Here is a 69886-nt window from a genome sequence, read left to right as displayed (position 1 = left end):
GCCGTGCAACGTTTAGGCTTTGGTGATTCTGGACGGTCTCAAAGGTCCAGAACTGTCCCGGGGAAAGCCGTCCCTGTTTCTCTTTCTCCAGCTGGAAGTAAACATCTGGGAACCGACTGCCGTACGCAGACGTCCTGGGGGAGCCCCCTGGTTTCATTTGTGACCCACGTTGGTGCTTCACAGAGGAGCCCAAATTCCTCCTTGGGGGCACAGCAGCACGGAATGTAAGGCTGTTTACAACTGCGTACCCTGAGGCCGTTGGAAAGCCGCACAAACGAGAGCTTTCAAGGGAACAGGGCAGCGCTGCGCCATCATCGTTGCACGTTCATGGAGCTTACTCAAACGAATGCATTTCCTTCCTGTGGCTCAAACACAACAGAGGAGTTGGAAGGCATACAGTGCCCTTTGACAGTTGTTACCACGAACGCGAGTGCACAGTGTCTCGTGAAATAAATCCCTTACAGTGTTGAAGCATTCCCTTAAGGCATGCTTCTTCGCTCCTATGGCACTCAGAGGTGTTACTAACGGGGGAAATCTGGACTTTCCCTTGAGGCCGTGGGGGGGCTCACGATTCTTTTGTCGGCGAGCTGCAGAGTGCTCTTGCTGAAGCTCCCAGCAAGGAACTCAGAGCAGCAGGCCTCACACGAGGGCACTCAGACTGCTTCCGTCACGAGTAAACTCAGACTTCTTATGTGAGGCCTTCAGGCAGCAAAGAGAAGGTGGGCGCGAGGAGTGTGCTTCAGGCAGCTTAGGACCCGCAACTGTCCCGTCTACCACGGAGGGGAATAAGGTTTGCCCAGGGTCGCCCAGTTTCAACCCTGAGCTCGCGGAGTTACCTTCAGTGGTTCCTGATTGCCTCAAGGAAACACACGGGAGGAACGGGGCCCTTCCGTGGAGGCACTTTGGGGCACAGGGACCTCTGCATGGGACCTACTGGGTAAGTAGGCCAGTACCTTAGGTAGGCCTCAGTGACCAAGGCTCTCTGGCTCATGCCTAGCTGTGTACAGTGTGCAAAGCGCACTGTTCCTCAGGCTGGGCCCACAGCCTATCTTTGGCTTCTGTGAGAGTGCTGTCCCGAATCTCCTCTTGGAGCCAGTCGTCAGCACGGTGTCTCTTGGCACTGCGGTTCTCTTTCAGTCGAGGGGGCCGTTCGACTGCCAAAGAGAGTCTGCGCAGCGCTTCTTTCGCGAGGCTCTTGGACGACTGGGGCCCTCCACCTAGTCAACCCAGAGAGCAGTACGTTGCCCCGGCAGCGAATGTGAAAGGTATTGCCAGCACAGTTTTCGCTTTGCAGAACACGCAGCCTTGGCCCACAACGACGATCTTGCCGTGAAGAGACGTAGGCCCGCTAGTGCCGTTCAGGCAGCTTGGAAGCCAAGCGCAAGGCGCCTCCAAACCGGGAGAAAGCGTACCCTCCCATCCGCGTCCCACTTTCCAGCTGAATGACGCAGCAGGTTTCTCTGAAGCTTCTCCCGAGCTATCTAGCACAAGTGAGAGAGTGCCTGCCTCTGCTGAGACAGGTTTTGACGCGGGGATGGCTGGACATGCGGAAGAGCGTTCCCCAGGCCGTGCAACGTTTAGGCTTTGGTGATTCTGGACGGTCTCAAAGGTCCAGAACTGTCCCGGGGAAAGCCGTCCCTGTTTCTCTTTCTCCAGCTGGAAGTAAACATCTGGGAACCGACTGCCGTACGCAGACGTCCTGGGGGAGCCCCCTGGTTTCATTTGTGACCCACGTTGGTGCTTCACAGAGGAGCCCAAATTCCTCCTTGGGGGCACAGCAGCACGGAATGTAAGGCTGTTTACAACTGCGTACCCTGAGGCCGTTGGAAAGCCGCACAAACGAGAGCTTTCAAGGGAACAGGGCAGCGCTGCGCCATCATCGTTGCACGTTCATGGAGCTTACTCAAACGAATGCATTTCCTTCCTGTGGCTCAAACACAACAGAGGAGTTGGAAGGCATACAGTGCCCTTTGACAGTTGTTACCACGAACGCGAGTGCACAGTGTCTCGTGAAATAAATCCCTTACAGTGTTGAAGCATTCCCTTAAGGCATGCTTCTTCGCTCCTATGGCACTCCGAGGTGTTACTAACGGGGGAAATCTGGACTTTCCCTTGAGGCCGTGGGGGGGCTCACGATTCTTTTGTCGGCGAGCTGCAGAGTGCTCTTGCTGAAGCTCCCAGCAAGGAACTCAGAGCAGCAGGCCTCACACGAGGGCACTCAGACTGCTTCCGTCACGAGTAAACTCAGACTTCTTATGTGAGGCCTTCAGGCAGCAAAGAGAAGGTGGGCGCGAGGAGTGTGCTTCAGGCAGCTTAGGACCCGCAACTGTCCCGTCTACCACGGAGGGGAATAAGGTTTGCCCAGGGTCGCCCAGTTTCAACCCTGAGCTCGCGGAGTTACCTTCAGTGGTTCCTGATTGCCTCAAGGAAACACACGGGAGGAACGGGGCCCTTCCGTGGAGGCACTTTGGGGCACAGGGACCTCTGCATGGGACCTACTGGGTAAGTAGGCCAGTACCTTAGGTAGGCCTCAGTGACCAAGGCTCTCTGGCTCATGCCTAGCTGTGTACAGTGTGCAAAGCGCACTGTTCCTCAGGCTGGGCCCACAGCCTATCTTTGGCTTCTGTGAGAGTGCTGTCCCGAATCTCCTCTTGGAGCCAGTCGTCAGCACGGTGTCTCTTGGCACTGCGGTTCTCTTTCAGTCGAGGGGGCCGTTCGACTGCCAAAGAGAGTCTGCGCAGCGCTTCTTTCGCGAGGCTCTTGGACGACTGGGGCCCTCCACCTAGTCAACCCAGAGAGCAGTACGTTGCCCCGGCAGCGAATGTGAAAGGTATTGCCAGCACAGTTTTCGCTTTGCAGAACACGCAGCCTTGGCCCACAACGACGATCTTGCCGTGAAGAGACGTAGGCCCGCTAGTGCCGTTCAGGCAGCTTGGAAGCCAAGCGCAAGGCGCCTCCAAACCGGGAGAAAGCGTACCCTCCCATCCGCGTCCCACTTTCCAGCTGAATGACGCAGCAGGTTTCTCTGAAGCTTCTCCCGAGCTATCTAGCACAAGTGAGAGAGTGCCTGCCTCTGCTGAGACAGGTTTTGACGCGGGGATGGCTGGACATGCGGAAGAGCGTTCCCCAGGCCGTGCAACGTTTAGGCTTTGGTGATTCTGGACGGTCTCAAAGGTCCAGAACTGTCCCGGGGAAAGCCGTCCCTGTTTCTCTTTCTCCAGCTGGAAGTAAACATCTGGGAACCGACTGCCGTACGCAGACGTCCTGGGGGAGCCCCCTGGTTTCATTTGTGACCCACGTTGGTGCTTCACAGAGGAGCCCAAATTCCTCCTTGGGGGCACAGCAGCACGGAATGTAAGGCTGTTTACAACTGCGTACCCTGAGGCCGTTGGAAAGCCGCACAAACGAGAGCTTTCAAGGGAACAGGGCAGCGCTGCGCCATCATCGTTGCACGTTCATGGAGCTTACTCAAACGAATGCATTTCCTTCCTGTGGCTCAAACACAACAGAGGAGTTGGAAGGCATACAGTGCCCTTTGACAGTTGTTACCACGAACGCGAGTGCACAGTGTCTCGTGAAATAAATCCCTTACAGTGTTGAAGCATTCCCTTAAGGCATGCTTCTTCGCTCCTATGGCACTCCGAGGTGTTACTAACGGGGGAAATCTGGACTTTCCCTTGAGGCCGTGGGGGGGCTCACGATTCTTTTGTCGGCGAGCTGCAGAGTGCTCTTGCTGAAGCTCCCAGCAAGGAACTCAGAGCAGCAGGCCTCACACGAGGGCACTCAGACTGCTTCCGTCACGAGTAAACTCAGACTTCTTATGTGAGGCCTTCAGGCAGCAAAGAGAAGGTGGGCGCGAGGAGTGTGCTTCAGGCAGCTTAGGACCCGCAACTGTCCCGTCTACCACGGAGGGGAATAAGGTTTGCCCAGGGTCGCCCAGTTTCAACCCTGAGCTCGCGGAGTTACCTTCAGTGGTTCCTGATTGCCTCAAGGAAACACACGGGAGGAACGGGGCCCTTCCGTGGAGGCACTTTGGGGCACAGGGACCTCTGCATGGGACCTACTGGGTAAGTAGGCCAGTACCTTAGGTAGGCCTCAGTGACCAAGGCTCTCTGGCTCATGCCTAGCTGTGTACAGTGTGCAAAGCGCACTGTTCCTCAGGCTGGGCCCACAGCCTATCTTTGGCTTCTGTGAGAGTGCTGTCCCGAATCTCCTCTTGGAGCCAGTCGTCAGCACGGTGTCTCTTGGCACTGCGGTTCTCTTTCAGTCGAGGGGGCCGTTCGACTGCCAAAGAGAGTCTGCGCAGCGCTTCTTTCGCGAGGCTCTTGGACGACTGGGGCCCTCCACCTAGTCAACCCAGAGAGCAGTACGTTGCCCCGGCAGCGAATGTGAAAGGTATTGCCAGCACAGTTTTCGCTTTGCAGAACACGCAGCCTTGGCCCACAACGACGATCTTGCCGTGAAGAGACGTAGGCCCGCTAGTGCCGTTCAGGCAGCTTGGAAGCCAAGCGCAAGGCGCCTCCAAACCGGGAGAAAGCGTACCCTCCCATCCGCGTCCCACTTTCCAGCTGAATGACGCAGCAGGTTTCTCTGAAGCTTCTGCCGAGCTATCTAGCACAAGTGAGAGAGTGCCTGCCTCTGCTGAGACAGGTTTTGACGCGGGGATGGCTGGACATGCGGAAGAGCGTTCCCCAGGCCGTGCAACGTTTAGGCTTTGGTGATTCTGGACGGTCTCAAAGGTCCAGAACTGTCCCGGGGAAAGCCGTCCCTGTTTCTCTTTCTCCAGCTGGAAGTAAACATCTGGGAACCGACTGCCGTACGCAGACGTCCTGGGGGAGCCCCCTGGTTTCATTTGTGACCCACGTTGGTGCTTCACAGAGGAGCCCAAATTCCTCCTTGGGGGCACAGCAGCACGGAATGTAAGGCTGTTTACAACTGCGTACCCTGAGGCCGTTGGAAAGCCGCACAAACGAGAGCTTTCAAGGGAACAGGGCAGCGCTGCGCCATCATCGTTGCACGTTCATGGAGCTTACTCAAACGAATGCATTTCCTTCCTGTGGCTCAAACACAACAGAGGAGTTGGAAGGCATACAGTGCCCTTTGACAGTTGTTACCACGAACGTGAGTGCACAGTGTCTCGTGAAATAAATCCCTTACAGTGTTGAAGCATTCCCTTAAGGCATGCTTCTTCGCTCCTATGGCACTCCGAGGTGTTACTAACGGGGGAAATCTGGACTTTTCCTTGAGGCCGTGGGGGGGCTCACGATTCTTTTGTCGGCGAGCTGCAGAGTGCTCTTGCTGAAGCTCCCAGCAAGGAACTCAGAGCAGCAGGCCTCACACGAGGGCACTCAGACTGCTTCCGTCACGAGTAAACTCAGACTTCTTATGTGAGGCCTTCAGGCAGCAAAGAGAAGGTGGGCGCGAGGAGTGTGCTTCAGGCAGCTTAGGACCCGCAACTGTCCCGTCTACCACGGAGGGGAATAAGGTTTGCCCAGGGTCGCCCAGTTTCAACCCTGAGCTCGCGGAGTTACCTTCAGTGGTTCCTGATTGCCTCAAGGAAACACACGGGAGGAACGGGGCCCTTCCGTGGAGGCACTTTGGGGCACAGGGACCTCTGCATGGGACCTACTGGGTAAGTAGGCCAGTACCTTAGGTAGGCCTCAGTGACCAAGGCTCTCTGGCTCATGCCTAGCTGTGTACAGTGTGCAAAGCGCACTGTTCCTCAGGCTGGGCCCACAGCCTATCTTTGGCTTCTGTGAGAGTGCTGTCCCGAATCTCCTCTTGGAGCCAGTCGTCAGCACGGTGTCTCTTGGCACTGCGGTTCTCTTTCAGTCGAGGGGGCCGTTCGACTGCCAAAGAGAGTCTGCGCAGCGCTTCTTTCGCGAGGCTCTTGGACGACTGGGGCCCTCCACCTAGTCAACCCAGAGAGCAGTACGTTGCCCCGGCAGCGAATGTGAAAGGTATTGCCAGCACAGTTTTCGCTTTGCAGAACACGCAGCCTTGGCCCACAACGACGATCTTGCCGTGAAGAGACGTAGGCCCGCTAGTGCCGTTCAGGCAGCTTGGAAGCCAAGCGCAAGGCGCCTCCAAACCGGGAGAAAGCGTACCCTCCCATCCGCGTCCCACTTTCCAGCTGAATGACGCAGCAGGTTTCTCTGAAGCTTCTGCCGAGCTATCTAGCACAAGTGAGAGAGTGCCTGCCTCTGCTGAGACAGGTTTTGACGCGGGGATGGCTGGACATGCGGAAGAGCGTTCCCCAGGCCGTGCAACGTTTAGGCTTTGGTGATTCTGGACGGTCTCAAAGGTCCAGAACTGTCCCGGGGAAAGCCGTCCCTGTTTCTCTTTCTCCAGCTGGAAGTAAACATCTGGGAACCGACTGCCGTACGCAGACGTCCTGGGGGAGCCCCCTGGTTTCATTTGTGACCCACGTTGGTGCTTCACAGAGGAGCCCAAATTCCTCCTTGGGGGCACAGCAGCACGGAATGTAAGGCTGTTTACAACTGCGTACCCTGAGGCCGTTGGAAAGCCGCACAAACGAGAGCTTTCAAGGGAACAGGGCAGCGCTGCGCCATCATCGTTGCACGTTCATGGAGCTTACTCAAACGAATGCATTTCCTTCCTGTGGCTCAAACACAACAGAGGAGTTGGAAGGCATACAGTGCCCTTTGACAGTTGTTACCACGAACGCGAGTGCACAGTGTCTCGTGAAATAAATCCCTTACAGTGTTGAAGCATTCCCTTAAGGCATGCTTCTTCGCTCCTATGGCACTCCGAGGTGTTACTAACGGGGGAAATCTGGACTTTCCCTTGAGGCCGTGGGGGGGCTCACGATTCTTTTGTCGGCGAGCTGCAGAGTGCTCTTGCTGAAGCTCCCAGCAAGGAACTCAGAGCAGCAGGCCTCACACGAGGGCACTCAGACTGCTTCCGTCACGAGTAAACTCAGACTTCTTATGTGAGGCCTTCAGGCAGCAAAGAGAAGGTGGGCGCGAGGAGTGTGCTTCAGGCAGCTTAGGACCCGCAACTGTCCCGTCTACCACGGAGGGGAATAAGGTTTGCCCAGGGTCGCCCAGTTTCAACCCTGAGCTCGCGGAGTTACCTTCAGTGGTTCCTGATTGCCTCAAGGAAACACACGGGAGGAACGGGGCCCTTCCGTGGAGGCACTTTGGGGCACAGGGACCTCTGCATGGGACCTACTGGGTAAGTAGGCCAGTACCTTAGGTAGGCCTCAGTGACCAAGGCTCTCTGGCTCATGCCTAGCTGTGTACAGTGTGCAAAGCGCACTGTTCCTCAGGCTGGGCCCACAGCCTATCTTTGGCTTCTGTGAGAGTGCTGTCCCGAATCTCCTCTTGGAGCCAGTCGTCAGCACGGTGTCTCTTGGCACTGCGGTTCTCTTTCAGTCGAGGGGGCCGTTCGACTGCCAAAGAGAGTCTGCGCAGCGCTTCTTTCGCGAGGCTCTTGGACGACTGGGGCCCTCCACCTAGTCAACCCAGAGAGCAGTACGTTGCCCCGGCAGCGAATGTGAAAGGTATTGCCAGCACAGTTTTCGCTTTGCAGAACACGCAGCCTTGGCCCACAACGACAATCTTGCCGTGAAGAGACGTAGGCCCGCTAGTGCCGTTCAGGCAGCTTGGAAGCCAAGCGCAAGGCGCCTCCAAACCGGGAGAAAGCGTACCCTCCCATCCGCGTCCCACTTTCCAGCTGAATGACGCAGCAGGTTTCTCTGAAGCTTCTGCCGAGCTATCTAGCACAAGTGAGAGAGTGCCTGCCTCTGCTGAGACAGGTTTTGACGCGGGGATGGCTGGACATGCGGAAGAGCGTTCCCCAGGCCGTGCAACGTTTAGGCTTTGGTGATTCTGGACGGTCTCAAAGGTCCAGAACTGTCCCGGGGAAAGCCGTCCCTGTTTCTCTTTCTCCAGCTGGAAGTAAACATCTGGGAACCGACTGCCGTACGCAGACGTCCTGGGGGAGCCCCCTGGTTTCATTTGTGACCCACGTTGGTGCTTCACAGAGGAGCCCAAATTCCTCCTTGGGGGCACAGCAGCACGGAATGTAAGGCTGTTTACAACTGCGTACCCTGAGGCCGTTGGAAAGCCGCACAAACGAGAGCTTTCAAGGGAACAGGGCAGCGCTGCGCCATCATCGTTGCACGTTCATGGAGCTTACTCAAACGAATGCATTTCCTTCCTGTGGCTCAAACACAACAGAGGAGTTGGAAGGCATACAGTGCCCTTTGACAGTTGTTACCACGAACGCGAGTGCACAGTGTCTCGTGAAATAAATCCCTTACAGTGTTGAAGCATTCCCTTAAGGCATGCTTCTTCGCTCCTATGGCACTCCGAGGTGTTACTAACGGGGGAAATCTGGACTTTCCCTTGAGGCCGTGGGGGGGCTCACGATTCTTTTGTCGGCGAGCTGCAGAGTGCTCTTGCTGAAGCTCCCAGCAAGGAACTCAGAGCAGCAGGCCTCACACGAGGGCACTCAGACTGCTTCCGTCACGAGTAAACTCAGACTTCTTATGTGAGGCCTTCAGGCAGCAAAGAGAAGGTGGGCGCGAGGAGTGTGCTTCAGGCAGCTTAGGACCCGCAACTGTCCCGTCTACCACGGAGGGGAATAAGGTTTGCCCAGGGTCGCCCAGTTTCAACCCTGAGCTCGCGGAGTTACCTTCAGTGGTTCCTGATTGCCTCAAGGAAACACACGGGAGGAACGGGGCCCTTCCGTGGAGGCACTTTGGGGTACAGGGACCTCTGCATGGGACCTACTGGGTAAGTAGGCCAGTACCTTAGGTAGGCCTCAGTGACCAAGGCTCTCTGGCTCATGCCTAGCTGTGTACAGTGTGCAAAGCGCACTGTTCCTCAGGCTGGGCCCACAGCCTATCTTTGGCTTCTGTGAGAGTGCTGTCCCGAATCTCCTCTTGGAGCCAGTCGTCAGCACGGTGTCTCTTGGCACTGCGGTTCTCTTTCAGTCGAGGGGGCCGTTCGACTGCCAAAGAGAGTCTGCGCAGCGCTTCTTTCGCGAGGCTCTTGGACGACTGGGGCCCTCCACCTAGTCAACCCAGAGAGCAGTACGTTGCCCCGGCAGCGAATGTGAAAGGTATTGCCAGCACAGTTTTCGCTTTGCAGAACACGCAGCCTTGGCCCACAACGACAATCTTGCCGTGAAGAGACGTAGGCCCGCTAGTGCCGTTCAGGCAGCTTGGAAGCCAAGCGCAAGGCGCCTCCAAACCGGGAGAAAGCGTACCCTCCCATCCGCGTCCCACTTTCCAGCTGAATGACGCAGCAGGTTTCTCTGAAGCTTCTGCCGAGCTATCTAGCACAAGTGAGAGAGTGCCTGCCTCTGCTGAGACAGGTTTTGACGCGGGGATGGCTGGACATGCGGAAGAGCGTTCCCCAGGCCGTGCAACGTTTAGGCTTTGGTGATTCTGGACGGTCTCAAAGGTCCAGAACTGTCCCGGGGAAAGCCGTCCCTGTTTCTCTTTCTCCAGCTGGAAGTAAACATCTGGGAACCGACTGCCGTACGCAGACGTCCTGGGGGAGCCCCCTGGTTTCATTTGTGACCCACGTTGGTGCTTCACAGAGGAGCCCAAATTCCTCCTTGGGGGCACAGCAGCACGGAATGTAAGGCTGTTTACAACTGCGTACCCTGAGGCCGTTGGAAAGCCGCACAAACGAGAGCTTTCAAGGGAACAGGGCAGCGCTGCGCCATCATCGTTGCACGTTCATGGAGCTTACTCAAACGAATGCATTTCCTTCCTGTGGCTCAAACACAACAGAGGAGTTGGAAGGCATACAGTGCCCTTTGACAGTTGTTACCACGAACGCGAGTGCACAGTGTCTCGTGAAATAAATCCCTTACAGTGTTGAAGCATTCCCTTAAGGCATGCTTCTTCGCTCCTATGGCACTCCGAGGTGTTACTAACGGGGGAAATCTGGACTTTTCCTTGAGGCCGTGGGGGGGCTCACGATTCTTTTGTCGGCGAGCTGCAGAGTGCTCTTGCTGAAGCTCCCAGCAAGGAACTCAGAGCAGCAGGCCTCACACGAGGGCACTCAGACTGCTTCCGTCACGAGTAAACTCAGACTTCTTATGTGAGGCCTTCAGGCAGCAAAGAGAAGGTGGGCGCGAGGAGTGTGCTTCAGGCAGCTTAGGACCCGCAACTGTCCCGTCTACCACGGAGGGGAATAAGGTTTGCCCAGGGTCGCCCAGTTTCAACCCTGAGCTCGCGGAGTTACCTTCAGTGGTTCCTGATTGCCTCAAGGAAACACACGGGAGGAACGGGGCCCTTCCGTGGAGGCACTTTGGGGCACAGGGACCTCTGCATGGGACCTACTGGGTAAGTAGGCCAGTACCTTAGGTAGGCCTCAGTGACCAAGGCTCTCTGGCTCATGCCTAGCTGTGTACAGTGTGCAAAGCGCACTGTTCCTCAGGCTGGGCCCACAGCCTATCTTTGGCTTCTGTGAGAGTGCTGTCCCGAATCTCCTCTTGGAGCCAGTCGTCAGCACGGTGTCTCTTGGCACTGCGGTTCTCTTTCAGTCGAGGGGGCCGTTCGACTGCCAAAGAGAGTCTGCGCAGCGCTTCTTTCGCGAGGCTCTTGGACGACTGGGGCCCTCCACCTAGTCAACCCAGAGAGCAGTACGTTGCCCCGGCAGCGAATGTGAAAGGTATTGCCAGCACAGTTTTCGCTTTGCAGAACACGCAGCCTTGGCCCACAACGACGATCTTGCCGTGAAGAGACGTAGGCCCGCTAGTGCCGTTCAGGCAGCTTGGAAGCCAAGCGCAAGGCGCCTCCAAACCGGGAGAAAGCGTACCCTCCCATCCGCGTCCCACTTTCCAGCTGAATGACGCAGCAGGTTTCTCTGAAGCTTCTGCCGAGCTATCTAGCACAAGTGAGAGAGTGCCTGCCTCTGCTGAGACAGGTTTTGACGCGGGGATGGCTGGACATGCGGAAGAGCGTTCCCCAGGCCGTGCAACGTTTAGGCTTTGGTGATTCTGGACGGTCTCAAAGGTCCAGAACTGTCCCGGGGAAAGCCGTCCCTGTTTCTCTTTCTCCAGCTGGAAGTAAACATCTGGGAACCGACTGCCGTACGCAGACGTCCTGGGGGAGCCCCCTGGTTTCATTTGTGACCCACGTTGGTGCTTCACAGAGGAGCCCAAATTCCTCCTTGGGGGCACAGCAGCACGGAATGTAAGGCTGTTTACAACTGCGTACCCTGAGGCCGTTGGAAAGCCGCACAAACGAGAGCTTTCAAGGGAACAGGGCAGCGCTGCGCCATCATCGTTGCACGTTCATGGAGCTTACTCAAACGAATGCATTTCCTTCCTGTGGCTCAAACACAACAGAGGAGTTGGAAGGCATACAGTGCCCTTTGACAGTTGTTACCACGAACGCGAGTGCACAGTGTCTCGTGAAATAAATCCCTTACAGTGTTGAAGCATTCCCTTAAGGCATGCTTCTTCGCTCCTATGGCACTCCGAGGTGTTACTAACGGGGGAAATCTGGACTTTCCCTTGAGGCCGTGGGGGGGCTCACGATTCTTTTGTCGGCGAGCTGCAGAGTGCTCTTGCTGAAGCTCCCAGCAAGGAACTCAGAGCAGCAGGCCTCACACGAGGGCACTCAGACTGCTTCCGTCACGAGTAAACTCAGACTTCTTATGTGAGGCCTTCAGGCAGCAAAGAGAAGGTGGGCGCGAGGAGTGTGCTTCAGGCAGCTTAGGACCCGCAACTGTCCCGTCTACCACGGAGGGGAATAAGGTTTGCCCAGGGTCGCCCAGTTTCAACCCTGAGCTCGCGGAGTTACCTTCAGTGGTTCCTGATTGCCTCAAGGAAACACACGGGAGGAACGGGGCCCTTCCGTGGAGGCACTTTGGGGCACAGGGACCTCTGCATGGGACCTACTGGGTAAGTAGGCCAGTACCTTAGGTAGGCCTCAGTGACCAAGGCTCTCTGGCTCATGCCTAGCTGTGTACAGTGTGCAAAGCGCACTGTTCCTCAGGCTGGGCCCACAGCCTATCTTTGGCTTCTGTGAGAGTGCTGTCCCGAATCTCCTCTTGGAGCCAGTCGTCAGCACGGTGTCTCTTGGCACTGCGGTTCTCTTTCAGTCGAGGGGGCCGTTCGACTGCCAAAGAGAGTCTGCGCAGCGCTTCTTTCGCGAGGCTCTTGGACGACTGGGGCCCTCCACCTAGTCAACCCAGAGAGCAGTACGTTGCCCCGGCAGCGAATGTGAAAGGTATTGCCAGCACAGTTTTCGCTTTGCAGAACACGCAGCCTTGGCCCACAACGACGATCTTGCCGTGAAGAGACGTAGGCCCGCTAGTGCCGTTCAGGCAGCTTGGAAGCCAAGCGCAAGGCGCCTCCAAACCGGGAGAAAGCGTACCCTCCCATCCGCGTCCCACTTTCCAGCTGAATGACGCAGCAGGTTTCTCTGAAGCTTCTGCCGAGCTATCTAGCACAAGTGAGAGAGTGCCTGCCTCTGCTGAGACAGGTTTTGACGCGGGGATGGCTGGACATGCGGAAGAGCGTTCCCCAGGCCGTGCAACGTTTAGGCTTTGGTGATTCTGGACGGTCTCAAAGGTCCAGAACTGTCCCGGGGAAAGCCGTCCCTGTTTCTCTTTCTCCAGCTGGAAGTAAACATCTGGGAACCGACTGCCGTACGCAGACGTCCTGGGGGAGCCCCCTGGTTTCATTTGTGACCCACGTTGGTGCTTCACAGAGGAGCCCAAATTCCTCCTTGGGGGCACAGCAGCACGGAATGTAAGGCTGTTTACAACTGCGTACCCTGAGGCCGTTGGAAAGCCGCACAAACGAGAGCTTTCAAGGGAACAGGGCAGCGCTGCGCCATCATCGTTGCACGTTCATGGAGCTTACTCAAACGAATGCATTTCCTTCCTGTGGCTCAAACACAACAGAGGAGTTGGAAGGCATACAGTGCCCTTTGACAGTTGTTACCACGAACGCGAGTGCACAGTGTCTCGTGAAATAAATCCCTTACAGTGTTGAAGCATTCCCTTAAGGCATGCTTCTTCGCTCCTATGGCACTCCGAGGTGTTACTAACGGGGGAAATCTGGACTTTCCCTTGAGGCCGTGGGGGGGCTCACGATTCTTTTGTCGGCGAGCTGCAGAGTGCTCTTGCTGAAGCTCCCAGCAAGGAACTCAGAGCAGCAGGCCTCACACGAGGGCACTCAGACTGCTTCCGTCACGAGTAAACTCAGACTTCTTATGTGAGGCCTTCAGGCAGCAAAGAGAAGGTGGGCGCGAGGAGTGTGCTTCAGGCAGCTTAGGACCCGCAACTGTCCCGTCTACCACGGAGGGGAATAAGGTTTGCCCAGGGTCGCCCAGTTTCAACCCTGAGCTCGCGGAGTTACCTTCAGTGGTTCCTGATTGCCTCAAGGAAACACACGGGAGGAACGGGGCCCTTCCGTGGAGGCACTTTGGGGTACAGGGACCTCTGCATGGGACCTACTGGGTAAGTAGGCCAGTACCTTAGGTAGGCCTCAGTGACCAAGGCTCTCTGGCTCATGCCTAGCTGTGTACAGTGTGCAAAGCGCACTGTTCCTCAGGCTGGGCCCACAGCCTATCTTTGGCTTCTGTGAGAGTGCTGTCCCGAATCTCCTCTTGGAGCCAGTCGTCAGCACGGTGTCTCTTGGCACTGCGGTTCTCTTTCAGTCGAGGGGGCCGTTCGACTGCCAAAGAGAGTCTGCGCAGCGCTTCTTTCGCGAGGCTCTTGGACGACTGGGGCCCTCCACCTAGTCAACCCAGAGAGCAGTACGTTGCCCCGGCAGCGAATGTGAAAGGTATTGCCAGCACAGTTTTCGCTTTGCAGAACACGCAGCCTTGGCCCACAACGACAATCTTGCCGTGAAGAGACGTAGGCCCGCTAGTGCCGTTCAGGCAGCTTGGAAGCCAAGCGCAAGGCGCCTCCAAACCGGGAGAAAGCGTACCCTCCCATCCGCGTCCCACTTTCCAGCTGAATGACGCAGCAGGTTTCTCTGAAGCTTCTGCCGAGCTATCTAGCACAAGTGAGAGAGTGCCTGCCTCTGCTGAGACAGGTTTTGACGCGGGGATGGCTGGACATGCGGAAGAGCGTTCCCCAGGCCGTGCAACGTTTAGGCTTTGGTGATTCTGGACGGTCTCAAAGGTCCAGAACTGTCCCGGGGAAAGCCGTCCCTGTTTCTCTTTCTCCAGCTGGAAGTAAACATCTGGGAACCGACTGCCGTACGCAGACGTCCTGGGGGAGCCCCCTGGTTTCATTTGTGACCCACGTTGGTGCTTCACAGAGGAGCCCAAATTCCTCCTTGGGGGCACAGCAGCACGGAATGTAAGGCTGTTTACAACTGCGTACCCTGAGGCCGTTGGAAAGCCGCACAAACGAGAGCTTTCAAGGGAACAGGGCAGCGCTGCGCCATCATCGTTGCACGTTCATGGAGCTTACTCAAACGAATGCATTTCCTTCCTGTGGCTCAAACACAACAGAGGAGTTGGAAGGCATACAGTGCCCTTTGACAGTTGTTACCACGAACGTGAGTGCACAGTGTCTCGTGAAATAAATCCCTTACAGTGTTGAAGCATTCCCTTAAGGCATGCTTCTTCGCTCCTATGGCACTCCGAGGTGTTACTAACGGGGGAAATCTGGACTTTTCCTTGAGGCCGTGGGGGGGCTCACGATTCTTTTGTCGGCGAGCTGCAGAGTGCTCTTGCTGAAGCTCCCAGCAAGGAACTCAGAGCAGCAGGCCTCACACGAGGGCACTCAGACTGCTTCCGTCACGAGTAAACTCAGACTTCTTATGTGAGGCCTTCAGGCAGCAAAGAGAAGGTGGGCGCGAGGAGTGTGCTTCAGGCAGCTTAGGACCCGCAACTGTCCCGTCTACCACGGAGGGGAATAAGGTTTGCCCAGGGTCGCCCAGTTTCAACCCTGAGCTCGCGGAGTTACCTTCAGTGGTTCCTGATTGCCTCAAGGAAACACACGGGAGGAACGGGGCCCTTCCGTGGAGGCAATTTGGGGCACAGGGACCTCTGCATGGGACCTACTGGGTAAGTAGGCCAGTACCTTAGGTAGGCCTCAGTGACCAAGGCTCTCTGGCTCATGCCTAGCTGTGTACAGTGTGCAAAGCGCACTGTTCCTCAGGCTGGGCCCACAGCCTATCTTTGGCTTCTGTGAGAGTGCTGTCCCGAATCTCCTCTTGGAGCCAGTCGTCAGCACGGTGTCTCTTGGCACTGCGGTTCTCTTTCAGTCGAGGGGGCCGTTCGACTGCCAAAGAGAGTCTGCGCAGCGCTTCTTTCGCGAGGCTCTTGGACGACTGGGGCCCTCCACCTAGTCAACCCAGAGAGCAGTACGTTGCCCCGGCAGCGAATGTGAAAGGTATTGCCAGCACAGTTTTCGCTTTGCAGAACACGCAGCCTTGGCCCACAACGACGATCTTGCCGTGAAGAGACGTAGGCCCGCTAGTGCCGTTCAGGCAGCTTGGAAGCCAAGCGCAAGGCGCCTCCAAACCGGGAGAAAGCGTACCCTCCCATCCGCGTCCCACTTTCCAGCTGAATGACGCAGCAGGTTTCTCTGAAGCTTCTGCCGAGCTATCTAGCACAAGTGAGAGAGTGCCTGCCTCTGCTGAGACAGGTTTTGACGCGGGGATGGCTGGACATGCGGAAGAGCGTTCCCCAGGCCGTGCAACGTTTAGGCTTTGGTGATTCTGGACGGTCTCAAAGGTCCAGAACTGTCCCGGGGAAAGCCGTCCCTGTTTCTCTTTCTCCAGCTGGAAGTAAACATCTGGGAACCGACTGCCGTACGCAGACGTCCTGGGGGAGCCCCCTGGTTTCATTTGTGACCCACGTTGGTGCTTCACAGAGGAGCCCAAATTCCTCCTTGGGGGCACAGCAGCACGGAATGTAAGGCTGTTTACAACTGCGTACCCTGAGGCCGTTGGAAAGCCGCACAAACGAGAGCTTTCAAGGGAACAGGGCAGCGCTGCGCCATCATCGTTGCACGTTCATGGAGCTTACTCAAACGAATGCATTTCCTTCCTGTGGCTCAAACACAACAGAGGAGTTGGAAGGCATACAGTGCCCTTTGACAGTTGTTACCACGAACGTGAGTGCACAGTGTCTCGTGAAATAAATCCCTTACAGTGTTGAAGCATTCCCTTAAGGCATGCTTCTTCGCTCCTATGGCACTCCGAGGTGTTACTAACGGGGGAAATCTGGACTTTTCCTTGAGGCCGTGGGGGGGCTCACGATTCTTTTGTCGGCGAGCTGCAGAGTGCTCTTGCTGAAGCTCCCAGCAAGGAACTCAGAGCAGCAGGCCTCACACGAGGGCACTCAGACTGCTTCCGTCACGAGTAAACTCAGACTTCTTATGTGAGGCCTTCAGGCAGCAAAGAGAAGGTGGGCGCGAGGAGTGTGCTTCAGGCAGCTTAGGACCCGCAACTGTCCCGTCTACCACGGAGGGGAATAAGGTTTGCCCAGGGTCGCCCAGTTTCAACCCTGAGCTCGCGGAGTTACCTTCAGTGGTTCCTGATTGCCTCAAGGAAACACACGGGAGGAACGGGGCCCTTCCGTGGAGGCACTTTGGGGCACAGGGACCTCTGCATGGGACCTACTGGGTAAGTAGGCCAGTACCTTAGGTAGGCCTCAGTGACCAAGGCTCTCTGGCTCATGCCTAGCTGTGTACAGTGTGCAAAGCGCACTGTTCCTCAGGCTGGGCCCACAGCCTATCTTTGGCTTCTGTGAGAGTGCTGTCCCGAATCTCCTCTTGGAGCCAGTCGTCAGCACGGTGTCTCTTGGCACTGCGGTTCTCTTTCAGTCGAGGGGGCCGTTCGACTGCCAAAGAGAGTCTGCGCAGCGCTTCTTTCGCGAGGCTCTTGGACGACTGGGGCACTCCACCTAGTCAACCCAGAGAGCAGTACGTTGCCCCGGCAGCGAATGTGAAAGGTATTGCCAGCACAGTTTTCGCTTTGCAGAACACGCAGCCTTGGCCCACAACGACGATCTTGCCGTGAAGAGACGTAGGCCCGCTAGTGCCGTTCAGGCAGCTTGGAAGCCAAGCGCAAGGCGCCTCCAAACCGGGAGAAAGCGTACCCTCCCATCCGCGTCCCACTTTCCAGCTGAATGACGCAGCAGGTTTCTCTGAAGCTTCTGCCGAGCTATCTAGCACAAGTGAGAGAGTGCCTGCCTCTGCTGAGACAGGTTTTGACGCGGGGATGGCTGGACATGCGGAAGAGCGTTCCCCAGGCCGTGCAACGTTTAGGCTTTGGTGATTCTGGACGGTCTCAAAGGTCCAGAACTGTCCCGGGGAAAGCCGTCCCTGTTTCTCTTTCTCCAGCTGGAAGTAAACATCTGGGAACCGACTGCCGTACGCAGACGTCCTGGGGGAGCCCCCTGGTTTCATTTGTGACCCACGTTGGTGCTTCACAGAGGAGCCCAAATTCCTCCTTGGGGGCACAGCAGCACGGAATGTAAGGCTGTTTACAACTGCGTACCCTGAGGCCGTTGGAAAGCCGCACAAACGAGAGCTTTCAAGGGAACAGGGCAGCGCTGCGCCATCATCGTTGCACGTTCATGGAGCTTACTCAAACGAATGCATTTCCTTCCTGTGGCTCAAACACAACAGAGGAGTTGGAAGGCATACAGTGCCCTTTGACAGTTGTTACCACGAACGTGAGTGCACAGTGTCTCGTGAAATAAATCCCTTACAGTGTTGAAGCATTCCCTTAAGGCATGCTTCTTCGCTCCTATGGCACTCCGAGGTGTTACTAACGGGGGAAATCTGGACTTTTCCTTGAGGCCGTGGGGGGGCTCACGATTCTTTTGTCGGCGAGCTGCAGAGTGCTCTTGCTGAAGCTCCCAGCAAGGAACTCAGAGCAGCAGGCCTCACACGAGGGCACTCAGACTGCTTCCGTCACGAGTAAACTCAGACTTCTTATGTGAGGCCTTCAGGCAGCAAAGAGAAGGTGGGCGCGAGGAGTGTGCTTCAGGCAGCTTAGGACCCGCAACTGTCCCGTCTACCACGGAGGGGAATAAGGTTTGCCCAGGGTCGCCCAGTTTCAACCCTGAGCTCGCGGAGTTACCTTCAGTGGTTCCTGATTGCCTCAAGGAAACACACGGGAGGAACGGGGCCCTTCCGTGGAGGCACTTTGGGGCACAGGGACCTCTGCATGGGACCTACTGGGTAAGTAGGCCAGTACCTTAGGTAGGCCTCAGTGACCAAGGCTCTCTGGCTCATGCCTAGCTGTGTACAGTGTGCAAAGCGCACTGTTCCTCAGGCTGGGCCCACAGCCTATCTTTGGCTTCTGTGAGAGTGCTGTCCCGAATCTCCTCTTGGAGCCAGTCGTCAGCACGGTGTCTCTTGGCACTGCGGTTCTCTTTCAGTCGAGGGGGCCGTTCGACTGCCAAAGAGAGTCTGCGCAGCGCTTCTTTCGCGAGGCTCTTGGACGACTGGGGCACTCCACCTAGTCAACCCAGAGAGCAGTACGTTGCCCCGGCAGCGAATGTGAAAGGTATTGCCAGCACAGTTTTCGCTTTGCAGAACACGCAGCCTTGGCCCACAACGACGATCTTGCCGTGAAGAGACGTAGGCCCGCTAGTGCCGTTCAGGCAGCTTGGAAGCCAAGCGCAAGGCGCCTCCAAACCGGGAGAAAGCGTACCCTCCCATCCGCGTCCCACTTTCCAGCTGAATGACGCAGCAGGTTTCTCTGAAGCTTCTGCCGAGCTATCTAGCACAAGTGAGAGAGTGCCTGCCTCTGCTGAGACAGGTTTTGACGCGGGGATGGCTGGACATGCGGAAGAGCGTTCCCCAAGCCGTGCAACGTTTAGGCTTTGGTGATTCTGGACGGTCTCAAAGGTCCAGAACTGTCCCGGGGAAAGCCGTCCCTGTTTCTCTTTCTCCAGCTGGAAGTAAACATCTGGGAACCGACTGCCGTACGCAGACGTCCTGGGGGAGCCCCCTGGTTTCATTTGTGACCCACGTTGGTGCTTCACAGAGGAGCCCAAATTCCTCCTTGGGGGCACAGCAGCACGGAATGTAAGGCTGTTTACAACTGCGTACCCTGAGGCCGTTGGAAAGCCGCACAAACGAGAGCTTTCAAGGGAACAGGGCAGCGCTGCGCCATCATCGTTGCACGTTCATGGAGCTTACTCAAACGAATGCATTTCCTTCCTGTGGCTCAAACACAACAGAGGAGTTGGAAGGCATACAGTGCCCTTTGACAGTTGTTACCACGAACGTGAGTGCACAGTGTCTCGTGAAATAAATCCCTTACAGTGTTGAAGCATTCCCTTAAGGCATGCTTCTTCGCTCCTATGGCACTCCGAGGTGTTACTAACGGGGGAAATCTGGACTTTTCCTTGAGGCCGTGGGGGGGCTCACGATTCTTTTGTCGGCGAGCTGCAGAGTGCTCTTGCTGAAGCTCCCAGCAAGGAACTCAGAGCAGCAGGCCTCACACGAGGGCACTCAGACTGCTTCCGTCACGAGTAAACTCAGACTTCTTATGTGAGGCCTTCAGGCAGCAAAGAGAAGGTGGGCGCGAGGAGTGTGCTTCAGGCAGCTTAGGACCCGCAACTGTCCCGTCTACCACGGAGGGGAATAAGGTTTGCCCAGGGTCGCCCAGTTTCAACCCTGAGCTCGCGGAGTTACCTTCAGTGGTTCCTGATTGCCTCAAGGAAACACACGGGAGGAACGGGGCCCTTCCGTGGAGGCACTTTGGGGCACAGGGACCTCTGCATGGGACCTACTGGGTAAGTAGGCCAGTACCTTAGGTAGGCCTCAGTGACCAAGGCTCTCTGGCTCATGCCTAGCTGTGTACAGCGTGCAAAGCGCACTGTTCCTCAGGCTGGGCCCACAGCCTATCTTTGGCTTCTGTGAGAGTGCTGTCCCGAATCTCCTCTTGGAGCCAGTCGTCAGCACGGTGTCTCTTGGCACTGCGGTTCTCTTTCAGTCGAGGGGGCCGTTCGACTGCCAAAGAGAGTCTGCGCAGCGCTTCTTTCGCGAGGCTCTTGGACGACTGGGGCCCTCCACCTAGTCAACCCAGAGAGCAGTACGTTGCCCCGGCAGCGAATGTGAAAGGTATTGCCAGCACAGTTTTCGCTTTGCAGAACACGCAGCCTTGGCCCACAACGACGATCTTGCCGTGAAGAGACGTAGGCCCGCTAGTGCCGTTCAGGCAGCTTGGAAGCCAAGCGCAAGGCGCCTCCAAACCGGGAGAAAGCGTACCCTCCCATCCGCGTCCCACTTTCCAGCTGAATGACGCAGCAGGTTTCTCTGAAGCTTCTGCCGAGCTATCTAGCACAAGTGAGAGAGTGCCTGCCTCTGCTGAGACAGGTTTTGACGCGGGGATGGCTGGACATGCGGAAGAGCGTTCCCCAGGCCGTGCAACGTTTAGGCTTTGGTGATTCTGGACGGTCTCAAAGGTCCAGAACTGTCCCGGGGAAAGCCGTCCCTGTTTCTCTTTCTCCAGCTGGAAGTAAACATCTGGGAACCGACTGCCGTACGCAGACGTCCTGGGGGAGCCCCCTGGTTTCATTTGTGACCCACGTTGGTGCTTCACAGAGGAGCCCAAATTCCTCCTTGGGGGCACAGCAGCACGGAATGTAAGGCTGTTTACAACTGCGTACCCTGAGGCCGTTGGAAAGCCGCACAAACGAGAGCTTTCAAGGGAACAGGGCAGCGCTGCGCCATCATCGTTGCACGTTCATGGAGCTTACTCAAACGAATGCATTTCCTTCCTGTGGCTCAAACACAACAGAGGAGTTGGAAGGCATACAGTGCCCTTTGACAGTTGTTACCACGAACGTGAGTGCACAGTGTCTCGTGAAATAAATCCCTTACAGTGTTGAAGCATTCCCTTAAGGCATGCTTCTTCGCTCCTATGGCACTCCGAGGTGTTACTAACGGGGGAAATCTGGACTTTTCCTTGAGGCCGTGGGGGGGCTCACGATTCTTTTGTCGGCGAGCTGCAGAGTGCTCTTGCTGAAGCTCCCAGCAAGGAACTCAGAGCAGCAGGCCTCACACGAGGGCACTCAGACTGCTTCCGTCACGAGTAAACTCAGACTTCTTATGTGAGGCCTTCAGGCAGCAAAGAGAAGGTGGGCGCGAGGAGTGTGCTTCAGGCAGCTTAGGACCCGCAACTGTCCCGTCTACCACGGAGGGGAATAAGGTTTGCCCAGGGTCGCCCAGTTTCAACCCTGAGCTCGCGGAGTTACCTTCAGTGGTTCCTGATTGCCTCAAGGAAACACACGGGAGGAACGGGGCCCTTCCGTGGAGGCACTTTGGGGCACAGGGACCTCTGCATGGGACCTACTGGGTAAGTAGGCCAGTACCTTAGGTAGGCCTCAGTGACCAAGGCTCTCTGGCTCATGCCTAGCTGTGTACAGTGTGCAAAGCGCACTGTTCCTCAGGCTGGGCCCACAGCCTATCTTTGGCTTCTGTGAGAGTGCTGTCCCGAATCTCCTCTTGGAGCCAGTCGTCAGCACGGTGTCTCTTGGCACTGCGGTTCTCTTTCAGTCGAGGGGGCCGTTCGACTGCCAAAGAGAGTCTGCGCAGCGCTTCTTTCGCGAGGCTCTTGGACGACTGGGGCCCTGCACCTAGTCAACCCAGAGAGCAGTACGTTGCCCCGGCAGCGAATGTGAAAGGTATTGCCAGCACAGTTTTCGCTTTGCAGAACACGCAGCCTTGGCCCACAACGACGATCTTGCCGTGAAGAGACGTAGGCCCGCTAGTGCCGTTCAGGCAGCTTGGAAGCCAAGCGCAAGGCGCCTCCAAACCGGGAGAAAGCGTACCCTCCCATCCGCGTCCCACTTTCCAGCTGAATGACGCAGCAGGTTTCTCTGAAGCTTCTGCCGAGCTATCTAGCACAAGTGAGAGAGTGCCTGCCTCTGCTGAGACAGGTTTTGACGCGGGGATGGCTGGACATGCGGAAGAGCGTTCCCCAGGCCGTGCAACGTTTAGGCTTTGGTGATTCTGGACGGTCTCAAAGGTCCAGAACTGTCCCGGGGAAAGCCGTCCCTGTTTCTCTTTCTCCAGCTGGAAGTAAACATCTGGGAACCGACTGCCGTACGCAGACGTCCTGGGGGAGCCCCCTGGTTTCATTTGTGACCCACGTTGGTGCTTCACAGAGGAGCCCAAATTCCTCCTTGGGGGCACAGCAGCACGGAATGTAAGGCTGTTTACAACTGCGTACCCTGAGGCCGTTGGAAAGCCGCACAAACGAGAGCTTTCAAGGGAACAGGGCAGCGCTGCGCCATCATCGTTGCACGTTCATGGAGCTTACTCAAACGAATGCATTTCCTTCCTGTGGCTCAAACACAACAGAGGAGTTGGAAGGCATACAGTGCCCTTTGACAGTTGTTACCACGAACGCGAGTGCACAGTGTCTCGTGAAATAAATCCCTTACAGTGTTGAAGCATTCCCTTAAGGCATGCTTCTTCGCTCCTATGGCACTCCGAGGTGTTACTAACGGGGGAAATCTGGACTTTTCCTTGAGGCCGTGGGGGGGCTCACGATTCTTTTGTCGGCGAGCTGCAGAGTGCTCTTGCTGAAGCTCCCAGCAAGGAACTCAGAGCAGCAGGCCTCACACGAGGGCACTCAGACTGCTTCCGTCACGAGTAAACTCAGACTTCTTATGTGAGGCCTTCAGGCAGCAAAGAGAAGGTGGGCGCGAGGAGTGTGCTTCAGGCAGCTTAGGACCCGCAACTGTCCCGTCTACCACGGAGGGGAATAAGGTTTGCCCAGGGTCGCCCAGTTTCAACCCTGAGCTCGCGGAGTTACCTTCAGTGGTTCCTGATTGCCTCAAGGAAACACACGGGAGGAACGGGGCCCTTCCGTGGAGGCACTTTGGGGCACAGGGACCTCTGCATGGGACCTACTGGGTAAGTAGGCCAGTACCTTAGGTAGGCCTCAGTGACCAAGGCTCTCTGGCTCATGCCTAGCTGTGTACAGTGTGCAAAGCGCACTGTTCCTCAGGCTGGGCCCACAGCCTATCTTTGGCTTCTGTGAGAGTGCTGTCCCGAATCTCCTCTTGGAGCCAGTCGTCAGCACGGTGTCTCTTGGCACTGCGGTTCTCTTTCAGTCGAGGGGGCCGTTCGACTGCCAAAGAGAGTCTGCGCAGCGCTTCTTTCGCGAGGCTCTTGGACGACTGGGGCCCTCCACCTAGTCAACCCAGAGAGCAGTACGTTGCCCCGGCAGCGAATGTGAAAGGTATTGCCAGCACAGTTTTCGCTTTGCAGAACACGCAGCCTTGGCCCACAACGACGATCTTGCCGTGAAGAGACGTAGGCCCGCTAGTGCCGTTCAGGCAGCTTGGAAGCCAAGCGCAAGGCGCCTCCAAACCGGGAGAAAGCGTACCCTCCCATCCGCGTCCCACTTTCCAGCTGAATGACGCAGCAGGTTTCTCTGAAGCTTCTGCCGAGCTATCTAGCACAAGTGAGAGAGTGCCTGCCTCTGCTGAGACAGGTTTTGACGCGGGGATGGCTGGACATGCGGAAGAGCGTTCCCCAGGCCGTGCAACGTTTAGGCTTTGGTGATTCTGGACGGTCTCAAAGGTCCAGAACTGTCCCGGGGAAAGCCGTCCCTGTTTCTCTTTCTCCAGCTGGAAGTAAACATCTGGGAACCGACTGCCGTACGCAGACGTCCTGGGGGAGCCCCCTGGTTTCATTTGTGACCCACGTTGGTGCTTCACAGAGGAGCCCAAATTCCTCCTTGGGGGCACAGCAGCACGGAATGTAAGGCTGTTTACAACTGCGTACCCTGAGGCCGTTGGAAAGCCGCACAAACGAGAGCTTTCAAGGGAACAGGGCAGCGCTGCGCCATCATCGTTGCACGTTCATGGAGCCTAATCAAACGAATACATTTACCTCCTGTGGCTGAAACACAACAGAGGAGTTGGAAGGCACACAGTGCCCTTTGACGGTTGTTCCCTCGAACGTGAGTGCACAGTGTCTCGTGAAATAAATCCCTTAGAGTGTTGAAGCATTCCCTTAAGGCATGCTTCTTCGCTCCTATGGCACTCCGAGGTGTTACTAACGGGGGAAATCTGGACTTTTACTTGAGGCCGTGAGGGGGCTCACAATTCTTTTGTCGTCGAGCTGCAGAGGGCTCTTGCTGAAGCTCCCAACAAGGAACTGAGAGCAGCAGGCCTCACACGAGTGCACTCAGACTGCTTCCGTCACGAGTAAACTCAGACTTCTTATGTGAGGCCTTCAGGCAGCAAAGAGACTGTGGGCACGAAGAGTGTGCTTCAGGCAGCTTAGGACCTTCAACTGTCTCGTCTACCACGAAGGGGAATAAGGTTTGCCCAGGGTCGCCCCGTTTCAAACCTGAGCTCACGTAGTTATCTTCCGAGGTTCCTGATTGCCTTAAGGAAACACACGGGACGAACGGGGCCCTTGCATAGAGACACTTTGGGGCATAGAGACCTCTGAATGGGATCTACTGGGTAAGTATGCCAGTACCTTAGGTAGGCCTCAGTGACCAAGGCTCTCTGGCTCATGCCTAGCTGTGTTAAGTGTGCAAAGCGTACTGTTCCTCAGGCTGGGCCCACAGCCTATCTTTGGCTTCTGTGAGAGTGCTGTCCCGAATCTCCTCTTGGAGCCAGTCGTCAGCACGGTGTCTATTGGCACTGCGGTTCTCTTTCAGTCAAGGAGGTCGTTCGACTGCCAAAGAGAGTCTGCCCAGCGCTTCTTTCGCGAGGCTCTTGGGCGACTGGGGCACTCTACCTAGTCAACCCAGAGAGCAGTACGTTGCCCTGGCAGTGAATGTGAAAGGTATTGCCAGCATAGTTTTCGCTTTGGAGAACACGCAGCCTTGGCCCACAACGACAATCTTGCCGTGAAGAGACGTAGGGCCGCTAATGTTGTTCAGGCAGCTTGGACGCCAAGCGCGAGGCACCTCCGAACCGGGAGAAAGCGTATCCTCCCATCCGCGTCCCACTTTCAAGCTGAATGACGCAGCATGTTTCTCTGAAGGTTCTGCCGAGCTATCTAGTACAAGTGAGAGAGTGCCTGCCTCTGCTGAGAAAGGTTTTGACGCGGGGATGGCTGGACATGCGGAAGAGCGTTCCCCAGGGTGTGCAAAGTTTTGGCTTTGGAGATTCTGGACGGTCCCAAAGGCCCAGAACTGTCCCTGGGAAAGCTATCCGTTTTCTTCCATCTCCAGCTGCAAGTAAACCTCTGGGAACCGACTGCCGTCCGCAGAGGTCCTGGGGCAGCCCCCTGGTTTCATTGGTAACGCACATTGGTGTCTCACAGAAGAGCCCAAATTCCTCCTTGGGGGCACACCAGCACGGAATGTAAGGCTGTTTAGAACTGTGTACCTTGAGGCCGTTGGAAAGCCGTACAAACGAGCGCTATCAAGCGAACAGGGCAGCGCTTCGCCATCATCGTTGCACGTTCATGGAGCCTAATCAAACGAATGCATTTACCTCCTGTGGCTCAAACATAACAGAGGTGTTGGAGGGCATACAGTGCCCTTTGACGGTTGTTCCCACGAACGTGAGTGCACAGTGTCTCGTGAAATAAATCCCTTAGAGTGTTGAAGCATTCCCTTAAGGCATGCTTCTTCGCTCCTATGGCACTCCGAGGTGTTACTAACGGGGGAAATCTGGACTTTTACTTGAGGCCGTGAGGGGGCTCACAATTCTTTTGTCGGCGAGCTGCAGAGTGCTCTTGCTGAAGCTCCCAGCAAGGAACTGAGAGCAGCAGGCCTCACACGAGTGCGCTCAGACTGCTTCCGTCACGAGTAAACTCAGACTTCTTATGTGAGGCCTTCAGGCAGCAAAGAGACTGTGGGCGCGAAGAGTGTGCTTCAGGCCGCTTAGGACCTTCAACTGTCTCGTCTACCACGGAGGGAAATAAGGTTTGCCCAGGGTCGCCCCGTTTCAAACCTGAGCTCACGTAGTTATCCTCCGAGGTTCCTGATTGCCTCAAGGAAACACACGGGACGAACGGGACCCTTGCATGGAGGCACTTTGGGGCATAGAGACCTCTGAATGGGATCTACTGGGTAAGTATGCCAGTACCTTATGTAGGCCTCAGTGACCAAGGCTCTCTGGCTCATGCCTAGCTGTGTTAAGTGTGCAAAGCGTACTGTTCCTCAGGCTGGGCCCACAGCCTATCTTTGGCTTCTGTGAGAGTGCTGTCCCGAATCTCCTCTTGGAGCCAGTCGTCAGCACGGTGTCTATTGGCACTGCGGTTCTCTTTCAGTCAAGGAGGCCGTTCGACTGCCAAAGAGAGTCTGCCCAGCGCTTCTTTCGCGAGGCTCTTGGGCGACTGGGGCACTCCACCTAGTCAACCCAGAGAGCAGTACGTTGCCCTGGCAGTGAATGTGAAAGTTATTGCCAGCATAGTTTTCGCTTTGGAGAACACGCAGCCTTGGCCCACAACGACAATCTTGCCGTGAAGAGACGTAGGGCCGCTAGTGCTGTTCAGGCACCTTGGAAGCCAAGCGCGAGGCGTCTCCAAACCGGGAGAAAGCGTATCCTCCCATCCGCGTCCCACTTTCAAGCTGAATGACGCAGCATGTTGCTCTGAAGTTTCTGCCGAGCTATCTAGTACAAGTGAGAGAGTGCCTGCCTCTGCTGAGAAAGGTTTTGACGTGGGGATGGCTGGACATGCGGAAGAGCGTTCCCCATGCTGTGAAAAGTTTAGGCTTTGGTGATTCTGGACGGTCCCAAAGGCCCAGAACAGTCCCTGGGAAAGCTGTCCCTTTTCTTCGATCTCCAGCTGGAAGTAAACATCTGGGAACCGACTGCCGTACGCAGACGTCCTGGGGGAGCCCCCTGGTTTCATTTGTGACCCACGTTGGTGCTTCACAGAGGAGCCCAAATTCCTCCTTCGGGGCACAGCAGCACGGAATGTAAGGCTGTGTACAACTGCGTACCCTGAGGCCTTTGGAAGGCCGCACAAACGAGAGCTTTCAAGGGAACAGGGCAGCACTGCGCCATCATCGTTGCACGTTCATGGAGCTTACTCAAACGAATGCATTTCCTTCCTGTGGCTCAAACACAACAGAGGAGTTGGAAGGCATACAGTGCCCTTTGACAGTTGTTACCACGAACGTGAGTGCACAGTGTCTCGTGAAATAAATCCCTTACAGTGTTGAAGCATTCCCTTAAGGCATGCTTCTTCGCTCCTATGGCACTCCGAGGTGTTACTAACGGGGGAAATCTGGACTTTTCCTTGAGGCCGTGGGGGGGCTCACGATTCTTTTGTCGGCGAGCTGCAGAGTGCTCTTGCTGAAGCTCCCAGCAAGGAACTCAGAGCAGCAGGCCTCACACGAGGGCACTCAGACTGCTTCCGTCACGAGTAAACTCAGACTTCTTATGTGAGGCCTTCAGGCAGCAAAGAGAAGGTGGGCGCGAGGAGTGTGCTTCAGGCAGCTTAGGACCCGCAACTGTCCCGTCTACCACGGAGGGGAATAAGGTTTGCCCAGGGTCGCCCAGTTTCAACCCTGAGCTCGCGGAGTTACCTTCAGTGGTTCCTGATTGCCTCAAGGAAACACACGGGAGGAACGGGGCCCTTCCGTGGAGGCACTTTGGGGCACAGGAACCTCTGCATGGGACCTACTGGGTAAGTAGGCCAGTACCTTAGGTAGGCCTCAGTGACCAAGGCTCTCTGGCTCATGCCTAGCTGTGTACAGTGTGCAAAGCGCACTGTTCCTCAGGCTGGGCCCACAGCCTATCTTTGGCTTCTGTGAGAGTGCTGTCCCGAATCTCCTCTTGGAGCCAGTCGTCAGCACGGTGTCTCTTGGCACTGCGGTTCTCTTTCAGTCGAGGGGGCCGTTCGACTGCCAAAGAGAGTCTGCGCAGCGCTTCTTTCGCGAGGCTCTTGGACGACTGGGGCCCTCCACCTAGTCAACCCAGAGAGCAGTACGTTGCCCCGGCAGCGAATGTGAAAGGTATTGCCAGCACAGTTTTCGCTTTGCAGAACACGCAGCCTTGGCCCACAACGACAATCTTGCCGTGAAGAGACGTAGGCCCGCTAGTGCCGTTCAGGCAGCTTGGAAGCCAAGCGCAAGGCGCCTCCAAACCGGGAGAAAGCGTACCCTCCCATCCGCGTCCCACTTTCCAGCTGAATGACGCAGCAGGTTTCTCTGAAGCTTCTGCCGAGCTATCTAGCACAAGTGAGAGAGTGCCTGCCTCTGCTGAGACAGGTTTTGACGCGGGGATGGCTGGACATGCGGAAGAGCGTTCCCCAGGCCGTGCAACGTTTAGGCTTTGGTGATTCTGGACGGTCTCAAAGGTCCAGAACTGTCCCGGGGAAAGCCGTCCCTGTTTCTCTTTCTCCAGCTGGAAGTAAACATCTGGGAACCGACTGCCGTACGCAGACGTCCTGGGGGAGCCCCCTGGTTTCATTTGTGACCCACGTTGGTGCTTCACAGAGGAGCCCAAATTCCTCCTTGGGGGCACAGCAGCACGGAATGTAAGGCTGTTTACAACTGCGTACCCTGAGGCCGTTGGAAAGCCGCACAAACGAGAGCTTTCAAGGGAACAGGGCAGCGCTGCGCCATCATCGTTGCACGTTCATGGAGCTTACTCAAACGAATGCATTTCCTTCCTGTGGCTCAAACACAACAGAGGAGTTGGAAGGCATACAGTGCCCTTTGACAGTTGTTACCACGAACGTGAGTGCACAGTGTCTCGTGAAATAAATCCCTTACAGTGTTGAAGCATTCCCTTAAGGCATGCTTCTTCGCTCCTATGGCACTCCGAGGTGTTACTAACGGGGGAAATCTGGACTTTTCCTTGAGGCCGTGGGGGGGCTCACGATTCTTTTGTCGGCGAGCTGCAGAGTGCTCTTGCTGAAGCTCCCAGCAAGGAACTCAGAGCAGCAGGCCTCACACGAGGGCACTCAGACTGCTTCCGTCACGAGTAAACTCAGACTTCTTATGTGAGGCCTTCAGGCAGCAAAGAGAAGGTGGGCGCGAGGAGTGTGCTTCAGGCAGCTTAGGACCCGCAACTGTCCCGTCTACCACGGAGGGGAATAAGGTTTGCCCAGGGTCGCCCAGTTTCAACCCTGAGCTCGCGGAGTTACCTTCAGTGGTTCCTGATTGCCTCAAGGAAACACACGGGAGGAACGGGGCCCTTCCGTGGAGGCACTTTGGGGCACAGGGACCTCTGCATGGGACCTACTGGGTAAGTAGGCCAGTACCTTAGGTAGGCCTCAGTGACCAAGGCTCTCTGGCTCATGCCTAGCTGTGTACAGTGTGCAAAGCGCACTGTTCCTCAGGCTGGGCCCACAGCCTATCTTTGGCTTCTGTGAGAGTGCTGTCCCGAATCTCCTCTTGGAGCCAGTCGTCAGCACGGTGTCTCTTGGCACTGCGGTTCTCTTTCAGTCGAGGGGGCCGTTCGACTGCCAAAGAGAGTCTGCGCAGCGCTTCTTTCGCGAGGCTCTTGGACGACTGGGGCCCTCCACCTAGTCAACCCAGAGAGCAGTACGTTGCCCCGGCAGCGAATGTGAAAGGTATTGCCAGCACAGTTTTCGCTTTGCAGAACACGCAGCCTTGGCCCACAACGACGATCTTGCCGTGAAGAGACGTAGGCCCGCTAGTGCCGTTCAGGCAGCTTGGAAGCCAAGCGCAAGGCGCCTCCAAACCGGGAGAAAGCGTACCCTCCCATCCGCGTCCCACTTTCCAGCTGAATGACGCAGCAGGTTTCTCTGAAGCTTCTGCCGAGCTATCTAGCACAAGTGAGAGAGTGCCTGCCTCTGCTGAGACAGGTTTTGACGCGGGGATGGCTGGACATGCGGAAGAGCGTTCCCCAGGCCGTGCAACGTTTAGGCTTTGGTGATTCTGGACGGTCTCAAAGGTCCAGAACTGTCCCGGGGAAAGCCGTCCCTGTTTCTCTTTCTCCAGCTGGAAGTAAACATCTGGGAACCGACTGCCGTACGCAGACGTCCTGGGGGAGCCCCCTGGTTTCATTTGTGACCCACGTTGGTGCTTCACAGAGGAGCCCAAATTCCTCCTTGGGGGCACAGCAGCACGGAATGTAAGGCTGTTTACAACTGCGTACCCTGAGGCCGTTGGAAAGCCGCACAAACGAGAGCTTTCAAGGGAACAGGGCAGCGCTGCGCCATCATCGTTGCACGTTCATGGAGCTTACTCAAACGAATGCATTTCCTTCCTGTGGCTCAAACACAACAGAGGAGTTGGAAGGCATACAGTGCCCTTTGACAGTTGTTACCACGAACGTGAGTGCACAGTGTCTCGTGAAATAAATCCCTTACAGTGTTGAAGCATTCCCTTAAGGCATGCTTCTTCGCTCCTATGGCACTCCGAGGTGTTACTAACGGGGGAAATCTGGACTTTTCCTTGAGGCCGTGGGGGGGCTCACGATTCTTTTGTCGGCGAGCTGCAGAGTGCTCTTGCTGAAGCTCCCAGCAAGGAACTCAGAGCAGCAGGCCTCACACGAGGGCACTCAGACTGCTTCCGTCACGAGTAAACTCAGACTTCTTATGTGAGGCCTTCAGGCAGCAAAGAGAAGGTGGGCGCGAGGAGTGTGCTTCAGGCAGCTTAGGACCCGCAACTGTCCCGTCTACCACGGAGGGGAATAAGGTTTGCCCAGGGTCGCCCAGTTTCAACCCTGAGCTCGCGGAGTTACCTTCAGTGGTTCCTGATTGCCTCAAGGAAACACACGGGAGGAACGGGGCCCTTCCGTGGAGGCACTTTGGGGCACAGGGACCTCTGCATGGGACCTACTGGGTAAGTAGGCCAGTACCTTAGGTAGGCCTCAGTGACCAAGGCTCTCTGGCTCATGCCTAGCTGTGTACAGTGTGCAAAGCGCACTGTTCCTCAGGCTGGGCCCACAGCCTATCTTTGGCTTCTGTGAGAGTGCTGTCCCGAATCTCCTCTTGGAGCCAGTCGTCAGCACGGTGTCTCTTGGCACTGCGGTTCTCTTTCAGTCGAGGGGGCCGTTCGACTGCCAAAGAGAGTCTGCGCAGCGCTTCTTTCGCGAGGCTCTTGGACGACTGGGGCCCTCCACCTAGTCAACCCAGAGAGCAGTACGTTGCCCCGGCAGCGAATGTGAAAGGTATTGCCAGCACAGTTTTCGCTTTGCAGAACACGCAGCCTTGGCCCACAACGACGATCTTGCCGTGAAGAGACGTAGGCCCGCTAGTGCCGTTCAGGCAGCTTGGAAGCCAAGCGCAAGGCGCCTCCAAACCGGGAGAAAGCGTACCCTCCCATCCGCGTCCCACTTTCCAGCTGAATGACGCAGCAGGTTTCTCTGAAGCTTCTCCCGAGCTATCTAGCACAAGTGAGAGAGTGCCTGCCTCTGCTGAGACAGGTTTTGACGCGGGGATGGCTGGACATGCGGAAGAGCGTTCCCCAGGCCGTGCAACGTTTAGGCTTTGGTGATTCTGGACGGTCTCAAAGGTCCAGAACTGTCCCGGGGAAAGCCGTCCCTGTTTCTCTTTCTCCAGCTGGAAGTAAACATCTGGGAACCGACTGCCGTACGCAGACGTCCTGGGGGAGCCCCCTGGTTTCATTTGTGACCCACGTTGGTGCTTCACAGAGGAGCCCAAATTCCTCCTTGGGGGCACAGCAGCACGGAATGTAAGGCTGTTTACAACTGCGTACCCTGAGGCCGTTGGAAAGCCGCACAAACGAGAGCTTTCAAGGGAACAGGGCAGCGCTGCGCCATCATCGTTGCACGTTCATGGAGCTTACTCAAACGAATGCATTTCCTTCCTGTGGCTCAAACACAACAGAGGAGTTGGAAGGCATACAGTGCCCTTTGACAGTTGTTACCACGAACGCGAGTGCACAGTGTCTCGTGAAATAAATCCCTTACAGTGTTGAAGCATTCCCTTAAGGCATGCTTCTTCGCTCCTATGGCACTCCGAGGTGTTACTAACGGGGGAAATCTGGACTTTTCCTTGAGGCCGTGGGGGGGCTCACGATTCTTTTGTCGGCGAGCTGCAGAGTGCTCTTGCTGAAGCTCCCAGCAAGGAACTCAGAGCAGCAGGCCTCACACGAGGGCACTCAGACTGCTTCCGTCACGAGTAAACTCAGACTTCTTATGTGAGGCCTTCAGGCAGCAAAGAGAAGGTGGGCGCGAGGAGTGTGCTTCAGGCAGCTTAGGACCCGCAACTGTCCCGTCTACCACGGAGGGGAATAAGGTTTGCCCAGGGTCGCCCAGTTTCAACCCTGAGCTCGCGGAGTTACCTTCAGTGGTTCCTGATTGCCTCAAGGAAACACACGGGAGGAACGGGGCCCTTCCGTGGAGGCACTTTGGGGCACAGGGACCTCTGCATGGGACCTACTGGGTAAGTAGGCCAGTACCTTAGGTAGGCCTCAGTGACCAAGGCTCTCTGGCTCATGCCTAGCTGTGTACAGTGTGCAAAGCGCACTGTTCCTCAGGCTGGGCCCACAGCCTATCTTTGGCTTCTGTGAGAGTGCTGTCCCGAATCTCCTCTTGGAGCCAGTCGTCAGCACGGTGTCTCTTGGCACTGCGGTTCTCTTTCAGTCGAGGGGGCCGTTCGACTGCCAAAGAGAGTCTGCGCAGCGCTTCTTTCGCGAGGCTCTTGGACGACTGGGGCCCTCCACCTAGTCAACCCAGAGAGCAGTACGTTGCCCCGGCAGCGAATGTGAAAGGTATTGCCAGCACAGTTTTCGCTTTGCAGAACACGCAGCCTTGGCCCACAACGACGATCTTGCCGTGAAGAGACGTAGGCCCGCTAGTGCCGTTCAGGCAGCTTGGAAGCCAAGCGCAAGGCGCCTCCAAACCGGGAGAAAGCGTACCCTCCCATCCGCGTCCCACTTTCCAGCTGAATGACGCAGCAGGTTTCTCTGAAGCTTCTGCCGAGCTATCTAGCACAAGTGAGAGAGTGCCTGCCTCTGCTGAGACAGGTTTTGACGCGGGGATGGCTGGACATGCGGAAGAGCGTTCCCCAGGCCGTGCAACGTTTAGGCTTTGGTGATTCTGGACGGTCTCAAAGGTCCAGAACTGTCCCGGGGAAAGCCGTCCCTGTTTCTCTTTCTCCAGCTGGAAGTAAACATCTGGGAACCGACTGCCGTACGCAGACGTCCTGGGGGAGCCCCCTGGTTTCATTTGTGACCCACGTTGGTGCTTCACAGAGGAGCCCAAATTCCTCCTTGGGGGCACAGCAGCACGGAATGTAAGGCTGTTTACAACTGCGTACCCTGAGGCCGTTGGAAAGCCGCACAAACGAGAGCTTTCAAGGGAACAGGGCAGCGCTGCGCCATCATCGTTGCACGTTCATGGAGCTTACTCAAACGAATGCATTTCCTTCCTGTGGCTCAAACACAACAGAGGAGTTGGAAGGCATACAGTGCCCTTTGACAGTTGTTACCACGAACGCGAGTGCACAGTGTCTCGTGAAATAAATCCCTTACAGTGTTGAAGCATTCCCTTAAGGCATGCTTCTTCGCTCCTATGGCACTCCGAGGTGTTACTAACGGGGGAAATCTGGACTTTCCCTTGAGGCCGTGGGGGGGCTCACGATTCTTTTGTCGGCGAGCTGCAGAGTGCTCTTGCTGAAGCTCCCAGCAAGGAACTCAGAGCAGCAGGCCTCACACGAGGGCACTCAGACTGCTTCCGTCACGAGTAAAGTCAGACTTCTTATGTGAGGCCTTCAGGCAGCAAAGAGAAGGTGGGCGCGAGGAGTGTGCTTCAGGCAGCTTAGGACCCGCAACTGTCCCGTCTACCACGGAGGGGAATAAGGTTTGCCCAGGGTCGCCCAGTTTCAACCCTGAGCTCGCGGAGTTACCTTCAGTGGTTCCTGATTGCCTCAAGGAAACACACGGGAGGAACGGGGCCCTTCCGTGGAGGCACTTTGGGGCACAGGGACCTCTGCATGGGACCTACTGGGTAAGTAGGCCAGTACCTTAGGTAGGCCTCAGTGACCAAGGCTCTCTGGCTCATGCCTAGCTGTGTACAGTGTGCAAAGCGCACTGTTCCTCAGGCTGGGCCCACAGCCTATCTTTGGCTTCTGTGAGAGTGCTGTCCCGAATCTCCTCTTGGAGCCAGTCGTCAGCACGGTGTCTCTTGGCACTGCGGTTCTCTTTCAGTCGAGGGGGCCGTTCGACTGCCAAAGAGAGTCTGCGCAGCGCTTCTTTCGCGAGGCTCTTGGACGACTGGGGCCCTGCACCTAGTCAACCCAGAGAGCAGTACGTTGCCCCGGCAGCGAATGTGAAAGGTATTGCCAGCACAGTTTTCGCTTTGCAGAACACGCAGCCTTGGCCCACAACGACGATCTTGCCGTGAAGAGACGTAGGCCCGCTAGTGCCGTTCAGGCAGCTTGGAAGCCAAGCGCAAGGCGCCTCCAAACCGGGAGAAAGCGTACCCTCCCATCCGCGTCCCACTTTCCAGCTGAATGACGCAGCAGGTTTCTCTGAAGCTTCTGCCGAGCTATCTAGCACAAGTGAGAGAGTGCCTGCCTCTGCTGAGACAGGTTTTGACGCGGGGATGGCTGGACATGCGGAAGAGCGTTCCCCAGGCCGTGCAACGTTTAGGCTTTGGTGATTCTGGACGGTCTCAAAGGTCCAGAACTGTCCCGGGGAAAGCCGTCCCTGTTTCTCTTTCTCCAGCTGGAAGTAAACATCTGGGAACCGACTGCCGTACGCAGACGTCCTGGGGGAGCCCCCTGGTTTCATTTGTGACCCACGTTGGTGCTTCACAGAGGAGCCCAAATTCCTCCTTGGGGGCACAGCAGCACGGAATGTAAGGCTGTTTACAACTGCGTACCCTGAGGCCGTTGGAAAGCCGCACAAACGAGAGCTTTCAAGGGAACAGGGCAGCGCTGCGCCATCATCGTTGCACGTTCATGGAGCTTACTCAAACGAATGCATTTCCTTCCTGTGGCTCAAACACAACAGAGGAGTTGGAAGGCATACAGTGCCCTTTGACAGTTGTTACCACGAACGCGAGTGCACAGTGTCTCGTGAAATAAATCCCTTACAGTGTTGAAGCATTCCCTTAAGGCATGCTTCTTCGCTCCTATGGCACTCAGAGGTGTTACTAACGGGGGAAATCTGGACTTTCCCTTGAGGCCGTGGGGGGGCTCACGATTCTTTTGTCGGCGAGCTGCAGAGTGCTCTTGCTGAAGCTCCCAGCAAGGAACTCAGAGCAGCAGGCCTCACACGAGGGCACTCAGACTGCTTCCGTCACGAGTAAACTCAGACTTCTTATGTGAGGCCTTCAGGCAGCAAAGAGAAGGTGGGCGCGAGGAGTGTGCTTCAGGCAGCTTAGGACCCGCAACTGTCCCGTCTACCACGGAGGGGAATAAGGTTTGCCCAGGGTCGCCCAGTTTCAACCCTGAGCTCGCGGAGTTACCTTCAGTGGTTCCTGATTGCCTCAAGGAAACACACGGGAGGAACGGGGCCCTTCCGTGGAGGCACTTTGGGGCACAGGGACCTCTGCATGGGACCTACTGGGTAAGTAGGCCAGTACCTTAGGTAGGCCTCAGTGACCAAGGCTCTCTGGCTCATGCCTAGCTGTGTACAGTGTGCAAAGCGCACTGTTCCTCAGGCTGGGCCCACAGCCTATCTTTGGCTTCTGTGAGAGTGCTGTCCCGAATCTCCTCTTGGAGCCAGTCGTCAGCACGGTGTCTCTTGGCACTGCGGTTCTCTTTCAGTCGAGGGGGCCGTTCGACTGCCAAAGAGAGTCTGCGCAGCGCTTCTTTCGCGAGGCTCTTGGACGACTGGGGCCCTCCACCTAGTCAACCCAGAGAGCAGTACGTTGCCCCGGCAGCGAATGTGAAAGGTATTGCCAGCACAGTTTTCGCTTTGCAGAACACGCAGCCTTGGCCCACAACGACGATCTTGCCGTGAAGAGACGTAGGCCCGCTAGTGCCGTTCAGGCAGCTTGGAAGCCAAGCGCAAGGCGCCTCCAAACCGGGAGAAAGCGTACCCTCCCATCCGCGTCCCACTTTCCAGCTGAATGACGCAGCAGGTTTCTCTGAAGCTTCTCCCGAGCTATCTAGCACAAGTGAGAGAGTGCCTGCCTCTGCTGAGACAGGTTTTGACGCGGGGATGGCTGGACATGCGGAAGAGCGTTCCCCAGGCCGTGCAACGTTTAGGCTTTGGTGATTCTGGACGGTCTCAAAGGTCCAGAACTGTCCCGGGGAAAGCCGTCCCTGTTTCTCTTTCTCCAGCTGGAAGTAAACATCTGGGAACCGACTGCCGTACGCAGACGTCCTGGGGGAGCCCCCTGGTTTCATTTGTGACCCACGTTGGTGCTTCACAGAGGAGCCCAAATTCCTCCTTGGGGGCACAGCAGCACGGAATGTAAGGCTGTTTACAACTGCGTACCCTGAGGCCGTTGGAAAGCCGCACAAACGAGAGCTTTCAAGGGAACAGGGCAGCGCTGCGCCATCATCGTTGCACGTTCATGGAGCTTACTCAAACGAATGCATTTCCTTCCTGTGGCTCAAACACAACAGAGGAGTTGGAAGGCATACAGTGCCCTTTGACAGTTGTTACCACGAACGCGAGTGCACAGTGTCTCGTGAAATAAATCCCTTACAGTGTTGAAGCATTCCCTTAAGGCATGCTTCTTCGCTCCTATGGCACTCCGAGGTGTTACTAACGGGGGAAATCTGGACTTTCCCTTGAGGCCGTGGGGGGGCTCACGATTCTTTTGTCGGCGAGCTGCAGAGTGCTCTTGCTGAAGCTCCCAGCAAGGAACTCAGAGCAGCAGGCCTCACACGAGGGCACTCAGACTGCTTCCGTCACGAGTAAACTCAGACTTCTTATGTGAGGCCTTCAGGCAGCAAAGAGAAGGTGGGCGCGAGGAGTGTGCTTCAGGCAGCTTAGGACCCGCAACTGTCCCGTCTACCACGGAGGGGAATAAGGTTTGCCCAGGGTCGCCCAGTTTCAACCCTGAGCTCGCGGAGTTACCTTCAGTGGTTCCTGATTGCCTCAAGGAAACACACGGGAGGAACGGGGCCCTTCCGTGGAGGCACTTTGGGGCACAGGGACCTCTGCATGGGACCTACTGGGTAAGTAGGCCAGTACCTTAGGTAGGCCTCAGTGACCAAGGCTCTCTGGCTCATGCCTAGCTGTGTACAGTGTGCAAAGCGCACTGTTCCTCAGGCTGGGCCCACAGCCTATCTTTGGCTTCTGTGAGAGTGCTGTCCCGAATCTCCTCTTGGAGCCAGTCGTCAGCACGGTGTCTCTTGGCACTGCGGTTCTCTTTCAGTCGAGGGGGCCGTTCGACTGCCAAAGAGAGTCTGCGCAGCGCTTCTTTCGCGAGGCTCTTGGACGACTGGGGCCCTCCACCTAGTCAACCCAGAGAGCAGTACGTTGCCCCGGCAGCGAATGTGAAAGGTATTGCCAGCACAGTTTTCGCTTTGCAGAACACGCAGCCTTGGCCCACAACGACGATCTTGCCGTGAAGAGACGTAGGCCCGCTAGTGCCGTTCAGGCAGCTTGGAAGCCAAGCGCAAGGCGCCTCCAAACCGGGAGAAAGCGTACCCTCCCATCCGCGTCCCACTTTCCAGCTGAATGACGCAGCAGGTTTCTCTGAAGCTTCTCCCGAGCTATCTAGCACAAGTGAGAGAGTGCCTGCCTCTGCTGAGACAGGTTTTGACGCGGGGATGGCTGGACATGCGGAAGAGCGTTCCCCAGGCCGTGCAACGTTTAGGCTTTGGTGATTCTGGACGGTCTCAAAGGTCCAGAACTGTCCCGGGGAAAGCCGTCCCTGTTTCTCTTTCTCCAGCTGGAAGTAAACATCTGGGAACCGACTGCCGTACGCAGACGTCCTGGGGGAGCCCCCTGGTTTCATTTGTGACCCACGTTGGTGCTTCACAGAGGAGCCCAAATTCCTCCTTGGGGGCACAGCAGCACGGAATGTAAGGCTGTTTACAACTGCGTACCCTGAGGCCGTTGGAAAGCCGCACAAACGAGAGCTTTCAAGGGAACAGGGCAGCGCTGCGCCATCATCGTTGCACGTTCATGGAGCTTACTCAAACGAATGCATTTCCTTCCTGTGGCTCAAACACAACAGAGGAGTTGGAAGGCATACAGTGCCCTTTGACAGTTGTTACCACGAACGCGAGTGCACAGTGTCTCGTGAAATAAATCCCTTACAGTGTTGAAGCATTCCCTTAAGGCATGCTTCTTCGCTCCTATGGCACTCCGAGGTGTTACTAACGGGGGAAATCTGGACTTTTCCTTGAGGCCGTGGGGGGGCTCACGATTCTTTTGTCGGCGAGCTGCAGAGTGCTCTTGCTGAAGCTCCCAGCAAGGAACTCAGAGCAGCAGGCCTCACACGAGGGCACTCAGACTGCTTCCGTCACGAGTAAACTCAGACTTCTTATGTGAGGCCTTCAGGCAGCAAAGAGAAGGTGGGCGCGAGGAGTGTGCTTCAGGCAGCTTAGGACCCGCAACTGTCCCGTCTACCACGGAGGGGAATAAGGTTTGCCCAGGGTCGCCCAGTTTCAACCCTGAGCTCGCGGAGTTACCTTCAGTGGTTCCTGATTGCCTCAAGGAAACACACGGGAGGAACGGGGCCCTTCCGTGGAGGCACTTTGGGGCACAGGGACCTCTGCATGGGACCTACTGGGTAAGTAGGCCAGTACCTTAGGTAGGCCTCAGTGACCAAGGCTCTCTGGCTCATGCCTAGCTGTGTACAGCGTGCAAAGCGCACTGTTCCTCAGGCTGGGCCCACAGCCTATCTTTGGCTTCTGTGAGAGTGCTGTCCCGAATCTCCTCTTGGAGCCAGTCGTCAGCACGGTGTCTCTTGGCACTGCGGTTCTCTTTCAGTCGAGGGGGCCGTTCGACTGCCAAAGAGAGTCTGCGCAGCGCTTCTTTCGCGAGGCTCTTGGACGACTGGGGCCCTCCACCTAGTCAACCCAGAGAGCAGTACGTTGCCCCGGCAGCGAATGTGAAAGGTATTGCCAGCACAGTTTTCGCTTTGCAGAACACGCAGCCTTGGCCCACAACGACGATCTTGCCGTGAAGAGACGTAGGCCCGCTAGTGCCGTTCAGGCAGCTTGGAAGCCAAGCGCAAGGCGCCTCCAAACCGGGAGAAAGCGTACCCTCCCATCCGCGTCCCACTTTCCAGCTGAATGACGCAGCAGGTTTCTCTGAAGCTTCTGCCGAGCTATCTAGCACAAGTGAGAGAGTGCCTGCCTCTGCTGAGACAGGTTTTGACGCGGGGATGGCTGGACATGCGGAAGAGCGTTCCCCAGGCCGTGCAACGTTTAGGCTTTGGTGATTCTGGACGGTCTCAAAGGTCCAGAACTGTCCCGGGGAAAGCCGTCCCTGTTTCTCTTTCTCCAGCTGGAAGTAAACATCTGGGAACCGACTGCCGTACGCAGACGTCCTGGGGGAGCCCCCTGGTTTCATTTGTGACCCACGTTGGTGCTTCACAGAGGAGCCCAAATTCCTCCTTGGGGGCACAGCAGCACGGAATGTAAGGCTGTTTACAACTGCGTACCCTGAGGCCGTTGGAAAGCCGCACAAACGAGAGCTTTCAAGGGAACAGGGCAGCGCTGCGCCATCATCGTTGCACGTTCATGGAGCTTACTCAAACGAATGCATTTCCTTCCTGTGGCTCAAACACAACAGAGGAGTTGGAAGGCATACAGTGCCCTTTGACAGTTGTTACCACGAACGCGAGTGCACAGTGTCTCGTGAAATAAATCCCTTACAGTGTTGAAGCATTCCCTTAAGGCATGCTTCTTCGCTCCTATGGCACTCCGAGGTGTTACTAACGGGGGAAATCTGGACTTTTCCTTGAGGCCGTGGGGGGGCTCACGATTCTTTTGTCGGCGAGCTGCAGAGTGCTCTTGCTGAAGCTCCCAGCAAGGAACTCAGAGCAGCAGGCCTCACACGAGGGCACTCAGACTGCTTCCGTCACGAGTAAACTCAGACTTCTTATGTGAGGCCTTCAGGCAGCAAAGAGAAGGTGGGCGCGAGGAGTGTGCTTCAGGCAGCTTAGGACCCGCAACTGTCCCGTCTACCACGGAGGGGAATAAGGTTTGCCCAGGGTCGCCCAGTTTCAACCCTGAGCTCGCGGAGTTACCTTCAGTGGTTCCTGATTGCCTCAAGGAAACACACGGGAGGAACGGGGCCCTTCCGTGGAGGCACTTTGGGGCACAGGGACCTCTGCATGGGACCTACTGGGTAAGTAGGCCAGTACCTTAGGTAGGCCTCAGTGACCAAGGCTCTCTGGCTCATGCCTAGCTGTGTACAGTGTGCAAAGCGCACTGTTCCTCAGGCTGGGCCCACAGCCTATCTTTGGCTTCTGTGAGAGTGCTGTCCCGAATCTCCTCTTGGAGCCAGTCGTCAGCACGGTGTCTCTTGGCACTGCGGTTCTCTTTCAGTCGAGGGGGCCGTTCGACTGCCAAAGAGAGTCTGCGCAGCGCTTCTTTCGCGAGGCTCTTGGACGACTGGGGCCCTCCACCTAGTCAACCCAGAGAGCAGTACGTTGCCCCGGCAGCGAATGTGAAAGGTATTGCCAGCACAGTTTTCGCTTTGCAGAACACGCAGCCTTGGCCCACAACGACGATCTTGCCGTGAAGAGACGTAGGCCCGCTAGTGCCGTTCAGGCAGCTTGGAAGCCAAGCGCAAGGCGCCTCCAAACCGGGAGAAAGCGTACCCTCCCATCCGCGTCCCACTTTCCAGCTGAATGACGCAGCAGGTTTCTCTGAAGCTTCTGCCGAGCTATCTAGCACAAGTGAGAGAGTGCCTGCCTCTGCTGAGACAGGTTTTGACGCGGGGATGGCTGGACATGCGGAAGAGCGTTCCCCAGGCCGTGCAACGTTTAGGCTTTGGTGATTCTGGACGGTCTCAAAGGTCCAGAACTGTCCCGGGGAAAGCCGTCCCTGTTTCTCTTTCTCCAGCTGGAAGTAAACATCTGGGAACCGACTGCCGTACGCAGACGTCCTGGGGGAGCCCCCTGGTTTCATTTGTGACCCACGTTGGTGCTTCACAGAGGAGCCCAAATTCCTCCTTGGGGGCACAGCAGCACGGAATGTAAGGCTGTTTACAACTGCGTACCCTGAGGCCGTTGGAAAGCCGCACAAACGAGAGCTTTCAAGGGAACAGGGCAGCGCTGCGCCATCATCGTTGCACGTTCATGGAGCTTACTCAAACGAATGCATTTCCTTCCTGTGGCTCAAACACAACAGAGGAGTTGGAAGGCATACAGTGCCCTTTGACAGTTGTTACCACGAACGCGAGTGCACAGTGTCTCGTGAAATAAATCCCTTACAGTGTTGAAGCATTCCCTTAAGGCATGCTTCTTCGCTCCTATGGCACTCCGAGGTGTTACTAACGGGGGAAATCTGGACTTTCCCTTGAGGCCGTGGGGGGGCTCACGATTCTTTTGTCGGCGAGCTGCAGAGTGCTCTTGCTGAAGCTCCCAGCAAGGAACTCAGAGCAGCAGGCCTCACACGAGGGCACTCAGACTGCTTCCGTCACGAGTAAACTCAGACTTCTTATGTGAGGCCTTCAGGCAGCAAAGAGAAGGTGGGCGCGAGGAGTGTGCTTCAGGCAGCTTAGGACCCGCAACTGTCCCGTCTACCACGGAGGGGAATAAGGTTTGCCCAGGGTCGCCCAGTTTCAACCCTGAGCTCGCGGAGTTACCTTCAGTGGTTCCTGATTGCCTCAAGGAAACACACGGGAGGAACGGGGCCCTTCCGTGGAGGCACTTTGGGGCACAGGGACCTCTGCATGGGACCTACTGGGTAAGTAGGCCAGTACCTTAGGTAGGCCTCAGTGACCAAGGCTCTCTGGCTCATGCCTAGCTGTGTACAGTGTGCAAAGCGCACTGTTCCTCAGGCTGGGCCCACAGCCTATCTTTGGCTTCTGTGAGAGTGCTGTCCCGAATCTCCTCTTGGAGCCAGTCGTCAGCACGGTGTCTCTTGGCACTGCGGTTCTCTTTCAGTCGAGGGGGCCGTTCGACTGCCAAAGAGAGTCTGCGCAGCGCTTCTTTCGCGAGGCTCTTGGACGACTGGGGCCCTCCACCTAGTCAACCCAGAGAGCAGTACGTTGCCCCGGCAGCGAATGTGAAAGGTATTGCCAGCACAGTTTTCGCTTTGCAGAACACGCAGCCTTGGCCCACAACGACGATCTTGCCGTGAAGAGACGTAGGCCCGCTAGTGCCGTTCAGGCAGCTTGGAAGCCAAGCGCAAGGCGCCTCCAAACCGGGAGAAAGCGTACCCTCCCATCCGCGTCCCACTTTCCAGCTGAATGACGCAGCAGGTTTCTCTGAAGCTTCTGCCGAGCTATCTAGCACAAGTGAGAGAGTGCCTGCCTCTGCTGAGACAGGTTTTGACGCGGGGATGGCTGGACATGCGGAAGAGCGTTCCCCAGGCCGTGCAACGTTTAGGCTTTGGTGATTCTGGACGGTCTCAAAGGTCCAGAACTGTCCCGGGGAAAGCCGTCCCTGTTTCTCTTTCTCCAGCTGGAAGTAAACATCTGGGAACCGACTGCCGTACGCAGACGTCCTGGGGGAGCCCCCTGGTTTCATTTGTGACCCACGTTGGTGCTTCACAGAGGAGCCCAAATTCCTCCTTGGGGGCACAGCAGCACGGAATGTAAGGCTGTTTACAACTGCGTACCCTGAGGCCGTTGGAAAGCCGCACAAATGAGAGCTTTCAAGGGAACAGGGCAGCGCTGCGCCATCATCGTTGCACGTTCATGGAGCTTACTCAAACGAATGCATTTCCTTCCTGTGGCTCAAACACAACAGAGGAGTTGGAAGGCATACAGTGCCCTTTGACAGTTGTTACCACGAACGCGAGTGCACAGTGTCTCGTGAAATAAATCCCTTACAGTGTTGAAGCATTCCCTTAAGGCATGCTTCTTCGCTCCTATGGCACTCCGAGGTGTTACTAACGGGGGAAATCTGGACTTTCCCTTGAGGCCGTGGGGGGGCTCACGATTCTTTTGTCGGCGAGCTGCAGAGTGCTCTTGCTGAAGCTCCCAGCAAGGAACTCAGAGCAGCAGGCCTCACACGAGGGCACTCAGACTGCTTCCGTCACGAGTAAACTCAGACTTCTTATGTGAGGCCTTCAGGCAGCAAAGAGAAGGTGGGCGCGAGGAGTGTGCTTCAGGCAGCTTAGGACCCGCAACTGTCCCGTCTACCACGGAGGGGAATAAGGTTTGCCCAGGGTCGCCCAGTTTCAACCCTGAGCTCGCGGAGTTACCTTCAGTGGTTCCTGATTGCCTCAAGGAAACACACGGGAGGAACGGGGCCCTTCCGTGGAGGCACTTTGGGGTACAGGGACCTCTGCATGGGACCTACTGGGTAAGTAGGCCAGTACCTTAGGTAGGCCTCAGTGACCAAGGCTCTCTGGCTCATGCCTAGCTGTGTACAGTGTGCAAAGCGCACTGTTCCTCAGGCTGGGCCCACAGCCTATCTTTGGCTTCTGTGAGAGTGCTGTCCCGAATCTCCTCTTGGAGCCAGTCGTCAGCACGGTGTCTCTTGGCACTGCGGTTCTCTTTCAGTCGAGGGGGCCGTTCGACTGCCAAAGAGAGTCTGCGCAGCGCTTCTTTCGCGAGGCTCTTGGACGACTGGGGCCCTCCACCTAGTCAACCCAGAGAGCAGTACGTTGCCCCGGCAGCGAATGTGAAAGGTATTGCCAGCACAGTTTTCGCTTTGCAGAACACGCAGCCTTGGCCCACAACGACGATCTTGCCGTGAAGAGACGTAGGCCCGCTAGTGCCGTTCAGGCAGCTTGGAAGCCAAGCGCAAGGCGCCTCCAAACCGGGAGAAAGCGTACCCTCCCATCCGCGTCCCACTTTCCAGCTGAATGACGCAGCAGGTTTCTCTGAAGCTTCTGCCGAGCTATCTAGCACAAGTGAGAGAGTGCCTGCCTCTGCTGAGACAGGTTTTGACGCGGGGATGGCTGGACATGCGGAAGAGCGTTCCCCAGGCCGTGCAACGTTTAGGCTTTGGTGATTCTGGACGGTCTCAAAGGTCCAGAACTGTCCCGGGGAAAGCCGTCCCTGTTTCTCTTTCTCCAGCTGGAAGTAAACATCTGGGAACCGACTGCCGTACGCAGACGTCCTGGGGGAGCCCCCTGGTTTCATTTGTGACCCACGTTGGTGCTTCACAGAGGAGCCCAAATTCCTCCTTGGGGGCACAGCAGCACGGAATGTAAGGCTGTTTACAACTGCGTACCCTGAGGCCGTTGGAAAGCCGCACAAACGAGAGCTTTCAAGGGAACAGGGCAGCGCTGCGCCATCATCGTTGCACGTTCATGGAGCTTACTCAAACGAATGCATTTCCTTCCTGTGGCTCAAACACAACAGAGGAGTTGGAAGGCATACAGTGCCCTTTGACAGTTGTTACCACGAACGTGAGTGCACAGTGTCTCGTGAAATAAATCCCTTACAGTGTTGAAGCATTCCCTTAAGGCATGCTTCTTCGCTCCTATGGCACTCCGAGGTGTTACTAACGGGGGAAATCTGGACTTTTCCTTGAGGCCGTGGGGGGGCTCACGATTCTTTTGTCGGCGAGCTGCAGAGTGCTCTTGCTGAAGCTCCCAGCAAGGAACTCAGAGCAGCAGGCCTCACACGAGGGCACTCAGACTGCTTCCGTCACGAGTAAACTCAGACTTCTTATGTGAGGCCTTCAGGCAGCAAAGAGAAGGTGGGCGCGAGGAGTGTGCTTCAGGCAGCTTAGGACCCGCAACTGTCCCGTCTACCACGGAGGGGAATAAGGTTTGCCCAGGGTCGCCCAGTTTCAACCCTGAGCTCGCGGAGTTACCTTCAGTGGTTCCTGATTGCCTCAAGGAAACACACGGGAGGAACGGGGCCCTTCCGTGGAGGCACTTTGGGGCACAGGGACCTCTGCATGGGACCTACTGGGTAAGTAGGCCAGTACCTTAGGTAGGCCTCAGTGACCAAGGCTCTCTGGCTCATGCCTAGCTGTGTACAGTGTGCAAAGCGCACTGTTCCTCAGGCTGGGCCCACAGCCTATCTTTGGCTTCTGTGAGAGTGCTGTCCCGAATCTCCTCTTGGAGCCAGTCGTCAGCACGGTGTCTCTTGGCACTGCGGTTCTCTTTCAGTCGAGGGGGCCGTTCGACTGCCAAAGAGAGTCTGCGCAGCGCTTCTTTCGCGAGGCTCTTGGACGACTGGGGCCCTCCACCTAGTCAACCCAGAGAGCAGTACGTTGCCCCGGCAGCGAATGTGAAAGGTATTGCCAGCACAGTTTTCGCTTTGCAGAACACGCAGCCTTGGCCCACAACGACGATCTTGCCGTGAAGAGACGTAGGCCCGCTAGTGCCGTTCAGGCAGCTTGGAAGCCAAGCGCAAGGCGCCTCCAAACCGGGAGAAAGCGTACCCTCCCATCCGCGTCCCACTTTCCAGCTGAATGACGCAGCAGGTTTCTCTGAAGCTTCTGCCGAGCTATCTAGCACAAGTGAGAGAGTGCCTGCCTCTGCTGAGACAGGTTTTGACGCGGGGATGGCTGGACATGCGGAAGAGCGTTCCCCAGGCCGTGCAACGTTTAGGCTTTGGTGATTCTGGACGGTCTCAAAGGTCCAGAACTGTCCCGGGGAAAGCCGTCCCTGTTTCTCTTTCTCCAGCTGGAAGTAAACATCTGGGAACCGACTGCCGTACGCAGACGTCCTGGGGGAGCCCCCTGGTTTCATTTGTGACCCACGTTGGTGCTTCACAGAGGAGCCCAAATTCCTCCTTGGGGGCACAGCAGCACGGAATGTAAGGCTGTTTACAACTGCGTACCCTGAGGCCGTTGGAAAGCCGCACAAACGAGAGCTTTCAAGGGAACAGGGCAGCGCTGCGCCATCATCGTTGCACGTTCATGGAGCTTACTCAAACGAATGCATTTCCTTCCTGTGGCTCAAACACAACAGAGGAGTTGGAAGGCATACAGTGCCCTTTGACAGTTGTTACCACGAACGTGAGTGCACAGTGTCTCGTGAAATAAATCCCTTACAGTGTTGAAGCATTCCCTTAAGGCATGCTTCTTCGCTCCTATGGCACTCCGAGGTGTTACTAACGGGGGAAATCTGGACTTTTCCTTGAGGCCGTGGGGGGGCTCACGATTCTTTTGTCGGCGAGCTGCAGAGTGCTCTTGCTGAAGCTCCCAGCAAGGAACTCAGAGCAGCAGGCCTCACACGAGGGCACTCAGACTGCTTCCGTCACGAGTAAACTCAGACTTCTTATGTGAGGCCTTCAGGCAGCAAAGAGAAGGTGGGCGCGAGGAGTGTGCTTCAGGCAGCTTAGGACCCGCAACTGTCCCGTCTACCACGGAGGGGAATAAGGTTTGCCCAGGGTCGCCCAGTTTCAACCCTGAGCTCGCGGAGTTACCTTCAGTGGTTCCTGATTGCCTCAAGGAAACACACGGGAGGAACGGGGCCCTTCCGTGGAGGCACTTTGGGGCACAGGGACCTCTGCATGGGACCTACTGGGTAAGTAGGCCAGTACCTTAGGTAGGCCTCAGTGACCAAGGCTCTCTGGCTCATGCCTAGCTGTGTACAGTGTGCAAAGCGCACTGTTCCTCAGGCTGGGCCCACAGCCTATCTTTGGCTTCTGTGAGAGTGCTGTCCCGAATCTCCTCTTGGAGCCAGTCGTCAGCACGGTGTCTCTTGGCACTGCGGTTCTCTTTCAGTCGAGGGGGCCGTTCGACTGCCAAAGAGAGTCTGCGCAGCGCTTCTTTCGCGAGGCTCTTGGACGACTGGGGCCCTCCACCTAGTCAACCCAGAGAGCAGTACGTTGCCCCGGCAGCGAATGTGAAAGGTATTGCCAGCACAGTTTTCGCTTTGCAGAACACGCAGCCTTGGCCCACAACGACAATCTTGCCGTGAAGAGACGTAGGCCCGCTAGTGCCGTTCAGGCAGCTTGGAAGCCAAGCGCAAGGCGCCTCCAAACCGGGAGAAAGCGTACCCTCCCATCCGCGTCCCACTTTCCAGCTGAATGACGCAGCAGGTTTCTCTGAAGCTTCTGCCGAGCTATCTAGCACAAGTGAGAGAGTGCCTGCCTCTGCTGAGACAGGTTTTGACGCGGGGATGGCTGGACATGCGGAAGAGCGTTCCCCAGGCCGTGCAACGTTTAGGCTTTGGTGATTCTGGACGGTCTCAAAGGTCCAGAACTGTCCCGGGGAAAGCCGTCCCTGTTTCTCTTTCTCCAGCTGGAAGTAAACATCTGGGAACCGACTGCCGTACGCAGACGTCCTGGGGGAGCCCCCTGGTTTCATTTGTGACCCACGTTGGTGCTTCACAGAGGAGCCCAAATTCCTCCTTGGGGGCACAGCAGCACGGAATGTAAGGCTGTTTACAACTGCGTACCCTGAGGCCGTTGGAAAGCCGCACAAACGAGAGCTTTCAAGGGAACAGGGCAGCGCTGCGCCATCATCGTTGCACGTTCATGGAGCTTACTCAAACGAATGCATTTCCTTCCTGTGGCTCAAACACAACAGAGGAGTTGGAAGGCATACAGTGCCCTTTGACAGTTGTTACCACGAACGCGAGTGCACAGTGTCTCGTGAAATAAATCCCTTACAGTGTTGAAGCATTCCCTTAAGGCATGCTTCTTCGCTCCTATGGCACTCCGAGGTGTTACTAACGGGGGAAATCTGGACTTTCCCTTGAGGCCGTGGGGGGGCTCACGATTCTTTTGTCGGCGAGCTGCAGAGTGCTCTTGCTGAAGCTCCCAGCAAGGAACTCAGAGCAGCAGGCCTCACACGAGGGCACTCAGACTGCTTCCGTCACGAGTAAACTCAGACTTCTTATGTGAGGCCTTCAGGCAGCAAAGAGAAGGTGGGCGCGAGGAGTGTGCTTCAGGCAGCTTAGGACCCGCAACTGTCCCGTCTACCACGGAGGGGAATAAGGTTTGCCCAGGGTCGCCCAGTTTCAACCCTGAGCTCGCGGAGTTACCTTCAGTGGTTCCTGATTGCCTCAAGGAAACACACGGGAGGAACGGGGCCCTTCCGTGGAGGCACTTTGGGGCACAGGGACCTCTGCATGGGACCTACTGGGTAAGTAGGCCAGTACCTTAGGTAGGCCTCAGTGACCAAGGCTCTCTGGCTCATGCCTAGCTGTGTACAGTGTGCAAAGCGCACTGTTCCTCAGGCTGGGCCCACAGCCTATCTTTGGCTTCTGTGAGAGTGCTGTCCCGAATCTCCTCTTGGAGCCAGTCGTCAGCACGGTGTCTCTTGGCACTGCGGTTCTCTTTCAGTCGAGGGGGCCGTTCGACTGCCAAAGAGAGTCTGCGCAGCGCTTCTTTCGCGAGGCTCTTGGACGACTGGGGCCCTCCACCTAGTCAACCCAGAGAGCAGTACGTTGCCCCGGCAGCGAATGTGAAAGGTATTGCCAGCACAGTTTTCGCTTTGCAGAACACGCAGCCTTGGCCCACAACGACGATCTTGCCGTGAAGAGACGTAGGCCCGCTAGTGCCGTTCAGGCAGCTTGGAAGCCAAGCGCAAGGCGCCTCCAAACCGGGAGAAAGCGTACCCTCCCATCCGCGTCCCACTTTCCAGCTGAATGACGCAGCAGGTTTCTCTGAAGCTTCTGCCGAGCTATCTAGCACAAGTGAGAGAGTGCCTGCCTCTGCTGAGACAGGTTTTGACGCGGGGATGGCTGGACATGCGGAAGAGCGTTCCCCAGGCCGTGCAACGTTTAGGCTTTGGTGATTCTGGACGGTCTCAAAGGTCCAGAACTGTCCCGGGGAAAGCCGTCCCTGTTTCTCTTTCTCCAGCTGGAAGTAAACATCTGGGAACCGACTGCCGTACGCAGACGTCCTGGGGGAGCCCCCTGGTTTCATTTGTGACCCACGTTGGTGCTTCACAGAGGAGCCCAAATTCCTCCTTGGGGGCACAGCAGCACGGAATGTAAGGCTGTTTACAACTGCGTACCCTGAGGCCGTTGGAAAGCCGCACAAACGAGAGCTTTCAAGGGAACAGGGCAGCGCTGCGCCATCATCGTTGCACGTTCATGGAGCTTACTCAAACGAATGCATTTCCTTCCTGTGGCTCAAACACAACAGAGGAGTTGGAAGGCATACAGTGCCCTTTGACAGTTGTTACCACGAACGCGAGTGCACAGTGTCTCGTGAAATAAATCCCTTACAGTGTTGAAGCATTCCCTTAAGGCATGCTTCTTCGCTCCTATGGCACTCCGAGGTGTTACTAACGGGGGAAATCTGGACTTTTCCTTGAGGCCGTGGGGGGGCTCACGATTCTTTTGTCGGCGAGCTGCAGAGTGCTCTTGCTGAAGCTCCCAGCAAGGAACTCAGAGCAGCAGGCCTCACACGAGGGCACTCAGACTGCTTCCGTCACGAGTAAACTCAGACTTCTTATGTGAGGCCTTCAGGCAGCAAAGAGAAGGTGGGCGCGAGGAGTGTGCTTCAGGCAGCTTAGGACCCGCAACTGTCCCGTCTACCACGGAGGGGAATAAGGTTTGCCCAGGGTCGCCCAGTTTCAACCCTGAGCTCGCGGAGTTACCTTCAGTGGTTCCTGATTGCCTCAAGGAAACACACGGGAGGAACGGGGCCCTTCCGTGGAGGCACTTTGGGGCACAGGGACCTCTGCATGGGACCTACTGGGTAAGTAGGCCAGTACCTTAGGTAGGCCTCAGTGACCAAGGCTCTCTGGCTCATGCCTAGCTGTGTACAGTGTGCAAAGCGCACTGTTCCTCAGGCTGGGCCCACAGCCTATCTTTGGCTTCTGTGAGAGTGCTGTCCCGAATCTCCTCTTGGAGCCAGTCGTCAGCACGGTGTCTCTTGGCACTGCGGTTCTCTTTCAGTCGAGGGGGCCGTTCGACTGCCAAAGAGAGTCTGCGCAGCGCTTCTTTCGCGAGGCTCTTGGACGACTGGGGCCCTCCACCTAGTCAACCCAGAGAGCAGTACGTTGCCCCGGCAGCGAATGTGAAAGGTATTGCCAGCACAGTTTTCGCTTTGCAGAACACGCAGCCTTGGCCCACAACGACAATCTTGCCGTGAAGAGACGTAGGCCCGCTAGTGCCGTTCAGGCAGCTTGGAAGCCAAGCGCAAGGCGCCTCCAAACCGGGAGAAAGCGTACCCTCCCATCCGCGTCCCACTTTCCAGCTGAATGACGCAGCAGGTTTCTCTGAAGCTTCTGCCGAGCTATCTAGCACAAGTGAGAGAGTGCCTGCCTCTGCTGAGACAGGTTTTGACGCGGGGATGGCTGGACATGCGGAAGAGCGTTCCCCAGGCCGTGCAACGTTTAGGCTTTGGTGATTCTGGACGGTCTCAAAGGTCCAGAACTGTCCCGGGGAAAGCCGTCCCTGTTTCTCTTTCTCCAGCTGGAAGTAAACATCTGGGAACCGACTGCCGTACGCAGACGTCCTGGGGGAGCCCCCTGGTTTCATTTGTGACCCACGTTGGTGCTTCACAGAGGAGCCCAAATTCCTCCTTGGGGGCACAGCAGCACGGAATGTAAGGCTGTTTACAACTGCGTACCCTGAGGCCGTTGGAAAGCCGCACAAACGAGAGCTTTCAAGGGAACAGGGCAGCGCTGCGCCATCATCGTTGCACGTTCATGGAGCTTACTCAAACGAATGCATTTCCTTCCTGTGGCTCAAACACAACAGAGGAGTTGGAAGGCATACAGTGCCCTTTGACAGTTGTTACCACGAACGCGAGTGCACAGTGTCTCGTGAAATAAATCCCTTACAGTGTTGAAGCATTCCCTTAAGGCATGCTTCTTCGCTCCTATGGCACTCCGAGGTGTTACTAACGGGGGAAATCTGGACTTTTCCTTGAGGCCGTGGGGGGGCTCACGATTCTTTTGTCGGCGAGCTGCAGAGTGCTCTTGCTGAAGCTCCCAGCAAGGAACTCAGAGCAGCAGGCCTCACACGAGGGCACTCAGACTGCTTCCGTCACGAGTAAACTCAGACTTCTTATGTGAGGCCTTCAGGCAGCAAAGAGAAGGTGGGCGCGAGGAGTGTGCTTCAGGCAGCTTAGGACCCGCAACTGTCCCGTCTACCACGGAGGGGAATAAGGTTTGCCCAGGGTCGCCCAGTTTCAACCCTGAGCTCGCGGAGTTACCTTCAGTGGTTCCTGATTGCCTCAAGGAAACACACGGGAGGAACGGGGCCCTTCCGTGGAGGCACTTTGGGGCACAGGGACCTCTGCATGGGACCTACTGGGTAAGTAGGCCAGTACCTTAGGTAGGCCTCAGTGACCAAGGCTCTCTGGCTCATGCCTAGCTGTGTACAGTGTGCAAAGCGCACTGTTCCTCAGGCTGGGCCCACAGCCTATCTTTGGCTTCTGTGAGAGTGCTGTCCCGAATCTCCTCTTGGAGCCAGTCGTCAGCACGGTGTCTCTTGGCACTGCGGTTCTCTTTCAGTCGAGGGGGCCGTTCGACTGCCAAAGAGAGTCTGCGCAGCGCTTCTTTCGCGAGGCTCTTGGACGACTGGGGCCCTCCACCTAGTCAACCCAGAGAGCAGTACGTTGCCCCGGCAGCGAATGTGAAAGGTATTGCCAGCACAGTTTTCGCTTTGCAGAACACGCAGCCTTGGCCCACAACGACAATCTTGCCGTGAAGAGACGTAGGCCCGCTAGTGCCGTTCAGGCAGCTTGGAAGCCAAGCGCAAGGCGCCTCCAAACCGGGAGAAAGCGTACCCTCCCATCCGCGTCCCACTTTCCAGCTGAATGACGCAGCAGGTTTCTCTGAAGCTTCTGCCGAGCTATCTAGCACAAGTGAGAGAGTGCCTGCCTCTGCTGAGACAGGTTTTGACGCGGGGATGGCTGGACATGCGGAAGAGCGTTCCCCAGGCCGTGCAACGTTTAGGCTTTGGTGATTCTGGACGGTCTCAAAGGTCCAGAACTGTCCCGGGGAAAGCCGTCCCTGTTTCTCTTTCTCCAGCTGGAAGTAAACATCTGGGAACCGACTGCCGTACGCAGACGTCCTGGGGGAGCCCCCTGGTTTCATTTGTGACCCACGTTGGTGCTTCACAGAGGAGCCCAAATTCCTCCTTGGGGGCACAGCAGCACGGAATGTAAGGCTGTTTACAACTGCGTACCCTGAGGCCGTTGGAAAGCCGCACAAACGAGAGCTTTCAAGGGAACAGGGCAGCGCTGCGCCATCATCGTTGCACGTTCATGGAGCTTACTCAAACGAATGCATTTCCTTCCTGTGGCTCAAACACAACAGAGGAGTTGGAAGGCATACAGTGCCCTTTGACAGTTGTTACCACGAACGCGAGTGCACAGTGTCTCGTGAAATAAATCCCTTACAGTGTTGAAGCATTCCCTTAAGGCATGCTTCTTCGCTCCTATGGCACTCCGAGGTGTTACTAACGGGGGAAATCTGGACTTTCCCTTGAGGCCGTGGGGGGGCTCACGATTCTTTTGTCGGCGAGCTGCAGAGTGCTCTTGCTGAAGCTCCCAGCAAGGAACTCAGAGCAGCAGGCCTCACACGAGGGCACTCAGACTGCTTCCGTCACGAGTAAACTCAGACTTCTTATGTGAGGCCTTCAGGCAGCAAAGAGAAGGTGGGCGCGAGGAGTGTGCTTCAGGCAGCTTAGGACCCGCAACTGTCCCGTCTACCACGGAGGGGAATAAGGTTTGCCCAGGGTCGCCCAGTTTCAACCCTGAGCTCGCGGAGTTACCTTCAGTGGTTCCTGATTGCCTCAAGGAAACACACGGGAGGAACGGGGCCCTTCCGTGGAGGCACTTTGGGGCACAGGGACCTCTGCATGGGACCTACTGGGTAAGTAGGCCAGTACCTTAGGTAGGCCTCAGTGACCAAGGCTCTCTGGCTCATGCCTAGCTGTGTACAGTGTGCAAAGCGCACTGTTCCTCAGGCTGGGCCCACAGCCTATCTTTGGCTTCTGTGAGAGTGCTGTCCCGAATCTCCTCTTGGAGCCAGTCGTCAGCACGGTGTCTCTTGGCACTGCGGTTCTCTTTCAGTCGAGGGGGCCGTTCGACTGCCAAAGAGAGTCTGCGCAGCGCTTCTTTCGCGAGGCTCTTGGACGACTGGGGCCCTCCACCTAGTCAACCCAGAGAGCAGTACGTTGCCCCGGCAGCGAATGTGAAAGGTATTGCCAGCACAGTTTTCGCTTTGCAGAACACGCAGCCTTGGCCCACAACGACAATCTTGCCGTGAAGAGACGTAGGCCCGCTAGTGCCGTTCAGGCAGCTTGGAAGCCAAGCGCAAGGCGCCTCCAAACCGGGAGAAAGCGTACCCTCCCATCCGCGTCCCACTTTCCAGCTGAATGACGCAGCAGGTTTCTCTGAAGCTTCTGCCGAGCTATCTAGCACAAGTGAGAGAGTGCCTGCCTCTGCTGAGACAGGTTTTGACGCGGGGATGGCTGGACATGCGGAAGAGCGTTCCCCAGGCCGTGCAACGTTTAGGCTTTGGTGATTCTGGACGGTCTCAAAGGTCCAGAACTGTCCCGGGGAAAGCCGTCCCTGTTTCTCTTTCTCCAGCTGGAAGTAAACATCTGGGAACCGACTGCCGTACGCAGACGTCCTGGGGGAGCCCCCTGGTTTCATTTGTGACCCACGTTGGTGCTTCACAGAGGAGCCCAAATTCCTCCTTGGGGGCACAGCAGCACGGAATGTAAGGCTGTTTACAACTGCGTACCCTGAGGCCGTTGGAAAGCCGCACAAATGAGAGCTTTCAAGGGAACAGGGCAGCGCTGCGCCATCATCGTTGCACGTTCATGGAGCTTACTCAAACGAATGCATTTCCTTCCTGTGGCTCAAACACAACAGAGGAGTTGGAAGGCATACAGTGCCCTTTGACAGTTGTTACCACGAACGCGAGTGCACAGTGTCTCGTGAAATAAATCCCTTACAGTGTTGAAGCATTCCCTTAAGGCATGCTTCTTCGCTCCTATGGCACTCCGAGGTGTTACTAACGGGGGAAATCTGGACTTTCCCTTGAGGCCGTGGGGGGGCTCACGATTCTTTTGTCGGCGAGCTGCAGAGTGCTCTTGCTGAAGCTCCCAGCAAGGAACTCAGAGCAGCAGGCCTCACACGAGGGCACTCAGACTGCTTCCGTCACGAGTAAACTCAGACTTCTTATGTGAGGCCTTCAGGCAGCAAAGAGAAGGTGGGCGCGAGGAGTGTGCTTCAGGCAGCTTAGGACCCGCAACTGTCCCGTCTACCACGGAGGGGAATAAGGTTTGCCCAGGGTCGCCCAGTTTCAACCCTGAGCTCGCGGAGTTACCTTCAGTGGTTCCTGATTGCCTCAAGGAAACACACGGGAGGAACGGGGCCCTTCCGTGGAGGCACTTTGGGGTACAGGGACCTCTGCATGGGACCTACTGGGTAAGTAGGCCAGTACCTTAGGTAGGCCTCAGTGACCAAGGCTCTCTGGCTCATGCCTAGCTGTGTACAGTGTGCAAAGCGCACTGTTCCTCAGGCTGGGCCCACAGCCTATCTTTGGCTTCTGTGAGAGTGCTGTCCCGAATCTCCTCTTGGAGCCAGTCGTCAGCACGGTGTCTCTTGGCACTGCGGTTCTCTTTCAGTCGAGGGGGCCGTTCGACTGCCAAAGAGAGTCTGCGCAGCGCTTCTTTCGCGAGGCTCTTGGACGACTGGGGCCCTCCACCTAGTCAACCCAGAGAGCAGTACGTTGCCCCGGCAGCGAATGTGAAAGGTATTGCCAGCACAGTTTTCGCTTTGCAGAACACGCAGCCTTGGCCCACAACGACGATCTTGCCGTGAAGAGACGTAGGCCCGCTAGTGCCGTTCAGGCAGCTTGGAAGCCAAGCGCAAGGCGCCTCCAAACCGGGAGAAAGCGTACCCTCCCATCCGCGTCCCACTTTCCAGCTGAATGACGCAGCAGGTTTCTCTGAAGCTTCTGCCGAGCTATCTAGCACAAGTGAGAGAGTGCCTGCCTCTGCTGAGACAGGTTTTGACGCGGGGATGGCTGGACATGCGGAAGAGCGTTCCCCAGGCCGTGCAACGTTTAGGCTTTGGTGATTCTGGACGGTCTCAAAGGTCCAGAACTGTCCCGGGGAAAGCCGTCCCTGTTTCTCTTTCTCCAGCTGGAAGTAAACATCTGGGAACCGACTGCCGTACGCAGACGTCCTGGGGGAGCCCCCTGGTTTCATTTGTGACCCACGTTGGTGCTTCACAGAGGAGCCCAAATTCCTCCTTGGGGGCACAGCAGCACGGAATGTAAGGCTGTTTACAACTGCGTACCCTGAGGCCGTTGGAAAGCCGCACAAACGAGAGCTTTCAAGGGAACAGGGCAGCGCTGCGCCATCATCGTTGCACGTTCATGGAGCTTACTCAAACGAATGCATTTCCTTCCTGTGGCTCAAACACAACAGAGGAGTTGGAAGGCATACAGTGCCCTTTGACAGTTGTTACCACGAACGTGAGTGCACAGTGTCTCGTGAAATAAATCCCTTACAGTGTTGAAGCATTCCCTTAAGGCATGCTTCTTCGCTCCTATGGCACTCCGAGGTGTTACTAACGGGGGAAATCTGGACTTTTCCTTGAGGCCGTGGGGGGGCTCACGATTCTTTTGTCGGCGAGCTGCAGAGTGCTCTTGCTGAAGCTCCCAGCAAGGAACTCAGAGCAGCAGGCCTCACACGAGGGCACTCAGACTGCTTCCGTCACGAGTAAACTCAGACTTCTTATGTGAGGCCTTCAGGCAGCAAAGAGAAGGTGGGCGCGAGGAGTGTGCTTCAGGCAGCTTAGGACCCGCAACTGTCCCGTCTACCACGGAGGGGAATAAGGTTTGCCCAGGGTCGCCCAGTTTCAACCCTGAGCTCGCGGAGTTACCTTCAGTGGTTCCTGATTGCCTCAAGGAAACACACGGGAGGAACGGGGCCCTTCCGTGGAGGCACTTTGGGGCACAGGGACCTCTGCATGGGACCTACTGGGTAAGTAGGCCAGTACCTTAGGTAGGCCTCAGTGACCAAGGCTCTCTGGCTCATGCCTAGCTGTGTACAGTGTGCAAAGCGCACTGTTCCTCAGGCTGGGCCCACAGCCTATCTTTGGCTTCTGTGAGAGTGCTGTCCCGAATCTCCTCTTGGAGCCAGTCGTCAGCACGGTGTCTCTTGGCACTGCGGTTCTCTTTCAGTCGAGGGGGCCGTTCGACTGCCAAAGAGAGTCTGCGCAGCGCTTCTTTCGCGAGGCTCTTGGACGACTGGGGCCCTCCACCTAGTCAACCCAGAGAGCAGTACGTTGCCCCGGCAGCGAATGTGAAAGGTATTGCCAGCACAGTTTTCGCTTTGCAGAACACGCAGCCTTGGCCCACAACGACAATCTTGCCGTGAAGAGACGTAGGCCCGCTAGTGCCGTTCAGGCAGCTTGGAAGCCAAGCGCAAGGCGCCTCCAAACCGGGAGAAAGCGTACCCTCCCATCCGCGTCCCACTTTCCAGCTGAATGACGCAGCAGGTTTCTCTGAAGCTTCTGCCGAGCTATCTAGCACAAGTGAGAGAGTGCCTGCCTCTGCTGAGACAGGTTTTGACGCGGGGATGGCTGGACATGCGGAAGAGCGTTCCCCAGGCCGTGCAACGTTTAGGCTTTGGTGATTCTGGACGGTCTCAAAGGTCCAGAACTGTCCCGGGGAAAGCCGTCCCTGTTTCTCTTTCTCCAGCTGGAAGTAAACATCTGGGAACCGACTGCCGTACGCAGACGTCCTGGGGGAGCCCCCTGGTTTCATTTGTGACCCACGTTGGTGCTTCACAGAGGAGCCCAAATTCCTCCTTGGGGGCACAGCAGCACGGAATGTAAGGCTGTTTACAACTGCGTACCCTGAGGCCGTTGGAAAGCCGCACAAACGAGAGCTTTCAAGGGAACAGGGCAGCGCTGCGCCATCATCGTTGCACGTTCATGGAGCTTACTCAAACGAATGCATTTCCTTCCTGTGGCTCAAACACAACAGAGGAGTTGGAAGGCATACAGTGCCCTTTGACAGTTGTTACCACGAACGTGAGTGCACAGTGTCTCGTGAAATAAATCCCTTACAGTGTTGAAGCATTCCCTTAAGGCATGCTTCTTCGCTCCTATGGCACTCCGAGGTGTTACTAACGGGGGAAATCTGGACTTTTCCTTGAGGCCGTGGGGGGGCTCACGATTCTTTTGTCGGCGAGCTGCAGAGTGCTCTTGCTGAAGCTCCCAGCAAGGAACTCAGAGCAGCAGGCCTCACACGAGGGCACTCAGACTGCTTCCGTCACGAGTAAACTCAGACTTCTTATGTGAGGCCTTCAGGCAGCAAAGAGAAGGTGGGCGCGAGGAGTGTGCTTCAGGCAGCTTAGGACCCGCAACTGTCCCGTCTACCACGGAGGGGAATAAGGTTTGCCCAGGGTCGCCCAGTTTCAACCCTGAGCTCGCGGAGTTACCTTCAGTGGTTCCTGATTGCCTCAAGGAAACACACGGGAGGAACGGGGCCCTTCCGTGGAGGCACTTTGGGGCACAGGGACCTCTGCATGGGACCTACTGGGTAAGTAGGCCAGTACCTTAGGTAGGCCTCAGTGACCAAGGCTCTCTGGCTCATGCCTAGCTGTGTACAGTGTGCAAAGCGCACTGTTCCTCAGGCTGGGCCCACAGCCTATCTTTGGCTTCTGTGAGAGTGCTGTCCCGAATCTCCTCTTGGAGCCAGTCGTCAGCACGGTGTCTCTTGGCACTGCGGTTCTCTTTCAGTCGAGGGGGCCGTTCGACTGCCAAAGAGAGTCTGCGCAGCGCTTCTTTCGCGAGGCTCTTGGACGACTGGGGCCCTCCACCTAGTCAACCCAGAGAGCAGTACGTTGCCCCGGCAGCGAATGTGAAAGGTATTGCCAGCACAGTTTTCGCTTTGCAGAACACGCAGCCTTGGCCCACAACGACAATCTTGCCGTGAAGAGACGTAGGCCCGCTAGTGCCGTTCAGGCAGCTTGGAAGCCAAGCGCAAGGCGCCTCCAAACCGGGAGAAAGCGTACCCTCCCATCCGCGTCCCACTTTCCAGCTGAATGACGCAGCAGGTTTCTCTGAAGCTTCTGCCGAGCTATCTAGCACAAGTGAGAGAGTGCCTGCCTCTGCTGAGACAGGTTTTGACGCGGGGATGGCTGGACATGCGGAAGAGCGTTCCCCAGGCCGTGCAACGTTTAGGCTTTGGTGATTCTGGACGGTCTCAAAGGTCCAGAACTGTCCCGGGGAAAGCCGTCCCTGTTTCTCTTTCTCCAGCTGGAAGTAAACATCTGGGAACCGACTGCCGTACGCAGACGTCCTGGGGGAGCCCCCTGGTTTCATTTGTGACCCACGTTGGTGCTTCACAGAGGAGCCCAAATTCCTCCTTGGGGGCACAGCAGCACGGAATGTAAGGCTGTTTACAACTGCGTACCCTGAGGCCGTTGGAAAGCCGCACAAACGAGAGCTTTCAAGGGAACAGGGCAGCGCTGCGCCATCATCGTTGCACGTTCATGGAGCTTACTCAAACGAATGCATTTCCTTCCTGTGGCTCAAACACAACAGAGGAGTTGGAAGGCATACAGTGCCCTTTGACAGTTGTTACCACGAACGCGAGTGCACAGTGTCTCGTGAAATAAATCCCTTACAGTGTTGAAGCATTCCCTTAAGGCATGCTTCTTCGCTCCTATGGCACTCCGAGGTGTTACTAACGGGGGAAATCTGGACTTTTCCTTGAGGCCGTGGGGGGGCTCACGATTCTTTTGTCGGCGAGCTGCAGAGTGCTCTTGCTGAAGCTCCCAGCAAGGAACTCAGAGCAGCAGGCCTCACACGAGGGCACTCAGACTGCTTCCGTCACGAGTAAACTCAGACTTCTTATGTGAGGCCTTCAGGCAGCAAAGAGAAGGTGGGCGCGAGGAGTGTGCTTCAGGCAGCTTAGGACCCGCAACTGTCCCGTCTACCACGGAGGGGAATAAGGTTTGCCCAGGGTCGCCCAGTTTCAACCCTGAGCTCGCGGAGTTACCTTCAGTGGTTCCTGATTGCCTCAAGGAAACACACGGGAGGAACGGGGCCCTTCCGTGGAGGCACTTTGGGGCACAGGGACCTCTGCATGGGACCTACTGGGTAAGTAGGCCAGTACCTTAGGTAGGCCTCAGTGACCAAGGCTCTCTGGCTCATGCCTAGCTGTGTACAGTGTGCAAAGCGCACTGTTCCTCAGGCTGGGCCCACAGCCTATCTTTGGCTTCTGTGAGAGTGCTGTCCCGAATCTCCTCTTGGAGCCAGTCGTCAGCACGGTGTCTCTTGGCACTGCGGTTCTCTTTCAGTCGAGGGGGCCGTTCGACTGCCAAAGAGAGTCTGCGCAGCGCTTCTTTCGCGAGGCTCTTGGACGACTGGGGCCCTCCACCTAGTCAACCCAGAGAGCAGTACGTTGCCCCGGCAGCGAATGTGAAAGGTATTGCCAGCACAGTTTTCGCTTTGCAGAACACGCAGCCTTGGCCCACAACGACGATCTTGCCGTGAAGAGACGTAGGCCCGCTAGTGCCGTTCAGGCAGCTTGGAAGCCAAGCGCAAGGCGCCTCCAAACCGGGAGAAAGCGTACCCTCCCATCCGCGTCCCACTTTCCAGCTGAATGACGCAGCAGGTTTCTCTGAAGCTTCTGCCGAGCTATCTAGCACAAGTGAGAGAGTGCCTGCCTCTGCTGAGACAGGTTTTGACGCGGGGATGGCTGGACATGCGGAAGAGCGTTCCCCAGGCCGTGCAACGTTTAGGCTTTGGTGATTCTGGACGGTCTCAAAGGTCCAGAACTGTCCCGGGGAAAGCCGTCCCTGTTTCTCTTTCTCCAGCTGGAAGTAAACATCTGGGAACCGACTGCCGTACGCAGACGTCCTGGGGGAGCCCCCTGGTTTCATTTGTGACCCACGTTGGTGCTTCACAGAGGAGCCCAAATTCCTCCTTGGGGGCACAGCAGCACGGAATGTAAGGCTGTTTACAACTGCGTACCCTGAGGCCGTTGGAAAGCCGCACAAACGAGAGCTTTCAAGGGAACAGGGCAGCGCTGCGCCATCATCGTTGCACGTTCATGGAGCTTACTCAAACGAATGCATTTCCTTCCTGTGGCTCAAACACAACAGAGGAGTTGGAAGGCATACAGTGCCCTTTGACAGTTGTTACCACGAACGCGAGTGCACAGTGTCTCGTGAAATAAATCCCTTACAGTGTTGAAGCATTCCCTTAAGGCATGCTTCTTCGCTCCTATGGCACTCCGAGGTGTTACTAACGGGGGAAATCTGGACTTTTCCTTGAGGCCGTGGGGGGGCTCACGATTCTTTTGTCGGCGAGCTGCAGAGTGCTCTTGCTGAAGCTCCCAGCAAGGAACTCAGAGCAGCAGGCCTCACACGAGGGCACTCAGACTGCTTCCGTCACGAGTAAACTCAGACTTCTTATGTGAGGCCTTCAGGCAGCAAAGAGAAGGTGGGCGCGAGGAGTGTGCTTCAGGCAGCTTAGGACCCGCAACTGTCCCGTCTACCACGGAGGGGAATAAGGTTTGCCCAGGGTCGCCCAGTTTCAACCCTGAGCTCGCGGAGTTACCTTCAGTGGTTCCTGATTGCCTCAAGGAAACACACGGGAGGAACGGGGCCCTTCCGTGGAGGCACTTTGGGGCACAGGGACCTCTGCATGGGACCTACTGGGTAAGTAGGCCAGTACCTTAGGTAGGCCTCAGTGACCAAGGCTCTCTGGCTCATGCCTAGCTGTGTACAGTGTGCAAAGCGCACTGTTCCTCAGGCTGGGCCCACAGCCTATCTTTGGCTTCTGTGAGAGTGCTGTCCCGAATCTCCTCTTGGAGCCAGTCGTCAGCACGGTGTCTCTTGGCACTGCGGTTCTCTTTCAGTCGAGGGGGCCGTTCGACTGCCAAAGAGAGTCTGCGCAGCGCTTCTTTCGCGAGGCTCTTGGACGACTGGGGCCCTCCACCTAGTCAACCCAGAGAGCAGTACGTTGCCCCGGCAGCGAATGTGAAAGGTATTGCCAGCACAGTTTTCGCTTTGCAGAACACGCAGCCTTGGCCCACAACGACGATCTTGCCGTGAAGAGACGTAGGCCCGCTAGTGCCGTTCAGGCAGCTTGGAAGCCAAGCGCAAGGCGCCTCCAAACCGGGAGAAAGCGTACCCTCCCATCCGCGTCCCACTTTCCAGCTGAATGACGCAGCAGGTTTCTCTGAAGCTTCTGCCGAGCTATCTAGCACAAGTGAGAGAGTGCCTGCCTCTGCTGAGACAGGTTTTGACGCGGGGATGGCTGGACATGCGGAAGAGCGTTCCCCAGGCCGTGCAACGTTTAGGCTTTGGTGATTCTGGACGGTCTCAAAGGTCCAGAACTGTCCCGGGGAAAGCCGTCCCTGTTTCTCTTTCTCCAGCTGGAAGTAAACATCTGGGAACCGACTGCCGTACGCAGACGTCCTGGGGGAGCCCCCTGGTTTCATTTGTGACCCACGTTGGTGCTTCACAGAGGAGCCCAAATTCCTCCTTGGGGGCACAGCAGCACGGAATGTAAGGCTGTTTACAACTGCGTACCCTGAGGCCGTTGGAAAGCCGCACAAACGAGAGCTTTCAAGGGAACAGGGCAGCGCTGCGCCATCATCGTTGCACGTTCATGGAGCTTACTCAAACGAATGCATTTCCTTCCTGTGGCTCAAACACAACAGAGGAGTTGGAAGGCATACAGTGCCCTTTGACAGTTGTTACCACGAACGCGAGTGCACAGTGTCTCGTGAAATAAATCCCTTACAGTGTTGAAGCATTCCCTTAAGGCATGCTTCTTCGCTCCTATGGCACTCCGAGGTGTTACTAACGGGGGAAATCTGGACTTTTCCTTGAGGCCGTGGGGGGGCTCACGATTCTTTTGTCGGCGAGCTGCAGAGTGCTCTTGCTGAAGCTCCCAGCAAGGAACTCAGAGCAGCAGGCCTCACACGAGGGCACTCAGACTGCTTCCGTCACGAGTAAACTCAGACTTCTTATGTGAGGCCTTCAGGCAGCAAAGAGAAGGTGGGCGCGAGGAGTGTGCTTCAGGCAGCTTAGGACCCGCAACTGTCCCGTCTACCACGGAGGGGAATAAGGTTTGCCCAGGGTCGCCCAGTTTCAACCCTGAGCTCGCGGAGTTACCTTCAGTGGTTCCTGATTGCCTCAAGGAAACACACGGGAGGAACGGGGCCCTTCCGTGGAGGCACTTTGGGGCACAGGGACCTCTGCATGGGACCTACTGGGTAAGTAGGCCAGTACCTTAGGTAGGCCTCAGTGACCAAGGCTCTCTGGCTCATGCCTAGCTGTGTACAGTGTGCAAAGCGCACTGTTCCTCAGGCTGGGCCCACAGCCTATCTTTGGCTTCTGTGAGAGTGCTGTCCCGAATCTCCTCTTGGAGCCAGTCGTCAGCACGGTGTCTCTTGGCACTGCGGTTCTCTTTCAGTCGAGGGGGCCGTTCGACTGCCAAAGAGAGTCTGCGCAGCGCTTCTTTCGCGAGGCTCTTGGACGACTGGGGCCCTCCACCTAGTCAACCCAGAGAGCAGTACGTTGCCCCGGCAGCGAATGTGAAAGGTATTGCCAGCACAGTTTTCGCTTTGCAGAACACGCAGCCTTGGCCCACAACGACGATCTTGCCGTGAAGAGACGTAGGCCCGCTAGTGCCGTTCAGGCAGCTTGGAAGCCAAGCGCAAGGCGCCTCCAAACCGGGAGAAAGCGTACCCTCCCATCCGCGTCCCACTTTCCAGCTGAATGACGCAGCAGGTTTCTCTGAAGCTTCTGCCGAGCTATCTAGCACAAGTGAGAGAGTGCCTGCCTCTGCTGAGACAGGTTTTGACGCGGGGATGGCTGGACATGCGGAAGAGCGTTCCCCAGGCCGTGCAACGTTTAGGCTTTGGTGATTCTGGACGGTCTCAAAGGTCCAGAACTGTCCCGGGGAAAGCCGTCCCTGTTTCTCTTTCTCCAGCTGGAAGTAAACATCTGGGAACCGACTGCCGTACGCAGACGTCCTGGGGGAGCCCCCTGGTTTCATTTGTGACCCACGTTGGTGCTTCACAGAGGAGCCCAAATTCCTCCTTGGGGGCACAGCAGCACGGAATGTAAGGCTGTTTACAACTGCGTACCCTGAGGCCGTTGGAAAGCCGCACAAACGAGAGCTTTCAAGGGAACAGGGCAGCGCTGCGCCATCATCGTTGCACGTTCATGGAGCTTACTCAAACGAATGCATTTCCTTCCTGTGGCTCAAACACAACAGAGGAGTTGGAAGGCATACAGTGCCCTTTGACAGTTGTTACCACGAACGCGAGTGCACAGTGTCTCGTGAAATAAATCCCTTACAGTGTTGAAGCATTCCCTTAAGGCATGCTTCTTCGCTCCTATGGCACTCCGAGGTGTTACTAACGGGGGAAATCTGGACTTTCCCTTGAGGCCGTGGGGGGGCTCACGATTCTTTTGTCGGCGAGCTGCAGAGTGCTCTTGCTGAAGCTCCCAGCAAGGAACTCAGAGCAGCAGGCCTCACACGAGGGCACTCAGACTGCTTCCGTCACGAGTAAACTCAGACTTCTTATGTGAGGCCTTCAGGCAGCAAAGAGAAGGTGGGCGCGAGGAGTGTGCTTCAGGCAGCTTAGGACCCGCAACTGTCCCGTCTACCACGGAGGGGAATAAGGTTTGCCCAGGGTCGCCCAGTTTCAACCCTGAGCTCGCGGAGTTACCTTCAGTGGTTCCTGATTGCCTCAAGGAAACACACGGGAGGAACGGGGCCCTTCCGTGGAGGCACTTTGGGGCACAGGGACCTCTGCATGGGACCTACTGGGTAAGTAGGCCAGTACCTTAGGTAGGCCTCAGTGACCAAGGCTCTCTGGCTCATGCCTAGCTGTGTACAGTGTGCAAAGCGCACTGTTCCTCAGGCTGGGCCCACAGCCTATCTTTGGCTTCTGTGAGAGTGCTGTCCCGAATCTCCTCTTGGAGCCAGTCGTCAGCACGGTGTCTCTTGGCACTGCGGTTCTCTTTCAGTCGAGGGGGCCGTTCGACTGCCAAAGAGAGTCTGCGCAGCGCTTCTTTCGCGAGGCTCTTGGACGACTGGGGCCCTCCACCTAGTCAACCCAGAGAGCAGTACGTTGCCCCGGCAGCGAATGTGAAAGGTATTGCCAGCACAGTTTTCGCTTTGCAGAACACGCAGCCTTGGCCCACAACGACGATCTTGCCGTGAAGAGACGTAGGCCCGCTAGTGCCGTTCAGGCAGCTTGGAAGCCAAGCGCAAGGCGCCTCCAAACCGGGAGAAAGCGTACCCTCCCATCCGCGTCCCACTTTCCAGCTGAATGACGCAGCAGGTTTCTCTGAAGCTTCTGCCGAGCTATCTAGCACAAGTGAGAGAGTGCCTGCCTCTGCTGAGACAGGTTTTGACGCGGGGATGGCTGGACATGCGGAAGAGCGTTCCCCAGGCCGTGCAACGTTTAGGCTTTGGTGATTCTGGACGGTCTCAAAGGTCCAGAACTGTCCCGGGGAAAGCCGTCCCTGTTTCTCTTTCTCCAGCTGGAAGTAAACATCTGGGAACCGACTGCCGTACGCAGACGTCCTGGGGGAGCCCCCTGGTTTCATTTGTGACCCACGTTGGTGCTTCACAGAGGAGCCCAAATTCCTCCTTGGGGGCACAGCAGCACGGAATGTAAGGCTGTTTACAACTGCGTACCCTGAGGCCGTTGGAAAGCCGCACAAACGAGAGCTTTCAAGGGAACAGGGCAGCGCTGCGCCATCATCGTTGCACGTTCATGGAGCTTACTCAAACGAATGCATTTCCTTCCTGTGGCTCAAACACAACAGAGGAGTTGGAAGGCATACAGTGCCCTTTGACAGTTGTTACCACGAACGCGAGTGCACAGTGTCTCGTGAAATAAATCCCTTACAGTGTTGAAGCATTCCCTTAAGGCATGCTTCTTCGCTCCTATGGCACTCCGAGGTGTTACTAACGGGGGAAATCTGGACTTTCCCTTGAGGCCGTGGGGGGGCTCACGATTCTTTTGTCGGCGAGCTGCAGAGTGCTCTTGCTGAAGCTCCCAGCAAGGAACTCAGAGCAGCAGGCCTCACACGAGGGCACTCAGACTGCTTCCGTCACGAGTAAACTCAGACTTCTTATGTGAGGCCTTCAGGCAGCAAAGAGAAGGTGGGCGCGAGGAGTGTGCTTCAGGCAGCTTAGGACCCGCAACTGTCCCGTCTACCACGGAGGGGAATAAGGTTTGCCCAGGGTCGCCCAGTTTCAACCCTGAGCTCGCGGAGTTACCTTCAGTGGTTCCTGATTGCCTCAAGGAAACACACGGGAGGAACGGGGCCCTTCCGTGGAGGCACTTTGGGGCACAGGGACCTCTGCATGGGACCTACTGGGTAAGTAGGCCAGTACCTTAGGTAGGCCTCAGTGACCAAGGCTCTCTGGCTCATGCCTAGCTGTGTACAGTGTGCAAAGCGCACTGTTCCTCAGGCTGGGCCCACAGCCTATCTTTGGCTTCTGTGAGAGTGCTGTCCCGAATCTCCTCTTGGAGCCAGTCGTCAGCACGGTGTCTCTTGGCACTGCGGTTCTCTTTCAGTCGAGGGGGCCGTTCGACTGCCAAAGAGAGTCTGCGCAGCGCTTCTTTCGCGAGGCTCTTGGACGACTGGGGCCCTCCACCTAGTCAACCCAGAGAGCAGTACGTTGCCCCGGCAGCGAATGTGAAAGGTATTGCCAGCACAGTTTTCGCTTTGCAGAACACGCAGCCTTGGCCCACAACGACGATCTTGCCGTGAAGAGACGTAGGCCCGCTAGTGCCGTTCAGGCAGCTTGGAAGCCAAGCGCAAGGCGCCTCCAAACCGGGAGAAAGCGTACCCTCCCATCCGCGTCCCACTTTCCAGCTGAATGACGCAGCAGGTTTCTCTGAAGCTTCTGCCGAGCTATCTAGCACAAGTGAGAGAGTGCCTGCCTCTGCTGAGACAGGTTTTGACGCGGGGATGGCTGGACATGCGGAAGAGCGTTCCCCAGGCCGTGCAACGTTTAGGCTTTGGTGATTCTGGACGGTCTCAAAGGTCCAGAACTGTCCCGGGGAAAGCCGTCCCTGTTTCTCTTTCTCCAGCTGGAAGTAAACATCTGGGAACCGACTGCCGTACGCAGACGTCCTGGGGGAGCCCCCTGGTTTCATTTGTGACCCACGTTGGTGCTTCACAGAGGAGCCCAAATTCCTCCTTGGGGGCACAGCAGCACGGAATGTAAGGCTGTTTACAACTGCGTACCCTGAGGCCGTTGGAAAGCCGCACAAACGAGAGCTTTCAAGGGAACAGGGCAGCGCTGCGCCATCATCGTTGCACGTTCATGGAGCTTACTCAAACGAATGCATTTCCTTCCTGTGGCTCAAACACAACAGAGGAGTTGGAAGGCATACAGTGCCCTTTGACAGTTGTTACCACGAACGCGAGTGCACAGTGTCTCGTGAAATAAATCCCTTACAGTGTTGAAGCATTCCCTTAAGGCATGCTTCTTCGCTCCTATGGCACTCCGAGGTGTTACTAACGGGGGAAATCTGGACTTTCCCTTGAGGCCGTGGGGGGGCTCACGATTCTTTTGTCGGCGAGCTGCAGAGTGCTCTTGCTGAAGCTCCCAGCAAGGAACTCAGAGCAGCAGGCCTCACACGAGGGCACTCAGACTGCTTCCGTCACGAGTAAACTCAGACTTCTTATGTGAGGCCTTCAGGCAGCAAAGAGAAGGTGGGCGCGAGGAGTGTGCTTCAGGCAGCTTAGGACCCGCAACTGTCCCGTCTACCACGGAGGGGAATAAGGTTTGCCCAGGGTCGCCCAGTTTCAACCCTGAGCTCGCGGAGTTACCTTCAGTGGTTCCTGATTGCCTCAAGGAAACACACGGGAGGAACGGGGCCCTTCCGTGGAGGCACTTTGGGGCACAGGGACCTCTGCATGGGACCTACTGGGTAAGTAGGCCAGTACCTTAGGTAGGCCTCAGTGACCAAGGCTCTCTGGCTCATGCCTAGCTGTGTACAGTGTGCAAAGCGCACTGTTCCTCAGGCTGGGCCCACAGCCTATCTTTGGCTTCTGTGAGAGTGCTGTCCCGAATCTCCTCTTGGAGCCAGTCGTCAGCACGGTGTCTCTTGGCACTGCGGTTCTCTTTCAGTCGAGGGGGCCGTTCGACTGCCAAAGAGAGTCTGCGCAGCGCTTCTTTCGCGAGGCTCTTGGACGACTGGGGCCCTCCACCTAGTCAACCCAGAGAGCAGTACGTTGCCCCGGCAGCGAATGTGAAAGGTATTGCCAGCACAGTTTTCGCTTTGCAGAACACGCAGCCTTGGCCCACAACGACGATCTTGCCGTGAAGAGACGTAGGCCCGCTAGTGCCGTTCAGGCAGCTTGGAAGCCAAGCGCAAGGCGCCTCCAAACCGGGAGAAAGCGTACCCTCCCATCCGCGTCCCACTTTCCAGCTGAATGACGCAGCAGGTTTCTCTGAAGCTTCTGCCGAGCTATCTAGCACAAGTGAGAGAGTGCCTGCCTCTGCTGAGACAGGTTTTGACGCGGGGATGGCTGGACATGCGGAAGAGCGTTCCCCAGGCCGTGCAACGTTTAGGCTTTGGTGATTCTGGACGGTCTCAAAGGTCCAGAACTGTCCCGGGGAAAGCCGTCCCTGTTTCTCTTTCTCCAGCTGGAAGTAAACATCTGGGAACCGACTGCCGTACGCAGACGTCCTGGGGGAGCCCCCTGGTTTCATTTGTGACCCACGTTGGTGCTTCACAGAGGAGCCCAAATTCCTCCTTGGGGGCACAGCAGCACGGAATGTAAGGCTGTTTACAACTGCGTACCCTGAGGCCGTTGGAAAGCCGCACAAACGAGAGCTTTCAAGGGAACAGGGCAGCGCTGCGCCATCATCGTTGCACGTTCATGGAGCTTACTCAAACGAATGCATTTCCTTCCTGTGGCTCAAACACAACAGAGGAGTTGGAAGGCATACAGTGCCCTTTGACAGTTGTTACCACGAACGCGAGTGCACAGTGTCTCGTGAAATAAATCCCTTACAGTGTTGAAGCATTCCCTTAAGGCATGCTTCTTCGCTCCTATGGCACTCCGAGGTGTTACTAACGGGGGAAATCTGGACTTTCCCTTGAGGCCGTGGGGGGGCTCACGATTCTTTTGTCGGCGAGCTGCAGAGTGCTCTTGCTGAAGCTCCCAGCAAGGAACTCAGAGCAGCAGGCCTCACACGAGGGCACTCAGACTGCTTCCGTCACGAGTAAACTCAGACTTCTTATGTGAGGCCTTCAGGCAGCAAAGAGAAGGTGGGCGCGAGGAGTGTGCTTCAGGCAGCTTAGGACCCGCAACTGTCCCGTCTACCACGGAGGGGAATAAGGTTTGCCCAGGGTCGCCCAGTTTCAACCCTGAGCTCGCGGAGTTACCTTCAGTGGTTCCTGATTGCCTCAAGGAAACACACGGGAGGAACGGGGCCCTTCCGTGGAGGCACTTTGGGGCACAGGGACCTCTGCATGGGACCTACTGGGTAAGTAGGCCAGTACCTTAGGTAGGCCTCAGTGACCAAGGCTCTCTGGCTCATGCCTAGCTGTGTACAGTGTGCAAAGCGCACTGTTCCTCAGGCTGGGCCCACAGCCTATCTTTGGCTTCTGTGAGAGTGCTGTCCCGAATCTCCTCTTGGAGCCAGTCGTCAGCACGGTGTCTCTTGGCACTGCGGTTCTCTTTCAGTCGAGGGGGCCGTTCGACTGCCAAAGAGAGTCTGCGCAGCGCTTCTTTCGCGAGGCTCTTGGACGACTGGGGCCCTCCACCTAGTCAACCCAGAGAGCAGTACGTTGCCCCGGCAGCGAATGTGAAAGGTATTGCCAGCACAGTTTTCGCTTTGCAGAACACGCAGCCTTGGCCCACAACGACGATCTTGCCGTGAAGAGACGTAGGCCCGCTAGTGCCGTTCAGGCAGCTTGGAAGCCAAGCGCAAGGCGCCTCCAAACCGGGAGAAAGCGTACCCTCCCATCCGCGTCCCACTTTCCAGCTGAATGACGCAGCAGGTTTCTCTGAAGCTTCTGCCGAGCTATCTAGCACAAGTGAGAGAGTGCCTGCCTCTGCTGAGACAGGTTTTGACGCGGGGATGGCTGGACATGCGGAAGAGCGTTCCCCAGGCCGTGCAACGTTTAGGCTTTGGTGATTCTGGACGGTCTCAAAGGTCCAGAACTGTCCCGGGGAAAGCCGTCCCTGTTTCTCTTTCTCCAGCTGGAAGTAAACATCTGGGAACCGACTGCCGTACGCAGACGTCCTGGGGGAGCCCCCTGGTTTCATTTGTGACCCACGTTGGTGCTTCACAGAGGAGCCCAAATTCCTCCTTGGGGGCACAGCAGCACGGAATGTAAGGCTGTTTACAACTGCGTACCCTGAGGCCGTTGGAAAGCCGCACAAACGAGAGCTTTCAAGGGAACAGGGCAGCGCTGCGCCATCATCGTTGCACGTTCATGGAGCTTACTCAAACGAATGCATTTCCTTCCTGTGGCTCAAACACAACAGAGGAGTTGGAAGGCATACAGTGCCCTTTGACAGTTGTTACCACGAACGCGAGTGCACAGTGTCTCGTGAAATAAATCCCTTACAGTGTTGAAGCATTCCCTTAAGGCATGCTTCTTCGCTCCTATGGCACTCCGAGGTGTTACTAACGGGGGAAATCTGGACTTTCCCTTGAGGCCGTGGGGGGGCTCACGATTCTTTTGTCGGCGAGCTGCAGAGTGCTCTTGCTGAAGCTCCCAGCAAGGAACTCAGAGCAGCAGGCCTCACACGAGGGCACTCAGACTGCTTCCGTCACGAGTAAACTCAGACTTCTTATGTGAGGCCTTCAGGCAGCAAAGAGAAGGTGGGCGCGAGGAGTGTGCTTCAGGCAGCTTAGGACCCGCAACTGTCCCGTCTACCACGGAGGGGAATAAGGTTTGCCCAGGGTCGCCCAGTTTCAACCCTGAGCTCGCGGAGTTACCTTCAGTGGTTCCTGATTGCCTCAAGGAAACACACGGGAGGAACGGGGCCCTTCCGTGGAGGCACTTTGGGGCACAGGGACCTCTGCATGGGACCTACTGGGTAAGTAGGCCAGTACCTTAGGTAGGCCTCAGTGACCAAGGCTCTCTGGCTCATGCCTAGCTGTGTACAGTGTGCAAAGCGCACTGTTC

The sequence above is a fragment of the Delphinapterus leucas genome, chromosome 15 (assembly GCF_059928025.1).
Source record: "Delphinapterus leucas isolate spDelLeu-1000000601 "Yukka" chromosome 15, BTC_Dleu_Yukka2, whole genome shotgun sequence".
Classification (NCBI taxonomy): Eukaryota; Metazoa; Chordata; class Mammalia; order Artiodactyla; family Monodontidae; genus Delphinapterus; species Delphinapterus leucas.
This window is presented reverse-complemented; position numbering follows the sequence as displayed.